The 72,089-nt window shown below is 35.2% G+C and overlaps 4 protein-coding genes across 5 annotated transcripts; all 4 read right to left on the bottom strand.

Annotated features, from left to right (window-relative positions):
* Window positions 1-4,779: 4,779 nt before the first annotated feature.
* On the bottom strand, window positions 4,780-5,484 carry LOC128225952 (uncharacterized protein K02A2.6-like). The gene has a single exon (XM_052935846.1). It carries the CDS (start codon window positions 5,482-5,484, stop codon window positions 4,780-4,782), a length of 705 nt encoding a protein of 234 aa, XP_052791806.1.
* A 4,492-nt stretch (window positions 5,485-9,976) lies between these two features.
* Window positions 9,977-18,923, bottom strand: LOC128228483 (chitin synthase chs-2-like). Of its 2 annotated transcripts, none has more exons than XM_052939818.1 (12): window positions 18,860-18,923; window positions 17,556-17,768; window positions 16,822-17,020; window positions 16,254-16,394; window positions 14,933-16,047; window positions 14,560-14,754; window positions 14,030-14,154; window positions 13,839-13,938; window positions 13,040-13,208; window positions 12,521-12,589; window positions 12,198-12,333; window positions 9,977-12,025 (listed from the first exon to the last, which is right to left on the bottom strand). In XM_052939818.1, the coding sequence occupies exons 9-12, from the start codon at window positions 13,094-13,096 to the stop codon at window positions 10,164-10,166; spliced, it is 2,124 nt and encodes a 707-aa protein (XP_052795778.1). In that variant the 5' UTR covers window positions 13,097-13,208; window positions 13,839-13,938; window positions 14,030-14,154; window positions 14,560-14,754; window positions 14,933-16,047; window positions 16,254-16,394; window positions 16,822-17,020; window positions 17,556-17,768; window positions 18,860-18,923; the 3' UTR covers window positions 9,977-10,163. The 2 variants fall into 2 exon arrangements, with proteins under 2 accessions (XP_052795778.1, XP_052795779.1); XM_052939819.1 differs by having other exon boundaries at window positions 14,990-16,047.
* Window positions 18,924-30,034: 11,111 nt separating this feature from the next.
* LOC128228965 (chitin synthase chs-2-like) lies at window positions 30,035-40,494 on the bottom strand. Its single transcript, XM_052940564.1, has 12 exons — window positions 40,472-40,494; window positions 37,362-37,532; window positions 37,037-37,205; window positions 36,451-36,591; window positions 35,181-36,232; window positions 34,743-34,940; window positions 34,305-34,390; window positions 34,077-34,176; window positions 33,673-33,841; window positions 32,795-32,863; window positions 32,480-32,615; window positions 30,035-32,367 (listed from the first exon to the last, which is right to left on the bottom strand). Exons 2-12 carry the CDS (start codon window positions 37,529-37,531, stop codon window positions 30,875-30,877), a joined length of 3,783 nt encoding a protein of 1,260 aa, XP_052796524.1. The 5' UTR covers window position 37,532; window positions 40,472-40,494; the 3' UTR covers window positions 30,035-30,874.
* Window positions 40,495-64,860: 24,366 nt separating this feature from the next.
* Window positions 64,861-71,774, bottom strand: LOC128225951 (chitin synthase chs-2-like). The gene is made up of 9 exons (XM_052935844.1): window positions 71,575-71,774; window positions 68,703-68,849; window positions 68,160-68,284; window positions 67,924-68,023; window positions 67,514-67,682; window positions 67,157-67,225; window positions 66,845-66,980; window positions 65,582-66,689; window positions 64,861-65,203 (listed from the first exon to the last, which is right to left on the bottom strand). Exons 1-9 carry the CDS (start codon window positions 71,772-71,774, stop codon window positions 64,861-64,863), a joined length of 2,397 nt encoding a protein of 798 aa, XP_052791804.1.
* Between the last annotated feature and the right edge of the window lie 315 nt (window positions 71,775-72,089).

Below are 72,089 nucleotides of genomic sequence, written 5' to 3'. Positions count from 1 at the left end.
CACTTTCTTGTCATATGTCCATTGTATGAATCGATAAGGCTAGAATGCTTTGAAACTGTATGGTTTGATAGGATTCGAACTCTTGCATTATTTTACTGTATGATGTCTGATGTTAGAGAGAGACAAATATTTTCACTAACAAAGTTTCTACATAAAGCAAACATGTTGAGGCAAACTTTTATTGAGGGTGATAGACGTGGCTAGTCTTGTCTGTACCTGTTGTATTTTGAACAATAATTAATATATGCTACAACGAAATGGAAACTGAATATGTTAAGACAATATGTATTTAAAAGCAATAACATTTCTATATATGCATGTTGTATATTGAAGTTTGTAAATATGAGTATACAAGTCGTTGACAATATGTTGTTGATTAATCTCTTCTGATGTATATCTAAAATGCATATAAATATATATTTATGTATATGTATATATGGAACCTGTGTATTTTTGGCCGGTGGCCTTTAATTGCAAATAAACACGTATCGTATCGTATCGTATCGTATTAATGATGTATACAAAAACGTCTGGTGTAGTAATTCTAACCTAAAACAAAATAAGTACGCTTTTAAGAGTACGCATGATTGCGTACATCTATAAGTATTTATTAAATGTAACTTTTCACTTTGACACATACCTTCTGTCTGTATTGTTACAAGACTGAATATATAGAGTAAAAGTTAAAGTTATTTCCCTTAGGCTCCCTATAGTTTCGCTCTGTATAGGTTGTCCGATATAGCGAGTTACAGATATTTGCAAACAAAACTCTCATCATAACATGTAAAGTTATTGACGTGTTAACATGTAAAGTTATTGACGTGTTAACATGTAAAGGTATTGACGTGTTAACATGTAAAGTTATTGACGTGTTAACATGTAAAGTTATTGACGTGTTAACATGTAAAGTTATTGACGTGTTAAAATGTAAAGTTATTGACGTGTTAACATGTAAAGTTATTGACGTGTTAACATGTAAAGTTATTGACGTGTTAACATGTAAAGTTATTGACGTGTTAACATATCCTTTAATGCCTCACTATCTGTATTGCAATAAATAAAATCTTTTTAAAAGAGGATAATTTCTGGGCTTTTTTGACAAGGTTACAGCGACAAAGTTTAAATATTTGGCTTGTGAATGAAAAATCAAATATTATCTTGTCAATACGATTTCTGCATCATTTTGAGAAAAAAAAACACAACCCCAACACCAAGGAATGGTTCTGATTGTCTGGTATATCATTGAAAAAGCCTAATCACTTTATTAATATCATTTCTTTAAATGCATTGTTCAATGCGAAATAACTATGTTATATCAGCAATTTAAAGAAGCCTACATAACAAGAGTTACCCACCTTTTGTTTCGGGACTAAAATAAACGATGTCACGTTAAACATATTGTACTTAAGTCAGTCATACATGATTGACATTATTCACTGTATAAGTATTTATCTATATCCTACAATACATTAGCTACACCTTTTTTCTTCAATTAACCAACCTAGGTCCAGAAAATATATCAGTGAGAATACGTTGCACAGTTGATGTGACGCTACAGTGACTCGTTATTTTATTGACCGTTATCATCTTCTAGACCCATCCTTCCTTTCTCCTCTTACTATTATTTATATGTTATAGGTACTATTTATCCATACTTGTGTCATAAGATCTATATACATATCATTGATGTAATCATTCTGTTGCGTATGTGCTCCTATACAAGGATCAAATTGAATAAAATGAAAATAACAGAATCACATGAACGCTCGCCTGTTTTTTCGGTTGATGACTGGTGCCAAACTCATGAAACATCCATATTAGAGCGATAGGAGTTTCGTATTTTCAATATGTTTCATTAATTAGTGTATCAAGTTTATAATCATAATATTTTTAATTACGGCAAAATCAAATACTGTCTAGCGCGTTGCTGACGAAGAAAATTCACGATGCAGACATTGCCTATACGTTTAAATGTATACATCGTTAAATCGTATAGTCATTGTCTGCATCGGTCAAATATATACTGTACCAAGCAAAACGCATAATTCAATAATTGCATTTGCATAGCACGACGCAGTAATTCAGCAATGTAGGTATGATTCCCATAGTATAAATATATGGTAAACGAATAAGATTTATCTGTATAAGGATGTCAATTGAATATAAATCCGCAGCCTGTTCATTGAGTTTCTGCAAGTGATATATTTAATTATTCATTATTCTTCATAAATAATTAGTTGGTTTAAACCTTCTGTTTTATTATGTTTCTTTGTAATATATACTAAGCAGGCATTGATCATAATGTGACTGTCCCTGTTGTGTTTACAACAAAAAATAACAACAGTTTTACGGTTTATTACTAGTACTTGAGAACAGTCATTGAGAACTGAACTACTGTGATAGCATGCAGCATGTAGTAGTACAGAGGCGTTGCTTATCAGCAAGAGGTGTCGCTATTGGCTGAAGTTAAATACACAACAGTTCTCCCCTTTCAAATATGAAGTCATAACATCATATATATCAATAAAATATTTCCATAATATTTTAAACTGTTTATGTTTTTCATCATAAAAATATTGTTTCAACAGTGCGATCATTGATAAACAATACACATTTTGTAAAGATATTAAATTAATTGATCTTTATTTGATAAAATTAATCACAAATAGCAGCTATTAATTAGCGACACTTCTCCAGCGTCATTTAATTAAGCACATTAATTTACAATGCCTCTTGACGGGTAATCTCTAATTATACGCTAATCTTTCCGGCGGGTGCCTATCGCGTTGTGGATAACGACGTCCTTCGACCTGGGGCGGTTCATTATTATTACTAACATCTGGGGCTAATTGCTCTGAATGTTGTGAATCTGGTAGTGTATTGAAATACCCCTGACCGCGAGTTAATGGCATTGATCCTGTTAACTCTGGTATCTCAGTTTGAGCCTGACTTTGTTCTATTTCGGTGGGCCGTAACTGATCAATGTGTCGTTTCCATGTGGCATTTCCAACAAGTACTTTATACATCAAGGGGCCATCCCTTGATACCACCGTCCCTGTAACCCATTTCTCTTTCACGCTCGGCCTATAATCGCGCGCATGTACGCTTTGACCTAACTCAAGCTCCCTAAATGTTTGTTTTCCTGCTAATGACAATTTCATTTGTTTGTCTTGAACACATCGCTTTGTGTCCGGCCTGAGCAAATCGAGCCTAGTCCTAATTTTTCGACTGAAAAATAGTTTTGACGGTGTTTCGTTGGTTGTGGAATGCACAGCTGTGCGGTATGATAATAGAAAATTACTGAGTTTCAAGCCGAAAGCGTCAGTTTCGCCATCCATAGCTCGCATAGCAGATTTAAATGTAGCATTGAACCTTTCAACGAGACCATTTCTTGATGGTTTTGCCGGGGCTGTTTCGATATGCATTATGCCATTACTTTGCATGAATTTTGCAAAACTATCAGAAATGAATTGAGGTCCATTGTCTGTAACGCATTGTTTCGGAAGACCGTATCTTGAGAATATAATTCGCAATTCATTTATCGTGCGTTCGGCAGTAGTCGATTTCATTTCTATAACTTCTGGCCATTTGCTATGTGCATCGACAATTACCATAAACATTCGTCCTAAAAATGGGCCAGCAAAATCGACGTGTATTCGTTCCCAGCTAGAACTCGGCCATTCCCACGGATGTAGGTAAACATGTGCTGGCTGTCTTTGTTCCATCTAACACCCATTACATCTTTTGACCAGAGATTCAATGTCACTATCAATACCGGGCCACCATATGTAACTTCTAGCCAGTCCTTTCATTTTGACAATCCCAGGATGCCCTGAATGAACTGTGTCTAATACCTTAGACCGTAATTTGATTGGAATTACTACCCGGTTTCCCCACATCAAACAACCATGATGAATTGCGAGTTCATTCCTACGCGAGAAATAGCTTTTCAACAGAGGGTCATTAAGCTTTTCGTCCCAGCCGTTTTCTACATAACTGAAAACACGCGATAACAAACGCTCGCGCTGAGTTTCTCTGCGAATCTGAGAACTTGTGACCGTTAACTGATCAATTTGAGAGGTGTAAAACACTTCTTTAATATCATTGTCATAATTTTCGGCGGTGTACGGCGCCGGCAATCTAGACAAGCCATATACCTTCTTATGTCGCTTAGTATTCTTGTACTCAACATCGTAATGCAATCCCGACAAGTATAACGCATATCTTTGAACACGTGCTGCGGTGGTAACCGGTATGCTTTTACCATGTTAAAAATCGAAGTGAGTGGCTGGCAATCTGTCACTAGAGTGAAATGTCTGCCATACAAATACGTGTAAAAACTTTTTACTGCCCAGTAAATCCCTAACGCTTCTTTGTCTATTTGCGCATACTTACGTTCCGTCTTTGTCAAGGAACGCGACGCGAATGCTATTGGCCTTTCGGAGCCGTCCGGCATAACATGTGACAATATACCGGAAATACCGACAGGGGATGCGTCCGTTGCGAGCCGTACCGGAAGTTCCGGATTGTAATGTGTTAGCACGGGCTCTGATGTGATCAAGCGCTTCAAATCATTAAACGCCCTGTCACATTCATCTGACCATTTATACTTTTGATTTTTCTGGAGAAGTGCGTTTAATGGACTTACAACGGTTGCAAGATTTGGCAGAAATTTGTGATAGTAGTTTAAAACCCCAAGATAAGCCCTCAATGAAGTTACATCATGTGGTACAGGTGTGTCGAGCACCGACTGAATCTTGTCATTACATTTCCACAATATTATTTTATCAATGTCATGACCACAATATGTAACATTGTCCTGAAAGAATTGACACTTATCTTTGTTAATCCATAATCACTCAAGCGTGATAACACTTTTTCAAGGTTTTCGTGGTGCGATTGATCACTGTCCCCTGTGACAATCATGTCATCCAGTATACACTGTACTCCCGGAATTCCCTGAAGTATTGTGTCCATTGTGCGCTGCCATATCGCTGGAAGTGAGGAAATTCCATACACAGACCGGTTATAGCGGTATAGTCCCCGATGTGTATTGATTGTCAGTAACTCCTTGCTGTCGTCGTCGACCTCCAAGTGTAGGTACGCCTGGCGTAAATCCAGTTTCGTGAATTTTTGTCCCTGTGACAGATTAGCGAAAATGTCATGAACACGTGGAAGTGGATATTTGTCAACCTTCAGCGCCTGGTTGACCGTGACCTTGAAATCTCCGCAGATCCTGACATCTCCCGTTGATTTCAAAACAGGTACGATTGGTGTAGCCCATTCGCTGGTATTTACTTTCGTTATTATCCCTTGTCTTTCAAGGTTGTCAAGTTCTTTCTCGATTTTTGGTTTCATTGAAAACGGAACCGACCTTGCCTTCATGAACTTGGGTGTGGCATCGTCTTTCAGCGTTAATTTCGCACTGAAGCCTTTAGCGTGACCAATACCGTCGCTGATTACAGACTCATATCTATTCATCATATTCGCAAAACGATTTTTTTGTGATTCAATGTTATTGACGCGCATAACGCTAGTCCAGTCAACATTAATCTCACTCAACCAGTCTCTCCCAAATAAGGATGGTTTGTTGCCTTTCACTACACAAAGCCTTAAATTCTTCGTTTGGTTGTTGTAGTCAACACGCACTACTGCAGATCCTACTTGCTGTATTGTTTCCCCAGAATATGAGTGTAGCTTACAGTAGGGTTTGTCCAGTTTGATATTTCCAAACAATTGTTTTATGTTTTGTTCTGAAATAATGGTAACTGCAGACCCAGTGTCTAGTTCCATTTCAATTTGTTTTTTATTGATGACTGGATATAGAAGAATTCTCGATGTTCTTTCGCTGGTCACTTTGTTTATGGCATACAGACTGTCATTTTTCGTTTCGTCAATTACGTTCACATTTCTGGGGTTTGGACAGACAGTCTTAATGTGTCCCTTTTCATTGCAACTATGGCAAATTGCATTCTTTAGTCTACACTTGTCAGACTGGTGGTTTGATTTACCACAATATATGCACCGTGTATTGGAATATTTCCCTTTTTGTTGTGGCATCAATGTCACGTCTTTACGGTATTGTCGTTTACTCGGTGGCTTCTTTCCTATTTCGTTTACATTTGAACTTCCTGATGCCGTATAATGTAATTCAGTTCCGTTTTTGCAAGCTGTTTCCATCGCAGTGGCGATTTCAATTGCTTTTTTCAAGCTTAAGTCAGCCGTTGACAATAGCTTACGTTGTGTCGCTTCATCCTTCAACCCACAAAAAAACCTATCACGTAATGTGTTTTCGAGATTATCATTGAATTCACAATGTTCTGCTAATCTCCTTATAGCGGCTGTGAAATCACAAATAGATTCACCTGTCGCCTGATTACGTTTATGAAAACGGAACCGTTCCGCAATCACTAGAGGTTTGGGAAATAACTGTGTCTTCAATAATTGACAAAGTTCCTGGTACGTCTTCTCTGCTGGCTTTTGGGGTGACGTTAAATTTCTCAACAATGCATACGTCTTCTCCCCCAACAGAGTTCATAAAGCGGCAACCTTTTTCTCGTCCCCAATACTAATTACTACAAAGGTCATCTCTAAACGCTCCTCATATGAAATCCATGATTCACTGTCACTGTTGAATGCGTTTAAAGTTCCAATTAAACCTGAGTTCGCCATCTTAATTATTATCCAGAATTTCACGCACAAATGGATAAAATTCCCGAAATAATAGTACGTTTTAGTTAAACATCCTCGTCGCCAATATGTTGTGTTTACAACAAGAAATAACAACAGTTTTACGGTTTATTACTAGTACTTGAGAACAGTCATTGAGAACTGAACTACTGTGATAGCATGCAGCATGTAGTAGTACAGAGGCGTGGCTTATCAGCAAGAGGTGTCGCTATTGGCTGAAGTTAAATACACAACAGTCCCGAGTTACAGTTACAGTTATTTCCCGTTGTTAGTTAAACAACCCGATCATGTTCATTCTACCGGACCCAAAATGACCCGACCCAAAATCACTCAGATTTGGTCTAATGACCCGATTGGTTGACAGTCATGTTGAATGTTCAAGTTGGCGAACAAATCGACAAAAGATCGTGAAATCTCCCAAGTTGGATTTAAAACATCAAACAGTAGATTATTACAATTGATTAGTATAACAAACAAATTGAGTTATGAATTATCAACTAAAAAACATCTTCACCTTGTTATTAAGACATGCTGTAATAAACGCAATATCAATGTCGCCTTATACATTTTTCGAGAAATGTATAAGGAGAAAAGTAAAAACCTATAGCGAAGTTATCCACGATTCAAAGTAAAACTACTAAGGAAATATGTTGACTTAAATGGCAATCAAGAATCACCTCATTTCGCTGTGTGCCCTAAAACAACAGGTTTGAGATCAGTACACGTTATGTCAAAATAATGTTAAATCCGGACATCAATAACATTCAAAATGCCTTACACAATGGCTAAATTATTTGCAAAAACATGCTGGACACTAGGCTAGCCCGTCTGTTATTAAATTCACTTTAGATCAACAATACCAAGTAAAATTAAATAACACTTTAAACTAGTTGAACACTTTTTAATTGTTAGTCACTATCAAATTTCATCTTTCACTTTATATAAACTTCTTATGTATTCAATCATTGGTGGGGTCAGTAGACTTTCGTTTCACCATGGAAATTGTTTAGTATTTGATGTTCCTCTGTGACCTCCACTTCAATTGATCTATAGATGTGCGTACCTTTCGTTATATTCTATTAAACTCTTCCGGGGTTGCTTGCATCGCGCCAGGCGTTCCCACTACCGCCCGTGTTACCCTTTTTATTCCTGCATATCGTCTAGGTGGCCGTCTCCCCGCTAGGTCCGCTCATAACCTATGTCTCCGGTCAGTCCCTTTGAGACTCCTTGGTATTGGCAGCCTAGGTGATGAGGTAATTACTGGTGTGTTTGGAGAGAGTGCATTGCATATATATAATTTGATATACGTCGTCTGTTGAACTTGGAAGTACCCCCTCGTCCTACACAAGTATATCGTCACTCCTGGCTGTCGAACTGTCAGAACTCTGGTTCCCAGCGTGGGTTTGCAAAGATGAGAGCTTTACGCTGGATTGAGTAAGTGAATCCAGTCCCTCGTAAATAACATTAGTAGGACCAGCTCTAAGAGGCTTGGCCGGTGACGCTCTTCCAACTTAAGGGCCAATAGGTGTCTTTTCGCAGGGCCGATTCTCGCGGAATCATATTGCCTATGTCTCATGTTCCCTAATTAATGTACCAGCTGTTCAGGTTCGGTGATCATCTCCATCCGGTTTGACACCTAAGGGAAACTGGGTTCGCCTGTGTCACAGGCTACATCTAGGTGGGCTACATGCTAAATTTCATTATCTAATTCGTCCCTCAGCAGATCAAATTTCACGCGATCCTGAGCCTAGATAAAGCCGTTACTAATAACATATACAGGCCTTTCAACCTTGATCAGGAATTGCGCATAATTTATATGCTTTCATATCCCTTTTCCTGACTCACATGTCGCAAATACATGTGGTCCTTCAAAGTGGTGCTATACCGGCACCTGAGGTGGAGTGATCAGTAGAAGAAGTTCGTAAAATTTAGAATAGTAGCATTCATTAATTGTTGTACTTTTTTCGTTGAGTGTGTATATATAAGTTTTATTTGATTGCCAGTCAAGTCTATTATTGCATAAATAATGAAGATTCACAATACTTAAGACACTAAATTTAACTACGAAGTTACTATGCGATCTACCTGCAGCGAGGTACAATGTAATGATTTCTGACATTGTAAACCATCTATATACATCCAAGGTGTTTTTAGATGGGAATGACCGAGGTGTTCCAATTGTTGACATTAAAAACAATACAAATGTCGCGGTGAATTTGTATGTCTTTACATTTTGAGCAGTTTTCATTTTTTTTTACATCAAAATTACAATGTTTTTGTTTATTTAAGAAAAGAGATTTGTTCTACTTGATACGAGTTCATTATTATTAAAATCAATTGTGAAATGAAAATATGGAAGGAAAGAGTGCCAGTGATTCGTACAGACACATTCGGGTATGCTTCTTGTGCATTTTTCAGGCAAAGAATGGAAATGATAGACAAACAAATTGACAGCACTATGTTGTTTGCTTTTTACAAACTTGATTTACTTTAAAAACTATATTTAATTTGAGAGTATGTTCACGCATCGTGGTGAAGGTTGAAGAAGACAGGAATACAAATGAAATGGGAATGGGGGTAAAGTTTTTTATTTACCCTTATGTAGTTAACTTACAAAGGCGAACAGTGCGACTTTATGGTATTTTAATAAGGTAACGCATACTATAGGCATTTTTCTAACTTCAATGGCATGAATTCGTTTTACTTTAATCTCATTTCTATTTTCTTTTCCTTGTGGGAGTACACATTGACTTGTCGACTTTTGGTAAAAACTAGAGCATGTAAAAATTCTTTAAAACAAATAGTTATAAGCTGTCATCAAATGAATCATGTCGGGCCGTTTCTTTTTTAATATTTTAAATATAAAATAAAGATAAAAGTACGACACAATAAAACAGAACTATGTTCTGCGTTATGATAGAATTACATTGGAGTGATGCGGTTAAAAAGGGGCGGTACTCGATGTTCTATTCATTTGTACAGTGACGCGTGGTTCCCCTTCGTATGTAAAAAATAAGCGCTTTAATAGTTTCGAGAAAAAAATGACTATAATAAGTATGCAGAAAACAAATAGTGTACATATAAGGCTTGAAATTCATTTTGGGGGCATACATGCGATCTTGAATATACCGATCGAAATGGCATCTCCCGTGAAGCGTGTTAGTATGAATGCCCCCGAAATGAATTTCAATCCTTTAATACAGTCATGTATTAACAATTATACAATAATTAAAAAGTCAATTAAAATATTTTATTTTCATATTATCCGTTTAACACATTTCTTTTATGACATATGTACGGTCGGTACAACAGACAATACTCGGCCATAAAACCACTTATTTAAACTTTAAATACGATTAAATGTAACTGAATATATTTCTAAACAAACACGTGTACAATCAAAAACATGGAACATTACAAAGGTAGTAATCAGTTGACTGTAGTCTGTTACTTTAACGCGGACTTCATTATCACTATATCAGCTCACCACCTCTTCTGTCCTCATGAAAAATGTTGCTAGGGTATTTAACTCCAGGTCGTAAAAAAGATCCATCAACACGACCATGGTCAAGATGATACAAACATTCATTAATCGGCTGTCTATGTAGTTTTTTATTGCGCACAGTCTGTATCCTGTGACGGTAAATATTGAATGTTCTTGCGTTTGGTCTACTTGGTGAAGAAGATGCCGTATCAGAAATGGTTTCGCAATCAAAGTCGTCATAATCAACATCAGGCTCATTCATATTATTAGGCGGGGGATCATCTGCTTCTTCATCTTCCTCCAAATCATGCTCAATCTCCTTCAAGTGTTCTTGAAATTCTTGCGCTTTAGTCTTTTTTCGTCTTGAACAGAAGCACTCAAATACCTTTGTGCTCGAAATAAAATGGCAGAAAGTTCTCCATCGATGGGAAAGCATAAAAATGAATTGGGTCAAAAGTAAAATTGCAAAAATAGACAGGAACGTTACTGATAATGGTTCATATTTCCCCGCGATATAAAACCCATTTAAACTTTCTTTGCTTACTTGTAATTGCAACAGTGCTAATGCTAGCATAAAGTTCAACATAAAGAAACCGTACACACAGTTGTTCCTCAACGAAATTAATTCACGATTAAATTTTTCTTGGAGTTTCTTATTGTTTTCAAGTGGCTTCAAATATTTGTGAATTGTATATGTCCAAAATGTGTCCTCATCTTTGCTGAGTAAATATTTTTTTAACCTTTGTTTTGAGTCTGTTAATTGTGATTTTATCCAGTAGCTATCGTCTTCATAATTTATCATTTCCACGTGTTGTTCGCTTTGTTGTCTTTCAACCTGTTCCAAATCGGGACCATTTGGGTTAATTTCACCGAGTTTTGCTTGCAAGTATTGTTGAACAAGAGCGATAAGCAAACGCATAAACGATTTCTTATTTCCACTCTGTCCTTGCGTTTGGGATGATGGAGATTTGGATTCTCGAGTACCCCAACGGATGTCATGTAAATTGCACATATAAAATACATTCAGAAAAATAAATGTAGAAGGCACAGAAACGTAATATAGTAAGCCAGGAAGGAGACATGTGAATTCTTGAGGGTGAAGCAAGGCCGATATTAAAAATACTGCTCCAACAAATATAAGGAAAATCACGCTTGGAGAAAGAACTGTCTCGCTCACAATGTTTAAAATCATGCCGATTGTCACAATAACCATTACAAACGTATATGCTGTGCTTAGTATTGCGGCCACAAGGAGTTGCTTTTTCTGAGTTACTGTCAGGCATAACACTGCGAACAACACTACCGGAGTCACGGCTACGAAAAATGCATTCCATGGCTTCAAACTTAATACTGAACTAAATGACCCTGCTATCATAACAAGGACAGTTCCAGGAGCTAATACACTTGTTACAACCAGTACTAATTGATAAAGCATAAACAAATGGTTGATTTCTCTGTTGTTTTGGACTATTTGTTTCCAACAAAGGACCAAGTCAATCATATTTGCCATTGTTGATGGTGACCAGCGCCGTCGTTGAACAAAAAAGTCCCAAAAGTTTTCTGGCGCAAACGTTTTTGCATCTGAGGCTGCGCAGTAGTCTATCTTGTATCCTCGTTTAATGAGAAGAGTACAAAGCCACCTATCCTCGCCTTGTTCAAACTGCACAAGGTGTTTTCCCTCCTCTGGCTCTTTAGTGTACGTTTTCAAGACGTTATCGTCAACTAGGGCAGATGCTCGAAATATAGAAAAGCATCCAGGGCAACATAGCACAGAACCGAATATATGTTCGCATGCCTTTTGAAGCCAGTGGCCGACTGCATATTCGAATTGTTGGTACCACACCATTGGACCTGAAGTGAATAATTATTGAATGTGAATAAATACATAATTGTTACACAGAAAACTTCTGAAAATAAGCTTTACACAGACAATAAAATTTAAGCAGCGTTTTGAATTGCATTTTTAAACTAAATGTTATGTACTAATCAATGAAGTTGTAATATGTCAATAGTTGTTAAGTACCTGATCCTATTGGGTGAATCCTGCCACAAAATGCTGCGACACGGTTGTTCATCTTCATTCGATCCATCATTCGTAGAACTGACTTCGGTTCAAAGTCTACATCACCGTCAAGGGTTAGAATGAATGTCTTCTTCAGCTGTTTAACGAATAAGAGTTATCATAAATTACGTCGAAAATTGAATTTAAAAAAATCGTTGATTTTAAAGGTCACAAAATATTGCACATTATTTAATAGGTGAATGTCATGATTTACTTAGTTTTCTTTGATCTTTTTTTAATAAAAAAAAACCCAGACGGTTTAAAGGATAAACAAAAAGGCTTGCCTCCTCTTTAATCGTATCTGGATAGGTCTTTCCCATTTTGTACAACAAACAATAGTACATATACATCACCTGTAATGAAACAAGAAAACGTTAAATGGAAATTAAATACAAGAGAAAACAACTCTGATAAAAGACTGGTAAATTGTTCTTATATGTTTTCCAACTACAATGATTGAATGCGTATGATAGATGATAGATATGAAGGTTATTATACCTGTTGATACCGCCTGACACAATTACTATTACAATTAAGCTATTACTACATTGGAAACTACAGGTACAAAACAATTCCAATTGATAGTAAAGCCAAGTAGCCATAAACTGCTCATTCTCTCGTAACGTGACACAACGATTCAATAACAATTGAAAAATAAACGTCCAAACCAGACGTAAACAACACAACGCTACCGCACCCACTCTTGCATGTTCAAAAATACACGCACAAGCACACGGACACATGCACTTATGATCGATGTAAATAAATTGTTTACAACTCATGTCGCAAATGACGGTTATTACCTGAGACCATCGTTTTCGGGCCCTTATCTTTTTCTTATCCTTCAAATGCACCGTCATTTGTGTACCGCCTGGGAGTTATAGAACGAATTGTCCACCATAAGGGGTCTGAACCACTTTCCTTTGGAATGTTTTATTCCACTTCACGAACTCCTTGTCTTTCAACACGGATCTGCTCGTAGAAATATGATTTATAACTTTCAGCATGTTATGTGTTTGAAAACAAACAAGCGCATTTACTGAAAATATGTCAAGAAAAAAAACACTTCTTAAAGGGGCTGTACTCCGTATGATAAAATCCGAAAAAAGAGAAAATTGTCGAAAACTGACATAAACTTGGTAATGATGTGTACAATGCATTGAAACTTACTAACTGAAGTACCACATAGTTTACAATTAATTTATTTTTTATTTTTCGCAGTTTTTTTCGTATTTTTCCATTAAAAAAGATTACTAGGTATGTCTACCTAGTATAATTCATTCCTTATGCGTAATTGGCTAGTCTATGTTATAACGTGATATAACTAAGTTAGGTATATACCTTAAATATTCCAACGGGTTAGGGTAAGCCTTCGTTGCACAATGGATACAACGCTGGACTGCAATTTGGCGACACCGGTTCGAACCGGTCTCCGACTCGATAATTCTTTTACATTTTTGTATTTTTTACAATTATGATATCAAAGAGTATAACAATTTATTAAATAATTGTCCTGAGATTCGTTACAGAAAACTTTTGTTGGTGCCAATCTGGTGTACAGTCCCTTTAATTTAAAACACGAAAGTAAAGCTTACTACATACCTAACAGCCTTTTGCAAACATGACATAAACTGGAGCAGATATTCATTAACCTCACGACCGTTTTTTGTTGAGCAAAATGCATCGTCAAATACTATTTGAACTGAAATAAACAAAGTTTTCATTGAATATCATTTTCATGAAACAATAACAAAATACACGGTTTCATTGCAGACTTTATAGAATATACTTACCCTCAATTTGAATTTTATCAGGGTCTTGTGTTTTCTTTTCAGCGTCTTGTTTTCCGTCTTCTGTCCCGATTCCGTCCTCGCCTACAGTGTCAGCTTCCTCTCGAATAGATAAATGCAGATCTAATCTGAAAAATGCGTCAATAGAAAAATAGATTGAATTTTTATGCTACTTAATAACAGTGCATGCATCAAATCTGGTATGGAATAATCAGGCAGTTAATAAATAAAGACCTTTGGACTCGTAACGGTTAGCCATTAATTGATAAAAGGTGTATAAATTGTCAAAAATTAAATTTCAAAATAACATTACTCCAAAACTTTGATCGAATTCTAAAACTTTAAACGTTGTTCTCAAAACATGAATAAAATAATGGAAAAAGCGAAACGAAATCTCTTGATTTTTTCAAAATAAAAATGTACAGCATGCTTCGTTACTTTCGAAACGATATCTGATTAAAGAAACATTTCAATTTCCAGCGACAATAAGCACGGCAAAATCAAATGAAAGGGTTAGGTTAAAGTTATCAAACCTGCAAATAGACTTTAGAAGCTGACACATTTCTTGGCATGTTTCGTGCCACATTGTTACGCAGATAATGACTTTTGGAACGTCACTCGATTGTACATTGTTTGTGTGTTGCTCTCCAATTTGATGGTCATTTCTCCTTTGAAGGAGCATATTCAAATCAGGGAAGAAGAAATCGTAAAAACTGCCGGAAAACAACCTTAAAAGAAACGTGAAATTCGACATTCTCATTAACATATTCAAACTTTTAAAAGTTTATATGTGTTGATTTGCGTGTTATCTTTAATACACATTTAAAAAATATGTTTTATTACCGTGAACATAATTCGACTGAATAAGGACAAATTTAGATGTAAATATATCATATTGATACTCACAATCTTCTTACATGCGTCTGTAGAATAGTAATAACACAAAAACTTCTTTAAAAGTACCTCTCCAGTTTTGCCATTCTCTCGACCCGAGGAACCCAAATGTACCACGTTAAGGTGATAACAGCAATCCAAGCCAAAGCCCAACAAGCGATGAAAAACTCAATTTCATTGTCTTCAGATATAAAACATGTCAGACTTATTCCGGCCATGTGCTCGATACTCTCAGGAAAGTTATTGCACGAAAGACTAATAACAGGTATTATTGATAACAGTGGAGAAAGTATGAGTGGCAAAGCAAATGAAAATTGCTGCATTGACAGTCGACAAGCCAGCAAAGCTAATCGTGAAATCGCAAATGAACAAGTCAATGTTCTAATTTCAAGCTTTTAGCTGTCATAAAACTCCATCAATTGGTTGAAAATTGTTGGGTAAAAAGCATTCGTAAAATCTAATGTCACATTTCCATTCTCCTGTTGTGGTACAAGTGTGGAATTTGTTGTTGAATTGTACGCTAAAGATTCGATGTTCTCGTTTGTCAGAGATGATTCAGAATTTTTCTGTTTGTCGACTATTCCTATTAGTTTTATATTTAAATTCAACACTATCGAAATAATAAACAATAAACATATTAACCAACGAACAGTTAATTGAATAAATTCTTGTTTATGTTCTGTCTTGTACTGTTTTTCTTCTATTTTAGATTCACTTGTCTCCGAATGGGAATCTGGTTCACCTGTTGTTTGTTTTGGAACATTTGCAGTTCTTCTTAAGCAAAGAAAATTATCCAAATAGCATACTGACTTACACATCAAAAGAGTTGGTAACGCCCATTTTAGGTGCAAGTCTCTGTCAAATGGTATTAGCCAATTCATGAATAAGAAAACACTCCCCGCCAGTGCCAAAACCGGGAAACCCGCTACACAAAGTTTGAGTAAAGAACCTTTTCTAATACATCGCTTGACCCTGAGCCGACCAATTGTGCTCACGAACTTGCATATGCTTGACATAAGTGGTAGAACTGTTACAACTAAACATGCCCTCAAACTGTCCAGTAATGGAAGGGCATAGATGATCAAATATACCTCTCCAATAGTGATCACGGCCTGCTGGATAGCTGTCTGAAATGGTCATACAAATGTACCAGGGTTTTGTCTCCATTGACTTAAACTGCATATGTTGATAAGTTATGTCAATTTACATACATTATATGAACTAGTATGTATATTAAACTCGAACATATTATTAATACGAGCGTCATAATTATCTTTTCATTAAAACATTTAATTCATATACAACAAAAACAATCGATTTAGGAAAGACTTACCACTAAGTGTTGTCTTGTCCAATTAGTCTTCTGATCTTGGAAAACAACTCTCCAAAGAGTAACAAGAGATGTGCAGAATTCAAAAAATGCAATGCACACGAGAATTGAAATTGCTTGACTTTTCTTGTTTTCAACTTTCGACTAAAAAAGAAATTGAACTTATAACAAGGATTTGATTGCTTATTTTTAGCATCTTTTGCCAATGAATCTGAACTAAATGCAGGTAGTCGTTGGTTTATTAATATTACTTAGAAAATAAAAGAATTATTTAACCTAAGTTGGCGCGTGAATTAAAGTGGATTAACATACATTAATTCTTTTTACACAGTCCTGCAGTGTAAAATAGGGATTTCCGGACGTACATTTATGATGAAATCATGTATAACCATATATGGACAATTTATGAATATATGTTTTGAAATAACATACATGAGTCCTTAATTACTAGTTTCGAACAATTTTCTTTACCAAACACATATTTCAAGTAGCTTATCTTAATTTTGTTAATATGATTATGTTAATTTTTTAATGTTATATAAGCCTTAACTGCTTGAATTTAAAATCATACCAAATCGCTATGGACTGGAGCATGCAGTTTCTCAGAGAGATTATTTAGAAGGGTCAAGAAGTAAAGCTTGTGCAGTATGCCGCACGAAAGCAGCAATAGCCTCAAAACAATAAAGAGCACAACTCTGGACATTTTTAAAAATATGACATCGAAGATGGAGGACTTGTTTTCCTTTTTCTTAGTTTCTTTTGGAAGATTCCTAAAAATTAAAGATGTACTGTCACTCACAGATAAGATTTACCACAATTAATGGTATTGTTTTAATACTAAAAAACGGATGAATAAATGTCGAAAACAATGGTTCTTATGAAGGATACCGAGTTTAATTTCAAAGAAATTATCATAAAACACGGTATTTCTACCTTATGAGACTATAGACTCTATAGTAGATCACAGTAAATCTTTTAGCATGCACCAATCATTTAATATTTTTTCCGCTTTCTGCTATTAAATACACGGTAACAATCTTGTTACCAGTAATTATTTTTTTCCTAAAATGCCTTATTTAGTAAATAGTAAAAGGTTTATCAGTCAAAATTGATGTGTGTTATACATGTGTATGTATTGATTTTAAATAAGAGTGTCACTTAAAGATAATGAGAGCTCAAAAACAAACACCTTTTATCACTAAGCTTAGGTTATTGTATTCTCCCTTTTGGTTGCCATGACACGTATATATGGTATTCCAATATGAGGAACAAAATGCAATAACAGAATGAAAGCAAATGTATTACCGTATTTCTGATATCCCCTGCAAGTCATCTTTTTCTACTTTAGGGCCTATGTTAACACAAGCGCTTTCGGGGAGCGGACTTCCCTCATCGCCACTCTTTCTCAGCGTGCTCCGCGGCGTCGACCGACCAGAAGGGGGCTGCCGCTGACCGGTCTGACGCGATTGACCGGAAGGAGCCTCCCCCATTCGTTGCTGAGTTTGCATCTCTCGGATTCTAAATTTAGTCAAAAGCATCTTGTTTAATTGTTTTTTTTTAATTATTTCATCTAGTCCATATCCATATTTTTACTTCAATCAAACATATAATCATTAGTGGGGGGCTTTATGTTTAAGACATTATAACATCAATCAGAAGAGAACAGAATAGACATTTTATTAAGACTTGTATATCATATATCGCCTTAAATACATAACCTGTTCATATATCAGAAATGAAAGTCCAGATTGTGAACATGACCATTTATCCTTTTTTTCACTTTAAAACAAGTATATAGTTTATAAAATGCAATTTATTATTTATTTCTCACTAAACATGTGATTTTCACTTCCATTCCGTTCGTTCAAGTCCTCTAAAATACACTGTTTATAATTAATCCATAAATGACAGCTTATTTACATTATTTATGAGTTTTGTCATTTTCATTTACTAATTATTTTATTGTCAGACATTTAATCGAAAATGAATTGGGCAATTATTGACAAAATGATTTTGTTTTAGTAAAATAAAAGAAAGAGTGTTAATATGTAACGTTAAAAATGCTATTTTAACAGTTTAATAAACGTTAATTAGCTTTGAATCGCTTTGATTAATCAGAAAAAAATCGAATTTGATTTAACCACGTAGAACTGTTTGCATATCTTAAACTTATGCAATAGTTTTTTATTAAGTAAAAAATTTACTCCACTAAAGTCCTACTATTCGCCTTGACGTAATTACATACATAATTAAAGGCACAACTCTACGAACAAAGAAATATTGAAATTAAGAAATAGTAAATGATAAAGTAACTTAATGGATAAATTGAATAAATTGACTCATTATATCAATCAATAAATCAATGAATGAATCAGTCAATCAATCAATAATAAATAAATAAATAAATAAATAAATAAATAAATAAATAAATAAATAAATAAATAAATAAATAAATAAATAAATAAATAAATAAATAAATAATTTGATCAGTCAAACAAACAAACAAATAATCAATCAATCGATCAATCAATCAATCAATTAATCAAATTGAATTCAATCAATCAATTAATCAAAACAAACATATAGTCTTTTAAAAAGAGAACACTTACTGATCATTCATGAAATATACCGTACCAAGTCCTGCAAGTGAATGAAATATCTTTTGGATACCCGCTTATTATATACTAAAACATTGTGCTTTCCAAATTCAATAGTTTTAGATTTTTTTCAAGGAAGTGTCAGCATTAAATATTTGAATGACCAATTTGTTCTGCATTCTGAACTTGGCTTCGTTACCTTCGATTGGTTAGCTTCAATATATCGGTTTACTACCTCTTTAAAAAGATCAAATCTTAATTAAAATAATTGATTAGTTATTGTGCATTGTTTACGACGTTCTCAAATACGTTTTAACTGACAAGTTTTTATTACGGCATTTTAAATATGTTCTTAAATACAATATTGTGCGCACATCAACCACCTTGTATCCTTAAACGCTATCTCAATATCGCATGTGTACGAAAGCTCCAGAATTTTCAACACATGACAGTAACTTCGCAACCAAAGAAATTTCAACATTTGGTCATCACAATGATAAAATTTTTTATATATAAAGCACACATTTCGCTGCTTTTTCTTTGCTTTCTTTCATGGCATCTATAAATGTATTTTTTGGAACTGACAAGCCATTGTTTTATTCAAAGAAGGTAAGAAGGGCTTGAGCCAAATAGTTAAAGAAGGGTGCTGCTGTTTTTGGTAGCACCCTTCTTAGCATTGACACCTTCCTGCAATCATATAATTAATGATTAAGATAATCAAATATTGCTTCAGATTTGATTAAAACTTAAAACATTATTATAATATTCAGTATAAATTCGTACAAACTTGAAATATTTGATATTTGAAGCGCAATATGATCTCAACTAAGCACATTTCCTTATCTACACTTAACAACATTGACTTCGTTCATGACCTCGGTGTCATATTTTATGATTAACAAATTTACATGCTCTGCTATTGAATGAAATGCCTTGAGATTTATGCAACCATTTAAAGGAAGTTATATTTCAATGTTAAAACTTAAAATAAAAATCGATGTTGATATGTTTGACAAGCTAGTATACATAGAATATATAAGTTTTTAATAATGAAAATGTGTTACCTTTCTCAGAAGTTGAAAAAGCACGGTTACATGTGTACTCTTTATCCACGGGTTCACCTTCAAATGAAAAATAATTACAATGGAGTTAAAGTAGATGTGCAAATGAAATAAAGAACCGGAAATGACCAAGATAAACATGTAAAACATACACACATACGTATACGGTTTTACGTATATAAATCGTTTGGACGTCACTTGTTTCTTTGCTAACATAGACCTGTGCGATCGCCCTGACCATTACCAAATATTTGATTATGAGTTTAATGTTTAATATTGCAATTGAAACTACTGGTACGAACCTATTACTCAAAACATATTATGGTCATTAAAATGCTCGCTTCGTGAATCGCTTTAATTACGTCTTCAAAGATAACTTTTTCAAATATCTGCATCTGGGAAATTTTTAAAAATTAATTTCAACCTTCACATCGGCACCTTTGACGGTCATTTGTATTAGAACTTTCAAAAAATGCAGAGATTGTGTATTTAGTCAATAACACTTTGGCTGAGTGCACCAAATGTTGTAATTGGACAAACAATTGGAATGTCTTATACAAATACCGCGTTTGAATTGAATACAAGAAGGGCAATTTTCTGTTTGATATTGAGATTTAATACGTAAACTTCAAGATCAAGATGACACTGAACACACTGGGATTTTATGAAATACGAAACTGTTTCTTTAAAAAACGATTCGATCTATAGATTCATTGTATTTTTCATTCAATAACATAAAAACCTGGTCGTTAATCAAGTTCAAACAAGGCCTAAAAACAAGTACATAGTTTTATGACATACACAGCATGTATAAAAACTAAACGTAAAGAACTATTCGTAATTACAAGTCATTTAAATCATTATTTTCCAAAACTGAAACATGTATGTAGGTAATCTTCTTGAAAAATTGTTCCGGAAACTATGTTACATTCCATTTGCTTTACCTACCATGTGTATATGACCTTTTATATGTATAAATACATTTGATGACATTTCCTTTCCATGTGCATTATTGCCGTTCATGTTAATTTTTACTTTTCATGTGTATTATTACCATGATAAAATTCGAGTTTGATTTTAAATAATATGTGTGACTTAAATAAGTTTGAACTAAAAATTGTCCATAGATGGCGCATAGTTAGTGATATTATGCACCTCGATATATATCTGCATATCACCTCAAAATGTACCTACATATCACCTCGAAATATACCTACATATCACCTCGAAAAGAATGAACATATCACCTACATATCACCTCAAGTGTTTATACATATCACCTCGAAATATACCTACATATCACCTCGATGTGAATATACATATCGCCTCGAAATACACCTACATATCACCTCGAAATACACCTACATATCAACTCGGAATACACCTACGTGTCACCCCGAAATATACCACTTCGAAATACACTTACATATCAACTCGAAATACACCTACGTATCACCTCGAAGTATACCTACGTACAACCTCGAAATATACCTACGTGTCACCTAGAAATATACCTACGTGTCTGCTCAAAATACACGTACGTGTCACCTCGAAATACACATAAGTGTCACCTTGAAATTACATACGTGTCACCTCGAAATACACCTACGTATCACCTCGAAGTTTATCTAAATATCACCTCGGAGTGGATATACATATCACTTCGAAATATACCTTCATATTAACTCAAAATACACATACGTGTCACCTCGAAATACACCTACGTGTCACCTCGAAATACAACATACGTGTCACCTCGAAATACACATATGTGTTACCTCGAAATATACCAACATATTACCTCGAAATACACCTACGTGTCACCTAGAAATATACTTAAATATCACCTCGACGTATACTTACATTTCACTTCGAAGAATACCAATATATCACCTCGAAGTTTACCTACATTTCACCTTGAAATATACCTACATATCACCTCGAGATTCACCTACATATCACCTCGCAATAAACCTACGTATCACCTCGTATTACACATATATATCACGTTGAAATATATATACGTATCACCTCGAAATAAGCCTACGTATCACCTCGAAATATACCTTCGCATCACGTCGAAGTATACCAACATATCACCTTGAAATATACGTACATATCACCTTAAATTATACGTACATATCACCTTGAAATATACCTACATATCACCTCGAAATATACTTAATTATCATCTCGAAAATTACTTACTTATTACCTCGAAAATTACATACCCATCACTTCGAAATATACTTACTTATAATCTCAAAAAAAAAACTACATATCACCTTAAAATATTCCTACATATCACCTCGAAACACACCTACATATCACCTCGAAATATATCTACATAATTTTTATCTACATGAAAAATACATACGTATCACATCGGAATATACCTACATTTCACCTCGAAATATACCTTAATATCACCTCAAAATACACGTACACATCTACACGAACAAAACAAACGTATCATATCGGAATATACCTACATTTCACCTCGAAGTATACCAACATATCACCTCAAAATATACCTACATATCTACACGAAAAATACATACGTATCACATCGGAATATACCTACATTTCATCTCGAACTGTACCTACATATCACCTCGAAGTATAGCTACATATCATCTCGAAAAATACCTACATATCACCTCGAAATGTACCTACATAACTACACGAACAATACCTACGTAACACATCGGAATATACCTGCGTATCACCTCGAAGTGTACCTACATATCACCTCGGAATATACTTACTTATCACCTCGAAATAAACATACATATCACCTCAAAATACACCTACATATCAACTCAAAATATACCTACATATCACCTCGAAATGTACCTACATAACTACACGAACAATACCTACGTAACACATCGGAATATACCTACGTATCGCCTAGAAGTATACCTACATATCACCTTGAAAAATACCTAAGTATCACATCGGAATATACCTGCGTATCACCTCGAAGTGTACCTACATATCACCTCGGAATATACTTACTTATCACCTCGAAATAAACCTACATATCACCTCAAAATACACCTACATATCAACTCAAAATATATCTACATATCATCTCGAAATATACTTGCGTATCATTTCGAAATATACCTACGTATCACCTCGAAATACACATACGTATCACCTCGAAATATACCTACATATCACCTCGAAATATATTTTCAGTATACTAACATACCAACGTGCACTTTTATCTAATTTGAAGTTTAGATGGGGATGAAAACTCATATCTCACGATTTCAAGCGGCTGTGACCTTGACCTTTACCAACGTGCATAACTTGATATGCAGACTAACATCATTGCGAAGGATGATGACTCTATCTCAAATGACTCATTAGATAAATGCATCACAAAATTTCAGGCTTAATATGCCTTTTTTATTATTTCAAGGACCATGACTTTGAGCACCACCATAAACACACCCAAAGATTATTTGCTTTTATCTGCAAGAACTCTACTATTAGTTGATGCAACCACACCCATTACATTAGCAGCGAACTGTATAAAAATAAATTTTCTACAGCTATTATATTAGCAAGTTGACTCAGTAAAACAGTTTGATTCGTTAGTATTATATAACTTAAATATAAACCTTTTAATGAACATTTTGGAATCCTTTAACAAAACCAAGACTTTAACCGGCTTTAAACAATTGGCTTATGTACATAACTTTTCATTACTCTGGCTTTAAAGTCGCCATATTTTCAAAAAAATCAAGGGCTATAACTTATTGCGCATGCTGGTCAGGTAAACACTCTTGTAAAGATTCATCACACTAGCTTAAATAACTTTTAAGATACGCCCGACTGAATATTGCATGTTCTAAAGATTATTCAGCGATCATAAATCTGCATTTACTGGTAGCATTTACTGGTAGCATCCACAAACAACTACAGTCAAACATACCGGAGTTTATTAACCAGCAATATATGAAAAATGGGATTCATATGTAAACATGCTCATTTTTAATATAACTGCACATTGATAATGTTATTCTAAGAAGGGGATTTCATTTCACATCAAAAACATTTATGGAACGCAAGTTTCACTGGTTTTGAGATATGTGTGACTCTGTTATGTGAAATGAGATCCCAGTCTTCACATTTGGGACGAATAGGATCCTATTTACACGTGCGAAGAATGTGTTATGGAAACAAGTTGTCATACAGTGCTACACCATTTATCCCAGTACCTGCAAACTTTATCAAAACTAACATTTCATATGCGATTTGTTTCACCTATGAACTACACTGAATTGAACCCAAAATAGTTAAACCATAAGCTAAATCATTAGTAATGACAATTACCTCGTCTATTTACTTTATCGAATACGCATTGTCTAAGTGATCATTAAATCAACATGTTTTCTGTTTAAAATGCAATGAGGATATCAATCATTTTGATTTGTTTAATTGAAATTCTTATTGAATTATCTGAACTATTTGTTGATAAGTATACCCATTGCTATTGAACTGATCAGTTCATGTGTTGTATTCATATTGCATAAAAATGCCCAACCTTTCCATCGGTGTAATTTTGACCCCGGACGCAAATAAACCCACGTGGGCAAATTTGCCCCTTTGGCATATATAAAGATTTTATATGGCATTTCAGAAAGCAAATAGTTTATGTTGAAAAATACATTAAGGACAAACTTATATGCGATATGATGTTGCAGTAAATAAGGGGAAACAGTAAAGAAAGCTGAGTACCTTTCGAACAATTATTGAAGGACTGTCAAAAACATTTAAGCTTTACCACTTCAAGTTTCAAGATTGTATTCTTTACACACGAGATAAAAATGTGCTAGCTAAATCAGCTGATATCAAAGTGCGATAGCTTATAATTCAACGTACAACGAAAATATAGTACTCTCATTTTGATAAGTGACACAATATTCAAAGCATTCTCTTTTCTCTCTATATATACTCTCTCTATATACTTAAATGATTGCACAACTGGTGAAAAAGATATTGTTAATTTTATTCGGTCAAAATTGTTGTCGATGTTATTGATAATGGATGGGCCACTTAAAAGATCCTTTAATCAAATAGCCACAAGAATCACACGAATACACGTGCACTAGAATAAACGTGCGATTAGGAACTGAAATGAAATACTCTGTGATTTATTAAAAGAATATGACCCATTATCAATAACAGAAGACACATGTTGTTTTTTCATTAGACAATATTATTTTGTTCAAACCCTTAGCAAGTAGTTGTATCCTGTTTGAATGAGCACTTCTAGCCTTAAACACTCGTGTTAATGCATTTTCGCTAAAAAATGGCTCGTTCCAAGATTTTTTTTAAAAAAGTTGTCAAAACGTTCAATCTGTGAGAGTGCAGCTTTAAGGATATATCTTGAAATTGACCTTGTGCAACGAAGGAACTCTAACACTTGCCCATAATCGAATCGAAAATAACCAATAGAGTGTACTAAATATTGGCATAAAATATAAGCATATTGAATGACAGAATAGTACATTAAACGAAGTTTTGTGCATTCATAGCACCAAATTTGATACGTGTTTTAGCCCATTCCACATGTATGTTATGATTTTGAGTAAAAGGTTTAGATCAACGACAACCGATCGTGGATGATCAAAATCTATTATTGCTGACGATGTATCTAATGTCGAATCATTCTTCATGTAATTTGTATGAATACATGTATTACATTACAAAGAATTATCTTCATTTGAGGGAGCAAATATGCATATAAAAATATGAGATTTTTCTGTGGCGAAAATAAAATCTGTTGTGCGAATATTATGCTTTTTCAAAGGCATAATTATTTTCACACGTTACAGTTCTAAACCTGGGCGACTCAAGTTCTATTCCCTGCCTAGGTAAAAGGGTTGGGATGTGTCCGGTTTCCCCCATAACACAAGACCACACTTTCATTAATATATTGTTGTAGTAACTTATTTCACAATCGTTGTAAAATAAATACGTTAAAACTCAACAAAGAAGCATAAAAGGTACCGATAAATCGGAACCTAAAACGAGGACCAAGGGTAATCGACGACGATATGGCAATATATAAAATCTGTTGTAAGTTTTTAGCACCAACAGTAGGGAATATTCATCGCTAAAATAATTAGATTGTGAATCAGATTTCCAGGGTTATCTTGTAAACTTTTTAATGTTTGCATCATTATGAAGAAAAACCCCAAAACCAACCCCAAGAAATAAGTCAGATTGTCTGACCATAAAGATATCCTGGAAAAAAAACTTAAATCCCCTATTATTAATGCATAACTTCCTTGTTGAATTTTCAATGCGCAATAACTATCGTTAAATAAGCTATATGAAAGTAGCTAACATTGCACGAGTTACTCAACTTTCGTTTAAAGACTAAAATGTACGATGTCACGTAACATATATTGAACACTGTATCAGTACTAATGACTTGTAGAACTTTAGAGTTAACTGTTAATAAACCGTACCTTACGGACATCACGGAACTAGAATGATATTAGGGTTGGCACATTATATGCAACTTAAGTCAATCTTATGGTCATACATTATTGATTTCATTCACTGTATGGGTCCTTTATTTAAATCAAGCAAACCTTTAAGCTTCTTGTTGCTGAGTATAACATTGAAAACCGACCTAGGAGCTAAAATCATATCAGGGTAAAAACGTTACACTGGCCGGGTGGCGCTACAATGGCTCATCATTATGAGGAGGGTAAACATCTTCTAGACCCATCGTTAATTTCTCCCCTTATGTTATAAATATACTCTAGGTACTATGCAAACATACTGGTATGATAAGATCTAGATACATCGATGTTTTAATTATGTTGCACATCTGTTCTTATATACAAGGATCTAATCGAATTAAGTGAAAATAAGAGAATCATATGAACGTACGTCTTTTTCTCTCAGTTGAGGACAGTAGCAAAAGCCAGAGCTAAGGGATTTTCATATATGCATTATCAATAAGCGTATAAAGTTTATAGTATAAATATTTTTGTATTATGTCAAACAATAAAAACCTCATTGCACGTTGCTAACGACCCAAATGACCGATGCTGAAAACATCTAGACGTTTATTGAAAAAGACGAACTGAAGCTCGTCTGTTCTTCTCAGTTACTGAGAGGAGCAATACTTGTTTATCAATAAATGCTATCAGTGATCAGATGTGTGTATATTATATACTGTATTGTGTTCATGTACATAATATAGGAGAAATGCATTTATTTTGAAAACGAAGATAACGCCAGCAATACCTAGATGCGGCATGGGCAGTAATTCAAGCCTTAAACACGGCTTGTCACGGATTTTTTTAAAGCTGATGATGATGAAGTAGGTCAGTGGAAGCGAGATGCAGGCGTATAGTACGAGGCAGGACACAACGGTGGCGATGTAGAGTCGCTGGCGTGCTGCCACGGCTCCGGTGTTTCTGAGATTCATAATCTTCCTGCAGACATTCAGGGAATAAACATGTGTTTTATTGTTCTTCTTACTACCTAAAAGGAGTAGTGAAAATCTTCTTGTGTCGTATCAAATTATACTTCTTATTTAATCTTTATGCAGCTCTTAGAATAAGGCAGTCGTGCAGAGCTAGAAATTGGATTATCATTTAACCACACGATCAGCATGATGAGTTTCATTGGGATGTAGGTAACGTTAAAGAAGAATCATTGGCTGACCCTCCGCTCCCATCTTTCTCAGGTAGATGGAAAACCGAACGCAGAAACAGATTAACCCTCCAATGTAACTGGAGAAATATTTTATATTATTTGGTGATTAAAATTACATCTGCCTTGCTATATTTTCATTGAACTAGCTTGGAAATATGTAAGGGGGGCATACTAAAATGCAGCCTTACTGAGGACAGTAATGCCAAGTGCATCATTAATATTCAAGAGAAATGTTTCTGTTTGAAATCATTATAAAATGTAGCCTTACCGAGGACATAACTACCAAATTTATCATCAGTATTCAAGATATATATTTCTGTTAGAAACCTTTATTACAGATACAGATTTACCGAGGACTTTTATGTCCAAATTGATCATTAGTATTTAAGAGTAAAAGAGGAGCTAACAAGAATGAAAAAAACAAATACCATACGACTGACATTTTATGTTTCCAAATTGACAACAATGGAACCCAGTGTTATGGGTCTCGCTATATGTATATGTACCGAGTTCCATTTAAATGTATTTCAGTTTTTGAAGTACGACCATGATTAAAGTTTTTGCTCGATGACTCTGACGACAACGGCACCAAGGCTATCATAATACCTCAAATTCCTTGAAAAACATAGGAGCTAGACAAGAGCGCCGCGAAGCAAGCGCCAATGCTCCTCTACTTATTTTAGTAGAACAGAGGGCATTACTCGACAATAATTACAGTCAAAGTATTGGGCCTTGATTTGCATGAGTTTATTTTCTAGCAGCATATATACAAAGTGTCTTTTGAATATCTTTAAGAAAAATGGCCGAGGAAGCTCCAATTGTAGCTGATTTACAATACAGGCTACATACTACTATACTTGCTTGCATCAAGGTAACCAGTCCACTAAGTCTGGATAACCTTTCCCTGTTTATTCCACAAAAGGAACATTCTAAGCTTATTTGTTAATATTAACCATTACAGAAACAAAAACACAGGTTGATAAGGGAAACTTGCACTTTTATAATAACCAACTGATCCTTATCGACAAACTACTTTTAATACAATCTATACCGCCGTATTATTTTACAGTAACAAAATGTATGTCTTCGATACAAACATACACAGTTACATATAAACAATTATTTCAGAATAAAAAAGGCAATTTAATGTACCTCATTGAAGATTAATTTGTTTTACACATTTCATGCACGGTATGTGTACGCCAAACAATAATCAGCTATAACCTCACTTTTAAAAACTCAAGATACGGTTAATTGTAACCAAATGTATTTACTAAAAAAACATAAGACATTAAAAACATACTTATAAATAACGCCAAGTGTACGTTACCCGCTTGATACGGTGGCCCGGGTTTTAGTTATAGCCTAGACAAATGTCAAATGTTAGAATGCCGGAAAGATAATGGTCACTTTCTCCCTGCCGTGTAACTCGCGCAGACTCTTATTCTGGCAAAAGTTGTCTGCGGGCATCCTGAATTGTTCGAGGGAATTCACGGGAAATACAAATGTTTGTATGCCCAACTTTATATGCCTGATCTATGTCAGAGAATGTACATAATAATGATATCAAATGTGTCGCGCGCAGTGTTAACATTTGATGTTATATAACGTCCAATGAGTATGTCATCACTGACATGAAATGTATCCTCTGAAAATCCCAAGTGGTTGCGTAAGACACACAAGACAACATGATGAGGAGGTTGGCCTTCAGCCTCGATAACACCGGAGAATATCACGTTCCTTCCCTTTATCCAGGCCTCAAAGTCAATATGTTTATACTCTAATACTACGAGTCGTTGTTCGACGATCAGCAGATGAACATTGCCATTGGCGATAAATTCCACTGACTATTGTTTGCTTTCAAAGAGCGAAAGTCACCTTCGGGGCATAACGGCATACCGCAACCACTTTATTGCACTAACCTGTCGCATGGCACGTCAACTTGTCGAAGCAAGAATGGTTCCACCAACCAATAAAATTTGTTTTTGCATTATATATATATTGCTGTTATAACTACTGGTTGCCATAATTCTACAGTAGTGAATATTCGCAAAAACAATCATGAAATAAGCTAATAATCTGACACTCTTGATACCCTCTTATTATCCATACAATGAATATGTGTGTTTGTGAACGATCTCATTTCTAATGCGCAGAACTTTTTAGCTGTTTAAAATGAAATATTTAAAGAGTGTCTACCGTTACGATGCATAAACGGATTGGTGCTGGAAAGTAATAAAACTTCAATTTGTGTTACAGTGTTCATCTATACTTTATCATTCGACATCGTTTATTTTTAAGCAAAAACTGCAAAAATGAAAATGTTTGCACGCTTTAATGAACCATACATAATTTAAAATGAATATCAAATAAAAACAACTGCACATTTTGAGATTCAGATATAAGTATAAAGCGAAATAAAAATTAAAATGTTTCAAACATGAGTTTATTAGCTAACGTTTAGTGCTATTTTATAATAATACAGTGAAAATAACAGGGACAAGCCCAGTAGTCAAGAAAATATTTGTTAAATAAACTTTGTTTAGAGGCACAAGGCAAGTGCCCAAACGACAATGAACAAAGGACCACACGTGTTAACACCACATACATAAATACAAATACCACAAACTGACCGCACAAGCATGAAAAATAAACCATAAATAAAAAGGAACAGATAACGGATAGATACGCACATACAATATTGTTTAACGTGGATGTAGTTTTTGCTTCCAATGCTGGATATATTATCATTGTTTATTGTATCCGCTAATCTGAATTATTTCTCCCCATGAATATTGCCGTAAGTGTATTTCACTCCAGGTCTTAAAAACAACCATCAACAATAGCATTTTTTTCTATTGCGCACACATTGTATTCTGTGCCAGTAAAAACGTTTTTCCTTGAGTTTGGTTATCTAAATGAAGGTTCATCATCGCTGTCGTTATGTTCAACATTTGGCTCACTCAAATAATCAGGCGGCGGCTCATCAGATTCTACCTCTTCCCCTAAATCATGCTCAAACTCTTTCATTTGTTTCTGAAAATCTTGTGTATTTGCGCACGCTTTGTATTCTGTGGCGGTAAATATTGAATTTCCTTGATTCTTGTCTACTTGATGAAGCATCATCAGTTTCATCATAGCAGTCGTTATGATGCACAACAGGCTCACTTATATAATCAGGCGGCGGCTTATCTGATTCTTCACCTTCCCCTAAATCATGCTCTAACTCTTTCATGTGTTCTTCAAATTCTTGCGCTTTAGTCTTTGTTCATTTTAAACAGCAGCACCCAAACACCTCAGTGCTTGAAATAATATGGCAGAAAGTTTTCCATCGATGAAAAAGCATGAAGATGAATTGGATCAAAAGTAAAATTGCAAAAATTGACAGAAAAATTATTGATAATGGTTCATATTTTCCCGCGATATAAAACCTATCTAACCTTTCTTTGCTTATTTGTAATTGCAACAGAGCTAATGCTAGCATAAAGTTCAACATAAAGAAACCGTACACGCAGTTGTTCCTTAACGCCATTATTTCACTATTAAATTTTTCTTGAAGTTTCGTATTGCTTTCTAGTGGTTTCAAATACTTGTTAATAAATGTTGTCCAAAATACCTCCTCTTCTTTCTTGAGTTGAATTGTTTCAAACTTGTGTTTTGAGTCTGTTAATTGTACCTTTATCCAGTAGCTATCGTCTTTATATTCTATTTTTTCCACATCTTGTTCGCATTGTTGTCTCTCAATCTGGTCCAAAATTGAACCTTTGGAGTTAATTTCAGCGAGTTTTGCCTGCATGAAATGTTGAACAAGAGTGAAAAGCAAACGCACAAACGATTTCTTCTTTCCACTTTTTACTTCAGACTGGGTTGATTGTGATTTGGATTCACGAGTACCCCAACTGACGTCATGTAGATTGCACACGTAAAACACTGTCAGAAAAATAAATGTAGAAGGCACAGAAACGAAATAAAGCAAGCCAGGAAACAAGCATGTGAACTCTTGAGGGTGAAGCAAAGCAGATATCAGGAATACTAGACTGACAAATATGAGGAAAATCACGGTAGGAGAAAGAACTGTCTCGTTTGCGATGTTTAACATTGTGCCGATTGTTACAATAACCATTACAAATGTATATGCTGTGCTTAGTATTGCGGCTACATTGAGTTGTATTTTCTGAGACACTGTCAGGCATAAAACTGCGAACAAAACTACCGGAGTCACGGCAACGAAAAAGGCATACCATGGCGTTAAACCTAATACTGTACTGAATGACCCGGCTATCACAACAAGGACAGTTCCAGGAGCTAACACACTTGTTATAACCAGCACCAATTGATAAAGCATAAAGAAATGGTTGATTTCTCTGTTGTTTTGGACTAGTTGTTTCCAAGAATGGACCAAGTCCATCATGTTTGCCATTGTTGATGGTGACCAGCGCCGTCTTTGTACAAAAAAGTCCCAAAAGTTTTCTGGTGCAAACGTTTTTGCATCTGAGGCTGCGCAGTAGTCTATCTTGTATCCTTGTTTAAGGAGCAGGGTGCAAAGCCATCTGTCCTCGCCTTGTTCAAACTGCACAAGGTGAATTCCCTCCTCTGGCTCTCTGGTGTACGTTTTCAAGACGTTATCGTCAACTAGGGCAGATGCTCGAAATATAGAAAAGCATCCAGGACAACAGAGCACGGAACCAAAGATATGTTCGCTTGCTTTTTGAAGCCAGTGTCCGACTGCATATTCGAATTGTTGGTACCAGACCATTGGACCTTAAGTGAATTATTATTAAATGTGGATAAAAATAAATAATGTAAAACAGAAACTTATTGACAAAATGCATATCTTTTTATCAAAAGAATTGTTAAATGCTCATAGAACTACCTGATCCTATGGGATGAATTCTACCACAAACTGCTCCGACACGGCTGTTCATCTTCATGCGATCCATCATTCGTAGGACTGACTCCGGCTCAAAGTCTACATCACCGTCAAGGGTTAAAATGAATGTGTTCTTCAGCTGTTCAGTAAATCATATTTATTATAAAACACGTCAAAAATGAAATTTGGAATTGTCTTTGATTTTTTTTGCCACATAATAGTGCACAAATTTATAGAAAGTAAATGTTTTACTAAATTCCTTTGATAAATTTATATAAATGAAATCCCAAATGGCTGATAATCATTAAAATAACTTGCCATGTCTTTGAACTTTTTTGGATAGGCCTTCCCCATTTTGTACACCAAACAATAGTACATATACAGCACCTGTATTGGAAAAGAAAACTTTAAATAGAAATAAAATAGAAAAGACAGTATGAAATAAAAGTGATAAAATACAGGTTGTTTAATGCAGATAGTAGATATCAAGGTTATGGTATTTGTTGATACAATCTGACTAGTAAAACAATAAAGTTATTTAAGCAATGCGAACTAGAGGGACAAGTCAATTAATCATTAACCGTGCATGCTCTCGTGAAGTAACACACCGACAACAACAAACAACAAAATGAGACACGAACGAACTATCAAGACATAAACAACGCACACACCCACACACACCCGACACCCAAATGCACGCACACACGCAAGCACGCACGCACACACGCACACGCACACACACACACTAACAGAAACACACCCACACACACCCGACACCCAAATGCACGCACACACGCAAGCACGCACGCACACACCCACACGCGCGCGCGCGCACACACACACTAACAGAAACACCCCACACACACACACACCGACACCCAAATGTACGCACACACGCAAGCACGCACGCACACACGCACACTAACAGAAACACACCCACACACACCCGACACCCAAATGCACGTACACACGTAAGCACGCACGCAAACACGCACACACACACACACACACTAACAGAAACACACCCACACACACCCGACACCCAAATGCATGCACACACGCAAGCACGCACGCACACACGCACACGCGCGCGCGCACACACACACACATACACTAACTCATCATTGATATCAATAAATTGTTTACAATTCATGTCCAAAAAGGCTTTCCGTAGTTTTGCATATAAATATTTTTACCTGAGACCAACGTTTTCTGGCCCTTATCTTCTTCTTATCCTTCAAATGCAACGTCACCTGTCTTCCGCCTGGGAGTTCTATAAAAAGTTTTCCGCCATAAGGTGTCTGTACCATTTTTTTATGGAATTTTTTATTCCATATCACGAGCTCATTTTCTGTCAACACGGAACTGCTCGTAAAAATTCAAATACATATGATTTCCTTCGCTGTTATACGGCTGCTAAAGGTAAACCGAAGTCACAACATTTAATTTCCTTATGGAACATTCAAGCACATTTTAGCAGCATTCCTTAATAAATTTGATTTGTTTGCAAACTAACAAATACTTTTACCGATAACTTATAGTTTATGCAACTAAATACACGCCTACACTATTTTACTTCGCGAATAACGTTACTACATACCCAACAGCCTTTTGCAAACATGACATGAACCGGAGCACATATTCATTAACCTCTCGACCGTTTTTTGCTAAGCAAAATGCGTCGTCAAATACTATTTGAACTGAAATATAGAAGTTTTACTTCAATATCTTAACACATTGCGTAATTTCTTTTACAAGATGTAAATTAACATTTGTTTGATTTGAAACAAACACAAAATCCATTAAAGACTTTGCGTAGTGTACTTACCTTCAATTTCAATTTTATCAGGGTCTTGTTTTCCATCACCTTCTTCGTTGTCGGCTTCCACTCGAATGAATAAGTGCAAATCTAATCTGAAAAAAAATGTGATAAGAAAATAGGGATGGAATTCATACTTACAATGTACTGGAATTACAATGTATGCAAACTATTATAAGCTGCATATGGTATTAACAGGCTATTAAAAAGTAAATAGTTCACTGATGTAATTTATTTATGGAAGATATATAAATGGTTAATCTTCAAAACTAGCTTCACAATTTTCGCGATTTCTGAAACGTAAAACATGAAAAAACAGCATGCTGTGTTAATGAAATAACGCAACGATATTATATCAAAGAAGCAGATAAATTTCCAGAGTCGAGTCTTATTTTCCTAATCAATTACACAATGAACGATACAGAGACAAGCAAGACATTAATAAACCTGCAAATAGACTTTAGAAGCTGACACATTTCTTTGCAGGTTTCGTGCCACATTGTTACGCAGATGATGACTTTTGGAATGTCATCACTCTGTTGTATCCTGTCCGTATGGAGCTCTCCAATATCATGGTCATTTCTCCTTCGCAGGAGCATGTTCAAATCGGGAAAAAAGAAATCGTAAAGACTGCCAGAAAACAACCTATAAATGTAAAAACGTAAAAATCGACAGTCTCATTAACACATTCAAACTTTTTTATTCTTCAATACATTAATTTGCTTGATGAATTTAATTTCTATATTAGAAAACTATTTTATAAACCGTGAACACAATTCGACTGAGTACGGATAGCTTAAGGTGTAGATATATCATATTGCTAATCATATTCTTCTGAAATAAGTCTTTAGAATGTTAAAATAACTAAATTCCCTGTTATTGTACCTTTCCCGTTTTGCCATTCGCTCGACCAGAGGAACCCAGATGTACCACGTTAACGTGATTACAGCAATCGAAGCCAAAGCCCCACTCGTTATGAAAAACTGATAGTCTACAGGCATAGAACATGTCAAATCAATTCCGAATATGTACTGGATACTTTCAAGAAAGTTATTGCAGGAAAGTCTAACAACAGCATTTGTTGATAACGGCGGGGTAAGAATGAGTGGCAAGGCAAATGCAAATTGCTGCATTGACAATCGACAAGCCAACAAAGCTGTTTGAGAAATCACAAGTGAACATGCCAATATCCTAACTTCAAACTTAACGAAGTAATAAAACTCCAGTAATTGGTTAAAAATGGAATGGTTTTTCGATTCCAATGTCTCGTCATGTGGTTGCACTGGAGTCGAATTTGTTAAATTGGACGAAATGTTTCCACATAGTGTGAATTCCTCGTTTGTCAGTAATGTTTCAGCTGTTAGATTGTTTTTGTTGTTGTTTGATTCAATTAGTTTTATGTCTAAATTCAGCAAAATCGAAACGATAAACATTAAGCATGTTAACCAACGAACAGTTAATCGTATAAATTCTTGTTTATTTTCGGCATTGTACTGTTTCTCTTTTATTTTAGATTCGCGTGTCTCCGAGTCTTGGGAGTCCGATTCCGCTGTTGTTTGTTGTGTAGCATATGCAGCTCTCCTTCTTAAGCAAAGAAAATTATCCAAATAGCATAATGACTTAAATATCAAAAGAGATGGTAACGCCCATTTTAGATGCGGGTCTCTATCAAAAGGAATTAGCCACTTCATAAATACTAAAACACTCCCTGCCAGTGCCAAAACCTGGAAAACAGCTGCACAAAGTTTGAGGAAAGAACACTTTCTGATGCGACTCTTTTGTTTTAGCCGACAAATTAAAGTCAGGAACTGGCATATGCTTGGAACGATTGGTAGTGTTGTTAGAACTAAACATATCCTCAAACTGTCCAGTAATGGAAGCGCATAGATAATCAAATAGACCTCTCCGATGGTGGTCACGGCCTGCAGGATAGCTGTCTAAAAATGGTCAATAAAACATGGACTTGTATGTCTTAATTAATTTTAACTGCATATTTAAGTGTATTATTATTATTATTTAATTACATGTACTTGTTTGTATATTAAGCTTGAACATATTGACAAATAATATACATGTAATACAATTGTCATATATATTCATTTAAATCAGTTAATTCATAAACAGCAGAACAATCGATTTAGGAAGGATGACTTACCGCTATGTGACGTTTTGTCCATTTAGTCTTCTGACCTTGGAAAATAACTCTCCAAAGAATTATAAGAGATGTAAAGAATTCAAAAAATGCAATGCACACGAGAATTGAAATTGCTCGATTCTTCTTGTTTTCAATTTTAGACTAAAAAGGAAATTCAACTATAATCTTATGGATTTGATACCTAATTTTCAAACCCTATATGTAAACAAATCTGAATTGAAAGCAGGAAGTCGTTGGTTTATTATACCCCAATGGTCAACGCATTTCTGGAGAAGCAAAAAGCATTATTTAACATTAATTTGCGAACTGATCTACGCAAAAATTGTATACGTATCTATATGATATTATCATGTATGACTACCTGTGGACATTTAATACTTTTGCAGAACTGATATGTGTCGGTCGTTGATTACTAGTTTGTTTTCCACAAACTGTAACACCACACACATACTTGAAATAGTTTAATATTCTGTTAATAACTGTTATTTCCAATATGGTATAAATAATAAAAATATGTTTTCATATCAAATGTTTTTAAAATCAAGCAAAAAGGCAAACTGATTGCAACAAATGAGGTGAGTTTTACCTGTGATAGATTGTTAAGAAGGGTCAAGAAGTAAAGCTTGTGCAGTATGCCGCATGAAAGCAGCAATAGCGTCAAAACAAAAAACAGCACAACTCTGCATATTTTCAAAATTGTGCCACTGCACTTTGAGGACTTGTTTTCCTTTTTCTTAGTTTCTGTGGGAATGTTCCTGAAAAGTGAAGATGAAAGGGCTTAAAAATGATAATAAACACATTTTATCACCGGGATAATGTTGTCAAGTTTTGACTTCTGGGTTTGTCCCTTGAGTTTTCATCGAATTATATCACTTCTGTATATAATTTTCCAATATGGAAAAATGCGCTACCATATTTTTGTTATCCCTTGCAAGTGATCTTCCTCTTCTATGGCGTTCTCTTGAAGCGGGCTGATCTCTTCGCCAATCTTTCTCCGCGTGCTCTGCGGCGTGGACTGGCCAGAAGGCGGCTGCCCGGAAGGTGCCTCCTCCAGTCGTTGCTGTGTTTGCATCTCTAACATTCTAAATTTCGGTAAGAGCAGCTTGAAAGTAGTTATCTTTTAGACATTATTTTCTTAAATCCATTCCCATATTTGTTACTGCGATCACAAAACTAACCGTGATGGGGTTATGAAAGTTTGAGATGCAAACAGAAAAGACCGTACAGACATTTTATTTAGACTTGTACAACGTACATAGTTTATAATACATACATTGCTCATATATGCAGATTGTAAACTTGACCACTTATCACATCTTCTATTGTTGTTTTATATCTGTTTATAATTTGTATTATTATATTTATTTACTTTTCATTGTACGTGGGGGGTTTTCACTCGCATTCCGTTCGTTGAAATCCTCTAAAATAAACTGTTCATAGTTAGTCCATTATGTGACAATTGCGTATTTCCATTATTGATACATTTTGCTATTTGAATTTGCTGACATCTTATTTCCAATGTTGCCTTCTAGAAAAAGCATCTACACCATAGAAATAGACTATAGCAAGTCCCGCCAGTGAATAACATTTGAATTGGATATCCATTCAATACATTCTTAATTACGTGCATTCCAAATATCATATTATAAGATATTTTAAGAAACAGTCCGCATTCATATTTAATAACATGCTTAACCAACTGGATGTGCATTTTCTAGTGTTTAGCTATTCTTTTTCTTATGGAAGTGCAAATGTTAAGAAGTATTTGATAATGAATTGTGTATTTCTTTGTTTTGACATAACTTCTCAAATATCGTTTTTAACTGATAAGTTTCATTAAGGCATTTATTTATTTTGTTTTTAAAACACAATATTGTGATTTTTTTCTTCAAAAACACCTAGTACTCTTAAATGCTGCATGTATGTGGGTGAAAGATCCAGTACTGATCCAAAACATGACAGTATATTTAACTGTCCTCGAAACCAATAAAAAAAAATTCTTATCTAAAGCTCACTTTTCGTGTATGTTTTTATGGCATCTATAATAGTAACTTTGGGAAAAGCTAAGCCTCTTAGACATGCAAAACAATTCCCACGTCACCAAGTCATTGTTATGTATTGTTATGTTATATATGTTTGTTATTAATGTCGGACAATAGCTCATTGAGCTTATGTTTTTATTTGTTATCATATACCCGACTTTAAATAAAGATTCTTGTATCATGTATGTAATACCCCGAACAAAAGGTGTCCATGAATATAAAAAAAAAGAAAAAAGTCAAGCCTAAGACTTGTATCAGATTTATTTACTTTCCTGTGTTGGCTTTTGTTAGGTTTACAAAGAATGCATAAAGGACTGATGACTTGAGGGAAGTGAAATGTTCTATTCTTTTTATGCTCTAAATATTTGTAGTTAAGTAAGGTTTAAACTAAAATGTTATGGCAGGGTGCTGCAACCTGTTCTTTTTATGTAATAATAGTACCTTTCTGTCCTCATGAAGACTAGCATGAGCACCTTTCTGCCCTCATATAATTAAATTCTTAAGCTAATCAAATATTTCTTTTTTATTAAAACTTAGATATGATTATAAATTCAGTTGAAACCTAATAATACTTGAATTAAATAATACTTCAATTAAGCACAATTCCTATCATATTCTGTGAAATGCATAATGTTTAAAATCTTCCCAATTACCCCCAAAATACCCTATCACTTTTCTGCAGCACCCTGTAAAAAACCTGGCTGAAGCCACAGCCTATCGGGTTAGTGATGGGCACCTTGGCAACGAGACCACTCTCGGCCTCTTATAACATAACCAACTTTTCTATTTTAATAATATCTGCACAGGTGTAAAGTGTCTTGCAAAATAAACCACATTTCTTGTTTTAACCAATATACGATTAATATATTTCCAAAATGTAGAATACCGATCATTCAAATGTTTCTCCAAGCTTTCGTGAGTATTTGTTCCCCTTCTTTGATCTGTGAGTCGTAAGAGTTCAGATAGTCTTTGAAAAATATGTTGAGTTCAATTATTTTAGTTGAATGGAGTGGGTAGCTTTTTGAAAGGTTAATAACACTCCATTTTGATACTTGTATACGAGCCCTAATAAAGGGGATCAAGTCGCTTAAAGCGAAATTTGAGACGTAAACATTGTAACACGTATCAGTCGCTGTTTTTTTTTAAACGCGTTGCAGAAAGTTTGAATAGAAAAAATAAGTATTTTCTTAAAACAATTTTCTGCCTATAATTTTGTAATTGCGATGTATATTTACTATAATCCCATGCCGAAACCGAAATACCACCGAGAGCTACTTAGGTTTTGCTATTTTTATGACAAGAAGTCACGGGGGCAGATTTACCCGACCTCCAGACATAGGGCAATTTTTTAACAAAATAATTTTATTACATTGTTGAATATATTTGTATTTTAATGTTAGTTCTTCATTGTTTTATTGTCTAGTTTAATTGTTAGGTGACCTAGATTCATAAGTGTAAACTATGTCAGAAGAGAGACTTAATTATGGTTAATTCTCAATTATGTGATTTACTCACTGTTTATGCATTTCAACACTTCTTATTTTGTATGTATGTTATGCATTTCTGTAGCTCATATGCTTATTGACTTTGTTCAATATATTCTGCGATAAATACTGGTAAAACCAAACTATGTTTTAATTCATATAGATTTGTGAATAAAATAGATTCTTATATTATATTTCATGTGGACTTAATTATGTGGTCTTGTAAAATAGCAGGATCAGCGAAGATATTGCAATCCTTAGGGCTTGACAGTATGTGAGTCTTGTAATATTTATTATAAATGAAACATTAAACAGTCTTTATTTTTAATCTTATGATGTACTTGTACTTAAATATTTCGATTAACTTCCTACAAGGTTATATTAAGTGGGTAGGGTATGTTCGTTTAAAATTAAATGTGCAAGTTTTTTAAATGATAGTTAAGTTGTCATGAATTGCAAACGTTATTTATGCTAGGTATATCAATGTTTTACTACCTGAGATAAGCTCCAGGTGGCGCTCTTGATTTACGTCACTAGCTAGGTCGTCTGATAATAAACAATAATACATGTATATTTATATTTTATGTCTGAAAAATGAGTTTTATTTAATATTTAGAACAATTCAATTTTAACAATACGTCAGGTAATGGTTTATTAGTGTTTTTTTTGTATTGCTTGTTGTAAAATGTGATAAACTTACATTCGAAAATTGTCAAAATTATATATTTGTTTGTGTACCGAATTCGGCGGAATTCTGCCAGGCTTTGGGATTCAGATATATTCTGGAAAAAATATTTATTATTAGGAACTAAATTGATGTGAAAGGCATTTTGGCATATTTTAGTATAAAAAAATAGATAAAAGAAATTAATTACTGTATCTTTTTATTGGTCTTCTCATCAGATTGTACCTCAGAAAATAATTTATGGTAGTCAGATAGTACTACATGATCTGTTTAATGTACAATTTATGATATTAATACTATAAATTTATTATGAAATAGCATAATTGAATATACTTGTGATATGAATAGCAAAAACATTAAAAGGAAATATCAAAATACTTGTATTTGTGTTTTTATGATATCAGTTTGATAATTTACTTTCGAAAATTTGACATGTTGTTTTAAAAACAGTGACTGAACAATGAACAGTGGAAAACTAACTGTGATAAATTAGCATGCGATGATTGTTTATTTTATGTTTTATATTCATTTTATTTTTAGATATTTTAATTTATCTTACTTCATGTCATGTGTTTTATTTGCTTTAACGATGTATTTAGCTTAATTATTTATTTTTCTTTGTTTATTTCAAATTAAGTATGTTTGATGTCTAGATAGTATTATATCTTTAAATTATTTAAAATATTTTATCGTTGTATTGTACAACGCCATTGAGTATTTTATGTAAAAATAGGCGTTTAATCAAATAAACAAGTTTCAAGTTTCAAGTTTCAAGTTTCAATTAACGGAATGCCTCGGATAGGCTTTAACGCTACCAGAGAATAATATGTTAAAGTATCAATGTCGCCTCAATTTTTGGTGGCAGCGGTGAAAATTAAAAGAAAACTGACGCTTTTTGGAGCATTTTATTAGTACTTTGGATATCTTTGTACAACAAAAAGATGATGGTTCTCAAAAAAAAGTTTTGTTTTTGTTGCTGTGTAGAAAGATGGATAGAGGAAGAGAAATGGTTTTAACGAGACACAGGGCTCGAGAAGAAATGTAGGGTGATAGTGCTCATAGTTTAGAGAGCGAAAGACATATTAATAGGAGGGAAATACATGTTAATGGTGGCAAAGGCATGAACGAGATACGTGTTGATGAACATAGGAGAAAGTATGATGAATATATATTATAATAATAAAATACAGATATTGAATACATTAGCAGGGATGATGTAGTAAAAAAAAATGGAAAAAAGGCAAATACATAGTGAAGTTGTTAATCAGAGTATCAGTAACATAGATACATATTAGAGCTAGTTTGGAAAGTCCATTGGTAAATGTTACACAAAAACTAACAAAGGCACTTAGGAACAAACATACATGCACGCACGCACGCACGCACGCACGCACGCACGCACACACACACACACACATACATACATACATACATAGGGTCATGCATCAAGATCTAAAATATATTCAAAATCTAACATTAGAAACAGACATAGATATAAATCAGAAGGTGAGACAGATACAGATTCTGATGCTTTTTTATCAACTTCATTAGTCCTTTAAGTAAGGGCAGTCCAAAGTTAAGTTTTCAAAAGTGTTGGATGGGTTGATATATGATAAAGCTAGAGTTCATGTAGAGTTCATAAAGGAGCCTAAAGACAATGATGAGGCAGTTTCTTACTCGGTTTGTTTTCAAGAAACAAAACATAGGTCAAAAACAACTGATCAGATAGCAAGATGTATGCATGAAAATGATAATAGTGAAAGTGAGAGTGAAAGTGAAGTAGAAGAATGATTTCTTGTAAAAATAAGAAAATAATTATAACAAAAGAAAACGCATCTTCTCAAAACACTGAGTCAGGTGACTTAGAAAAATTAAGAGAAATTGTTAGGGAGGAGCTCAAAGCTATGTCTTTACATACAGAAAATGAGCAAAACAGACAAAACAGGTATTATAAGAAAATTCAGAACAATTATCAGGCAAACCCAACACATGGAAATAATAAAATGACAAAAGCATGTTTGTTTTTCTGCAGTGGGGTCAAAATAGGCAGAATAGGCAGACTGAGTAAAGTGCAGCAGGTCAAAGTCAGCAAACATTTCATAGGGGTCAATTTCAAGGAAAATGCAATGGAGCGCAACATTAAAACTGTTAGGGGCTGGTCTTGATGGTGGCATACAGTCCATATTGATATAGATTACAAAAATAAAGTCAGGCGAGGCTTTCAAGCTGGTAGTATGTACATATTTGGGAAACTACTGAATATTCCAGTTAATTTTGTGGTTGATACTAATACTGAGCAAACTGTTATTTCAGATAATATATTCAATCAGATAAATAGTAAATAATAGCCTGAATTTATTCAAAAAGGGACTGTTATCACATTGATAGTTTAAGGGTCAGTAAAATGGTTATTGTTGCAGATATCAAAAATGATCCTTTTAGGTATGGATATACTAAAAGGGGTGGATAGTAAACCTGCTGATATTCTGTTAAGTCAAGGTAAAATTATACATAATGGAGTAACTATTTAATGCCAACAGTATACAGACATGAAATTGAGGAAGGTCACATCAGCAGATCATTACGTTATGCAAGGTCATACTGAACAAATTATAGATGCATTCGTTGAGAGTTCTGAAATGGAGGATGAAAGAAAGAATGCAGATATGATAGTTGAGCCTGCTAATGCATCTCTAGAAAACCATCCAGTTTTGGTGGCAGCTAGTTTAGTAAACATAAACATGGATCAAATATCGTCCTTGAAGACCACAATTTTCATTAGCGTTAATGGTCACTTAATTTAGGCTTTGTTGTTGCGTGATAGGTTGATTGGTTTAAACAGTATTTTTTTTCAAAATAACATTATAATGATATACACATTTGTAGCATATATAATATTAAATGGTTGTCGGAAATATTGATACATGGAAGGTATACAAATGAAATATGCACAAAACAAGTTAATTTGACAGAATTGAGCAGGACGCTATAGTAGCTTATACTATGCCTCGCTTCTGACAATCTTTCAAGCTGCTTGAAATGGTGTAAATGTTGTTATTGTTTGTATATTTATTTAATCGTTATAATTTGATGGATTATGTGGAAGATGAGACGTCAAAAATGCGCATAGGGTATGAAAGAGAGTAGTGTAAAGAGCAGGAAGAGGGGGGGTATGGATAGGTCAGGTCAGTTGTAAAGTCGAGGTTGTTCTAATTTATCTAAAGGAGATTAAAAACGTTTAGTTTGGCGAATGAAGTGTTGAACGTGATTAAATATCATTGAGTTTGTCTGGTCCGTGGCGTTTTTGGATCCAAACAATAGAACTTGAAGTGACAAAGGACCTATAGCAGGCAATTGGTCGAATAGGTGATGCCTTTGTGCATGATATAAGGGACAGGTGAAAAAGAAATGGTAGGTGTCCTCAATTTCACCACATTGGCAAATAGGGCTATTGATAGTGTTTTTTTGAGAACAAATGTTCATTAAGATTACTACAATGCATCTGCAACCTTGCATGTGTGACACACAATTTGCGTTCACCCTCATAGTAGAATTGGGGAACTGTTTGTTTATTCTTGTTACGGTTAAACTTAAAAGAGTGCAAGGATGGAGAGGAACGAACTGTTTCCGGAAGTGCATTCCACGACGATATTGTAGTTGGTAGAAATGAATTCGATAACAGTTGAGTTTTACAAGTAATATTACGAAGGTTAACAGAATTCCGAAGATTGTAGGAGGTTGTATCACCAACTCGGGACGGAGTAAGTGAAGTGAGATAGGCAGGTGTAGGGAGATGAAACATCTTGTAAAAGAGTGTGAGTTTATGTTTCCTTCTTCTCTCATTCAGGTGAACATTGTCCATAAAGATGGGTGGATGTGCCTGTCTGTTTGTTTTTCGAGAGATAAGATGTGATTCAATTTTCGCCGGGTCGAATGATACAAGCCACCTTTCTGCCCACATATGGATCTTTTTCATGTCATCATTTAATTGCTGAGCAGCAGACAAGGGGTCATCGACAATGATATACACGGTAGTATCATCTGCAAAAGACGTATGGGTGAATTTATTTTACGAACGATATCATTTATGTAGACAAGGAAGAGTAAGGGACCAAGGATTGAACCTTGCGGAACTCCGGCAGATATTGAAACCGTATCAGACATAGTACAAGACATGACAACGCACTGTTTTCTATCACTGAGATAATCAGTAAGCAATAATAATAGGGGACCAGAAATACCACTTTCTCTAAGTTTGAAAATGAGGGCTTCTTGCCATACGCGATCAAAGGGTTTTGAGATGTCACAGAATACTGCTCGTACTTCTTTACCCTCATCTAGAGCGAGGCAGAATGAGTGATAAATAGATACAAGCTGATTAACTGTGGAATCCTTAGGAACAAAACCTGACTGAAATGGTGTAAGAAAGTCGCTTTGACGGAAGAATATGAACATGTATTTACGAAAATTCTTTCTAGAACCTTACTTATAACACTCAAAAGGGATATTGGACGGTAATTACAGACGTCTTGGGGATCTGACTTCTTAAAAATCGGGCATACATGAGCCAGTTTCCACTGGCTAGGTACCTTACCAGAACGAAGAGAGTAGTTAAAAAGGTCTCGAAGGGGCAGTGAGATTTTGGTTGCTATCTCCCTTAGTACATAACTGTTTATAGAGTCCGGTCCTGTTGCTTTACCAGTCTTCAGAACCTTTATTGAGTCAAGAACATCTTGATTGGAAATATCGAAATCCTGCATGCAAAGGGCATCAGAGACAGTGGGAAGAGGTGTGTTAGGTATAGTAAGAAGGGTCTGTGATTGGAAAAAGTTGTTCAGAAGATTTGCCTTGTCAGTGTTTAATTCGTAGACGGTGCCGTTGTGGATGAGAGGGGGAATGTGCTGTGATGTCGACGTAGGACTCGTAAATTTTTTAAAGGTTTTCCAAAAGTCTGTTGAGGAGAGGGTATTATCTCGTAGTAGGGTAGCAAGTTTTTCAAAATGTGTTTGTTTGGCAGTTCTTATAATATGGTTGGCATCATTGCGTATCATCCTATAAGCTCGCCAGTTATGTTCATTATTCGAGAATCAGGCTCTTCTATATGCTCTTTGTCTTTGGCGGAATAACTTACGAATTTCATTATGAAACCAGGGAGGGTCCTGAGTGCGAATCGTAATAAACTTTGACGGTATACATATTTCACAAAATGTCATAAGTTGATTAGTGAAATTATTAGCGTACATATCGATATTTGTGTGTAAACATGAACTCCAGTCAAAAGATGACACAAGCGATCGAAGTTCGACATAATCCCCTTGTGAATATTTCCAGACTTTTCGTTTAAATGTTGATCCGACCGTTTTGTTAAATTTCAATATGCAATAAATAGGGCAGTGATACCGAACTAACTGATCCAGAAATGACTCCCCTACACCACATTTTAAAACAATATCTGATAATGAAACTAAGAATAAGCCGAGAAGAGATTCTGAGTTTTCGGTAAAATGAGGAGCGTTTCGAATGACTTGTGATAGACTGAACTGTTGACATACGAACTCAATCTTTTGTCCAGATAATGATTTATTCATATCGAGATTGAAATCACCTGTAATAACTATGTCTTTAATACCAGTATCAACCGCCAGTGATATTGAGTTGGTAATGGATTCAAGAGCATATGAACTGGAATTAGGAGGTCTGTAAAAAGTACCCAAAAGAAGACGTTTAGTTTAATGCGTAATTCGAGCCAAAGACATTCTACATCATTAACTTCAAGATCACGTCGCTCTAATACAAATATATCTGATTTGATGCAGTCAATGACACCTCCATGTGGGTCAGTAGGTCTGTCGATCTCGTCTAAAAGGTTTATGAAAGGCAGGAAAATGCAACTCAGAAGATTCAACATTAGGCGTGAGCCATGTTTCAGTAAAAGCTAAGACATCAAAGTTATGTAAGTCTTTTTTCCCGTAAAAACTCTGCACATTGTAATGTACTATACTTAAACTGCCATGGACCGCACTAGAAGCTTCGGAAGAGGAGGTCGATAGAGATGATATAGGACCGGGATTTTCATGAACATCACCGGAAAGGAGTAAAAGCATGGACAACCAACATATTAATTCAAAATGAGTTAAATATTTAGTACCTTTTGCTTGAGCTTGATAAAAACAGAACAAACCGACCCTCATCCTATATGTGCCTATTTCAATAGACATTTAAAATCATGTTATACCGGGATCAAACAGCTCTCTGAATGAGGGATATCTACATACTACCTGACCTGTACCACGGGAAAATAGGGAATAGAAAGAGGGAAGGAAAGATGTATAAGAAAAGTACTTGTTTAACATAACTAGTACCTTAAAGTTGAAAGTTCCCTTAAATAGTTAGGGTTTGGGTAAATTTTATTAAGTATTTATGTAGTGATAAAATGTGTAACGCAAAAGCGAACATTATAGTAAAACTACAAGTAATATTTGAAAAGTTATTAACAAGATAATTTAGGTTAACAGCTTCTTAGAGTATATTCCATGTTTTCGGTTTGTTATCGGACGCGACTTTATAAAAAACAAAACCGAATGCGTGCGACTTTTCCGATCAAATTTCAATGTTATTCTTAAAGGAGGAACTACCTTAAACTCTTGAAATTGCTGAAAATCAGATACAAAGCAAATACTGCAAGCGGTTTCTCCATATCATTTGTGAATCATAAAATATATAAGTTAACAACGCGAAATATTTAATAAAACATCAATATTGCCACAAGAAAGGAAAATATGCTCTACTGAAAGTTATTTTTACCGAAATTGCAAATGATTCATTGCGACCGGGTATGTGCCTTTAATGTGTCAACAGGTGTGCACGCTTTTCTCCGGGCAGGCGAGGTGCAAAATAACGTCAAATCGACCTACATATAATTTTATCAATGGGTCTTTACTGATGCATACGGATTAATTTACGAAATTTAATCTCTTTTAGGACATAACTACTAGATGCCTACTATCTTTTAAAGTGGAATATGTGGTCATTTGGAATAAAAGTGAATTAATTATTTGTTTTATTTGTAAAGTGTTTAAGAAGTGAAGTGGCATACTCAGTCCAATGGAAGATGTTAAAAGAGAATATGTAGTCAGTAGTGTGAGTTGATATTAGCGTGTTTTGCAATCTAAGTGATTTATTTTAATATAAATTCATAATAAGAATAGGTTGTTTGACATTATCACGTGGTGTTATCAATGTATTGTAAAAAGATCAATATCCATCACTATTGTATAAGTCCTGGTGGCCTAGTGGTAAAGGAGTCGGTTTTCTTTTTGTTTTTACTAAACCGGCGTGGGTTCGCACCCCACTAAAACCAAAATACTTTTTATACTGAAATTGTATTTTTTTCTGCAATTTAGATGTCATAGAGTAAAATAATGATAAATAAGGTGTTTTCAGGTGTATTACAGGGAAAACTAAATTTTGGTCCAAAAACATGAGCGAATATCTTTAAAATGTTGATGCTTTTTTGCTTTTTTTTAATACGGATTTATTTTGGTTCGTTCCTTCCCGAGTACAAAACAGGTACAATGACCTGTCATATAACAGTTTACTTATTACAATACATGATACCTCAAAGGGTGGACTCAGAGGATATAGATTCATATGATATATACCAATCGCATGTGTTGACATAAATATTTGCAAATATGGTGTAATTAGTTACTTGTAAATTAATACGGACAGTCAAATTGGTTGTGTATTGACCTTGTATTTCAGTAATTCAAGGGTGCTGATCATGGGAAAATGTTGCAAATAGACATTATGTGAGGAGGAATGTGATTCCTATTCCTGAAATGAAATTCAAAGAATACGTTTTGGTGAAATGAAATACAGAACTCTTCGTATACGATTACTATATTGCCGTATTTATTATTACTGATGTGTATGGTTGTGAATTATTAAAATCAATTATGTAATACACATTAATGTATTATGTTTCCATTAATTGTGCATGTAATGTAATAAGATGCATATTAATTATAAGTGTACTGTTGTTATGTGTATATCACACAATGCCTTGTTTTAGCTTACGTGAATTGTACTTAATGACTGCTTATATCAGACTTATATTAAGATATAGATATTTGATTTGGTATACGAACAAAACATTGTTTGCAGTTTAAAACTTCATGCAAGCGTTATGCAATCCGATATATAATAGTATAGTTTGACGAACAATAAGCGCAGTGTAAACGATCCGTTGGTATAATTCCTTTCAGACAATGTTAAACTCAATGTATGCTTTATTTTCATATTTGTAATTATTATGTGCCTTCATAAAGCCTTGTTATACTTTGTATTAATAATTTCCTCGTGTTTGTAAATTCTGAGTGCATTGAGTGTATGAATAAACTTGTTGGTCTTTATGCCAATGACTTGCATGACAGTATTGAAAAACGTTTAAGATATACGCAACAGATAAAATACCGCAGGCCTCGATCGCCTTTAAAGTGGCTCGGTCATGCTTTGTAAAATGCACTTTTTTAATTACGAAATAAAATGTGACAACTCATAAGGAGAGTTAAATCAACAATACCAAAAGCTGGAACCCTTCAGCAAATGCTGGTATTTGCTCAAATATCGTCTTTGAAGACCACAATTTTCTTTAGCGTTTATAACGCGATTGAAAATTATTTATGGCTGTGGTGTTGAGTGATTGGTTGCTTGACAGTATCACGTGATGTTATCAATGTATCCTTATCAGGTCAACATATCCACATTTTGCTAAAGTCCCGGCGGCTGTGTGGACCAGCCGGCTGTTTTCTATTTTTTTTTTACTTCACCGGGGTGGATTCGAATCCCAATTAACCAAAAATACTTCTCATGCTATAACTGTATTATGATTAAAATAAGTGTTTTCAGATGCATTACCGGGAAAACTAATCGTTGGTCCAAAATATGAGCGAGTCACTTTAAACTGCATGCATCCAACATGAAACCAAATAGAAGTGCACATTTTAAACAATCTGTAGGTTTACGAACAGGATATTATATCTTATAAAATGTTCAAACAGACCCTGAAAGATTAGTATTTATTTGTACTGTATTGTATTATATTGTATTGTATAAAGATTGTAAACGGCTGTTGAATGTAATTTGGTAAACCGACACTCCTCAGCTAAACCATAACAGGGCGTATTTAGTATCAGAACACAAAACAAATTAATGCTAAGGCTATTCTGAAAGAAATAGTATGCGCTTCTCATTATGTGAGACATGTTAATTGTAACGTCTTACAATCTCTCAATAGAAAATCATTTTCAATTTCGAATTGAAATTATGAAAAATCTAGATGTCTTTATAATTAACAAATAAGTAAAGCTTATTGATTGTATGACGTCCTATTGGGTCGTTCTAAGGTGCTGACCAATTAGCTGACGATATAGAAATAGAAGGATACTGCTAACCAACTGTTGACCATATTGATTAATAGGAAATTCTTACTAGTGAAATAAAATTAGTGTGAAGAGTTATTTCATGTTTCATTATGTACTTTTAGCTTGTTAAAAAATAATGATATTATAGTTGATATTTATGAAGGTCTATATAGGCATTTATTAAGAATACAGATATAAAATAATCATTCTCTATCGTTTTAAACGCCATCATTCAGTCGAATATTTAAGCATTTTCACTTCACGGGGGAAACAATTAAAATTGATCTGTACCCCCGGGGGTACTGGAATATTCCGGCAATAGATTTTCCTCACTGAAGACTAATAACTGTTTATAAAACAAAACATTAGCACAACGTTATACAATATTATAAGTGATTTGTCGGAGGACAATATGAATTGAAAAGTCGGAGGTAGCATTCGAAATCGAAAGTAGCGTATTCTTTAAAAGTATCAACTGTCTTTAAGAATCCAGAGCAAACGAAAATGACGTTTCACTCTCAAAAATATCAACATAAAGCCAAAACTAGTATATAACCTGTATACGGATGCCAACAAATTATGAGGCACTGAACAGTCAAAATGATAACTACAATGCCACAGTTTATTCGAATAGAATGTTCAGAACCTTGATAAACAATGTTATATAACGCAATTTCTGTGATCTAAGAAGCTAGAAAACATGCCGATTTCAAATGACATGTGTTTTCGATGCCTAGTGCTCATACCCTCTCACACCTATCGCTAGGACAGATAAATCGGTACGCAACCCCTAGAGTTTAACATGTATTCCTGCCGCTAGGACAAACTGTACTTAAACCCTATCAGAGATATTCTATTATCTATTACCTTAACAGAAGTCTTTTGCGTTGATACACTAGTAACAGCTAGCACAAGAATGAAAAAATACCTGCGAGTGGCAATTGTTTTTATACTCATTGGTCACGTGACCGGATTAAGAGGTTCTACTGGCTGGGCCGGTCCATTTCTTATTAGGGGAATCACCATCATATTATTATTTTTTTTAATTATTGACTTGGACGTAATAAAACTAGTTTCTTGCTCCAGCAATAATTAAAACATTCAAAACTTAAATAAATGCTGTCGATACATTTATTACAACCAGTTTTAATTGATTGAAGCTAATAGTTGGCGGCGTTTTCCTATCAATGCAGCACTCAACAGTTTTGAAAATACCGCTACACTAAATTATTTTATAATTTTTATCATTTATCAGTCACGTGACCACTAAGTCGCGATCGATTCTCACTGTAAATACGGTGCGCACTGACTCACTATTTCGGAGTAACCTGACACTACATTTAGCTTTCATCGATATAACACGGGAAATATCGAATTCGAACTAATGAAGTTGTTCGGTACATATTTTTGCTGATGTAGTTGCTTCTCCTGAAGAAATCCGACCAATGACAAGAAAGTTACAAGGTCAAACGTAAAAAAAATCCTAAAATAACAATGTAAACAAAATAGTTTACTGCAGGAAAAATACATTATTTCTAACGGACATATAAAAATAGAAGACGTTATTTTTGTAGCGTTTGTACGATCGACGAGCATATTTAAAGCTGCACTCTCACATGTTTACCGTTTTGCCAACATTTTTGTCTTGGAATGAGCAACTTTTTGCATAAATATCTGCAAACTAGTAATATAAAACTGCTGACAAAAGATCAGATCGCAGATTTTCATAGTTCCGTTCGAAAGTAAATGTTTTATGGCTAAAAGCGTTACTTTCGGTTTAAGAAAATGCATAAAACATCAATTTTTGAACTTAAATGTGAAAATCTGCAATCTGATTTTTGTCAGCAGCCTTATATCACTGATTTATATGCATGTTTGCATAAATTGGCTCGTTCCAAGACAAAACATAAAAAATAGATATTTTTTTATTAAATTACACATTTCGGATATTACATATTTCGGAAAAAAATGTCAATAAATATGAAATAACCTATTAATTACATTATTCCTACTAATTCCCGTAAGTTTTATGTACCTGTCTTCGTTTGTCAATTGTTAATGTTTATTTTTTATTGTTTAAATGAGTGTGTGTGATAAAGTTACTGATATAAATTACCACAAATAGTATGCCTGGAAATGTTTTGATTATGTATGTCTAATGGCTATTGAATGTCTTAATAAATTGACTGTTTGATGTTCTCTTTTATTTTCCCCTCCCATATGTTTAACTTGTTATTACATTCTGACAACAGTTCTTCTTTATTTTGTTCACTTGTGTAAACGGAAGCTGATTCACACAATACGGAATACACATACTCATCACTGAGAGAGTGCTATGCTGCTAAACAGTGCTAAACAGTGCTGCCAAGACCAAACTTCGGGCGCCGAATGTTACAGGGTGAGAAAGATGTGTAGCCAGACAGAGGCTCAAACTCGGGACCACTGTCTTAAAGAGCCAGTGCTCTACCGACTCACCCACGGACCGCTTACACACTTTCTCTCAACCAGTATAGGTATCGGTACCGTGACATACTTCCTTGCAAACTGGAAATTCTTCATGGAATCTGAGGAAACTCAAGTACTTAGGGATACCCGTACTCAACACTGAGAGTGCGTTATAATGCCAAACAGTGCTAAACAGTGCTGTCATGGCCCCACGTCGGGCGCCAAATGTTACAGGGTGAGGACAAGAGCGGTCACAGACAGCTATATCCCCCGCCTCGTGGGGCATTTTTTTGTAACAAAAGCCAATCAATGGTAAGGGTAGTTTCTCAAGAACATAAGAAATGCGTAGAATTGAGAAAGGGCAATAACTCTTTAAAAAAAGGTCAAATTGCAAAAGCCTGACAATATGCGCTGCATCACTTTATAGTCATAAACGTAAGAGGAGTTGCGAAGAAACCAATTTTAAATGTAAAATAAGCAAAGGGCAATAACTCTTTCAAAAATGGTCAAATCGCAAAAGCCAGAAATCACATTAAAAACGTAAGAGCAGTTCCGAAGAAACCAATTTTAAATGTAAAATAAGCAAAGGGCAATAATTCTTTCAAAAATGGTCAAATCAGGAAAGCTCGACAATATGCGCTGCTTTACTTTATGGTCATCAATCTGTGAAAGTGTGGTAGAAATCGCATGAAAAACGTAAGAGCAGTTCCGAAGAAACCAATTTTAAATGTAAAATAAGCAAAGGGCAATAATTCTTTCAAAAATGGTCAAATCAGGAAAGCTCGACAACATGCGCTGCTTTACTTTATGGTCATCAATCTGTGAAAGTTTGGTAGAAATCGCATGAAAAACGTAAGAGCCGTTCCGAAGAAACCAATTTTAAATGTAAAAAAAGCAAAGGGCAAAAACCCTTTCAAAAATAGTCGAATCGGGAAACCCCGAAAAAATGCGCTGCTTCACTTTATGATAATCAATCTGTGAAAGTCTGGTAGAAATCGCATGAAAAACGTAAGAGGAGTTGCGAAGAAACCAATTTTAAATGTAAAATAAGCAAAGGGCAATAACTATTTCAATATGGTCAAATCAGGAAAGCGCGACAATATGCGCTGCTTCACTTTATGATAATCAATCTGTGAAAGTTTGGTAGAAATTGCATGAAAAACGTAAGAGCCGTTGCGAAGAAACTAATTTTAAATGTAAAAAAAGGGCAATAACTCTTTCAAAAATGGCCGAATCGCGAAAGCCCGACAATATGCGCTGCGTCACTATATAGTCATCAATCTGTGAAAGTGTGGTAGAAATCGCATGAAAAACGTAAGAGGAGTTGCAACGAAACCAATTTTAAATGTAAAATAAGCAAAGGGCAATAACCTTTTCAAAAGTAGTCGAATCGGGAAAGCCCGACAATATGCGCTGCTTCACTTTATGATAATCAATCTGTGAAAGTTTGGTAGAAATCGCATGAAAAACGTAAGAGCAGTTGCGAAGAAACCAATTTTAAATGTAAAATACGCAAAGGGCAATAACTCTTTCAAAAATGGTCAAATCAGAAAAGCCCGATAATAAGCACTGCTTCACTTTATGATCATCAATCTGCGAAAGTGTGGTACAAATCGCATGAAAAAAGTAAGAGCAGTTGCGAAGAAACTAATTTTAAATGTAAAAAGGCAATAACTCTTTCAAAAATGGCCGAATCGCGAAAGCCCGACAATATGCGCTGCGTCACTATATAGTCATCAATCTGTGAAAGCGTGGTAGAAATCGCATGAAAAACGTAAGAGGAGTTGCAAAGAAACCAATTTTAAATGTAAAATACGCAAAGGGCAATAACCCTTTCAAAAATAGTCGAATCGGGAAAGCCAGACAATATGCGCTGCTTCACTTAATGATAATCAATCTGTGAAAGTGTGGTAGAAATCGCATGAAAAACGTAAGAGCAGTTGCAAAGAAACCAATTTTACATGTAAAATAAGCAAAGAGCAATAACTCTTTCAAAAATGGTCAAATTAGGAAAGCCCGACAATATGCGCTGCTTCACTTTATGATCATCAATCTGTGAAAGTTTGGTAGAAATTGCATGAAAAACGTAAGAGCAGTTGCGAAGAAACTAATTTTAAATGTTATACAAAGGGCAATAACTCTTTCAAAAATGGCCGAATCGCGAAAGCCCGACAATATGCGCTGCGTCACTATATAGTCATCAATCTGTGAAAGTGTGGTAGAAATCGCATGAAAAACGTAAGAGGAGTTGCAACGAAACCAATTTTAAATGTAAAATAAGCAAAGGGCAATAACCTTTTCAAAAAAAGTCGAATCGGGAAAGCCCGACAATATGCGCTGCTTCACTTTATGATAATCAATCTGTGAAAGTTTGGTAGAAATCGCATGAAAAACGTAAGAGCAGTTGCGAAGAAACCAATTTTAAATGTAAAATACGCAAAGGGCAATAACTATTTCAAAAAAAGTCGAATCGGGAAAGCCCGAGAATACGCTCTGCTTCACTTTATGATAATCAATCTGTGAAAGTTTGGTAGAAATCGCATGAAAAACTTAAGAGCAGTTGCGAAGAAACCAATTTTAAATGTAAAATAAGCAAAGGGCAATAACTCTTTCAAAAATGGTCAAATCAGGAAAGCTCGACAACAGGCGCTGCTTTACTTTATGGTCATCAATCTGTGAAAGTTTGGTAGAAATCGCATGAAAAACGTAAGAGCAGTTGCGAAGAAACCAATTTTAAATGTAAAAAAAGCAAAGGGCAAAAACCCTTTCAAAAATAGTCGAATCGGGAAACCCCGGAAAAATGCGCTGCTTCACTTTATGATAATCAATCTGTGAAAGTCTGGTAGAAATCGCATGAAAAACGTAAGAGGAGTTGCGAAGAAAGCAATTTTAAATGTAAAATAAGCAAAGGGCAATAACTATTTCAAAATGGTCAAATCAGGAAAGCGCGACAATATGCGCTGCTTCACTTTATGATCATCAATCTGTGAAAGTTTGGTAGAAATTGCATGAAAAACGTAAGAGCAGTTGCGAAGAAACTAATTTTAAATGTAAAAAAAGGGCAATAACTCTTTCAAAAATGGCCGAATCGCGAAAGCCCGACAATATGCGCTGCGTCACTATATAGTCATCAATCTGTGAAAGTGTAGTAGAAATCGCATGAAAAACGTAAGAGGAGTTGCAACGAAACCAATTTTAAATGTAAAATAAGCAAAGGGCAATAACCTTTTCAAATTTAGTCGAATCGGGAAAGCCCGACAATATGCGCTGCTTCACTTTATGATAATCAATCTGTGAAAGTTTGGTAGAAATCGCATGAAAAACGTAAGAGCAGTTGCGAAGAAACCAATTTTAAATGTAAAATACGCAAAGGGCAATAACTCTTTCAAAAATGGTCAAATCAGGAAAGCTCGACAATATGCGCTGCTTTACTTTATGGTCATCAATCTGTGAAAGTTTGGTAGAAATCGCATGAAAAACGTAAGAGCAGTTGCGAAGAAACCAATTTTAAATGTAAAAAAAGCAAAGGGCAAAAACCCTTTCAAAAATAGTCGAATCGGGAAACCCCGAAAAAATGCGCTGCTTCACTTTATGATAATCAATCTGTGAAAGTTTGGTAGAAATCGCATGAAAAACGTAAGAGGAGTTGCGAAGAAACCAATTTTAAATGTAAAATAAGCAAAGGGCAATAACCTTTTCAAAAGTAGTCGAATCGGGAAAGCCCGACATTATGCGCTGCTTCACTTTATGATAATCAATCTGTGAAAGTTTGGTAGAAATCGCATGAAAAACGTAAGAGCAGTTGCGAAGAAACCAATTTTAAATGTAAAATAAGCAAAGGGCAATAACTCTTTCAAAAATGGTCAAAGCAGGAAAGCCCGACAATATGCGCTGCTTCACTTTATGATTATCCATCTGTGAATGTTTGGTAAAAATCGCATGAAAAACGTAAGAACAGTTGCGAAGAAACCAATTTTAAATGTAAAATAAGCAAAGGGCAATAACTCTTTCAAAAATGGTCCAATCAGGAAAGCTCGACAATATGCGCTGCTTCACTTTATGATCATCAATCTGTGAAAGTTTGGTAGAAATTGCACGAAAAACGTAAGAGCAGTTGCGAAGAAACCAATTTTAAATGTAAAAAAAGGGCAATAACTCTTTCAAAAATGGCCGAATCGCGAAAGCCGGACAATATGCGCTGCTTCACTTTATGATCATCAATCTGTGAAAGTTTGGTAGAAATTGCATTAAGAACGTAAGAGGAGTTGCGAAGAAACAAATTTTAAATGTAAAAAAGGGCAATAACTCTTTCAAAAATGGCCGAGTCGCGAAAGCTCGACAATATGCGCTGCGTCACTATAATTATAGTCATCAATCTGTGAAAGTGTGGTAGAAATCGCATGAAAAACGTAAGAGGAGTTGCGAAGAAACCAATTTCAAATGCAAAAATAAACAAATGGCTATAACTCTTTCAAAAATGGTTGAATCACAAAATCCCGACAATATGCGCTGCGTCACTATTTAGTCATTAATCTGTGAAAGTGTGGTAGAAATCGCATGAAAAACGTAAGAGCAGTTGCGAAGAAACCAATTTTAAATGTAAAAAAAGCAAAGGGCAAAAACCCTTTCAAAAATAGTCGAATCGGGAAACCCCGAAAAAATGCGCTGCTTCACTTTATGATCATCAATCTGTGAAAGTGTGGTAGAAATCGCATGAAAAACGTAAGAGCAGTTGCGAAGAAACCAATTTTAAATGTAAAAAAACAAAGGGCAATAACTCTTTCAAAAATAATCGAATCGGGAAAGCCAGACAATATTCGCTGCTTCACTTTATGATAATCAATCTGTCAAAGTTTGGTGGAAATCGCATGAAAAACTTAAGAGGAGTTGCGAAGAAACCAATTTTAAATGTAAAATAAGCAAAGGGTAAAAACTCTTTCAAAAATGGTCAAATCAGGAAAGCGCGACAATATGCGCTGCTTCACTTTATGATCATCAATCTGTGAAAGTTTGGTAGAAATTGCATGAAAAACGTAAGAGCAGTTGCGAAGACACCAATTTTAAATGTAATAAAAAGGGCAATAACTATTTCAAAAATGGCCGAATCGCGAAAGCCCGACAATATGCGCTGCGTCACTATATAGTCATCAATCTGTGAAAGTGTGGTAGAAATCGCATGAAAAACGTAAGAGGAGTTGCAACGAAACCAATTTTAAATGTAAAATAAGCAAAGGGCAATAACCCTTTCAAAAATAATCGAATCGGAAAAGCCCGACAATATGCGCTGCTTCACTTTATGATAATCAATCTGTGAAAGTTTGGTAGAAATCGCATGAAAAACGTAAGAGCAGTTGCGAAGAAACCAATTTTAAATGTAAAATAAGCAAAGGGCAATAACTCTTTTAAAAATTGTCAAAGCAGGAAAGCCCGACAATATGCGCTGCTTCACTTTATGATCATCAATCTGTGAAAGTTTGGTAGAAATCACATTAAAAACGTAAGAGGAGTTGCAAAGAAACCAATTTTAAATGTAAAATAAGCAAAGGGCAATATTTCTTTCAAAAATAGTCGAATCGGGAAAGCCAGACATTATGCGCTGCTTCACTTTATGATAATCAATCTGTGAAAGTTTGGTGGAAATCGCATGAAAAACTTAAGAGGAGTTGCGAAGAAACTAATTTTAAATGTAAAATAAGCAAAGGGTAATAACTCTTTCAAAAATGGTCCAATCAGGAAAGCCCGACAATATTCGCTGCTTCACTTTATGATCATCAATCTGTGAAAGTTTGGTAGAAATTGCATGAAAATCGTAAGATCAGTTGCGAAGAAACCAATTTTAAATGTAATAAAAAGGGCAATAACTCTTTCAAAAATGGCCGAATCGCGAAAGCCCGACAATATGCGCTGCGTCACTATATAGTCATCAATCTGTGAAAGTGTGGTAGAAATCGCATGAAAAACGTAAGAGGAGTTGCAAAGAAACCAATTTTAAATGTAAAATAAGCAAAGGGCAAAAACTCTTTCAAAAATAGTCAAATCGGGAAAGCCCGAGAATATGCGCTGCTTCACTTTATGATAATCAATCTGTGAAAGTTTGGTAGAAATCGCATGAAAAACGTTAGAGGGTTGCGAAGAAACCAATTTTAAATGTGAAATAAGCAAAGGGCAATAACTCTTTCAAAAATGGTCAAATCGGGAAAGCCCGACAATATGCGCTGCTTCACTTTATGATCATCAATCTGTGAAAGTTTGGTAGAAATCGCATGAAAAACGTAAGAGGAGTTGCGAAAAAACCAATTTTAAACTTAAAATAAGCAAAGGGCAATAACTCTTTCAAAAATGGTCAAAGCAGGAAAGCCCGACATTTGGTTCTGCTTCATTTAATGAGCATCAATCTGTGAAAGTTTGGTAGAAATCGCATGAAAAATATAAGAGGAGTTGCGAAGAAACCAATTTTAAATGTAAAATAAGCAAAGGGCAATAACTCTTTCAAAAATAGTCGAATCGGGAAAGCCCGACAATGTGCGCTGCTTCACTTTATGATAATCAATCTGTGAAAGTTTAGTAGAAATCGCATGAAAAACATTAGAGGAGTCGCGAAGAAACCAATTTTAAATGTAAAATAAGCAAAGGGCAATAACTCTTTCAAAAATTATAAAATCAGGAAAGCCGGACAATATGCGCTGCTTCCCTTTATGATCATCAATCTGTGAAGGTTTGGTAGAAATCGCATGAAAAACGTAAGAGGATTTGCGAAGAAACCAATTTTAAATGTAAAATAAGCAAAGGGCAATAACTCTTTCAAAAATGGTCGAATCGGGAAAGCCCGACAATATGCGCTGCTTCACTTTATGATCATCAATCTGTGAAAGTTTGGTAGAAATCGCAGGAGAAATGTAAGAGGAGATGCAAAGAAATGAATGTGGGCCGGACGGACGCACACACGCACGCACATACACACGCACACACGCACGGAATAGCGCCTACCATTACTATATCCCCTCGCCTTTTCAAGGCGGGGGATAAAAATTAGGAGCAAGACCGGGGCTAGATCCCGGGACCCCTCGCTTACAGGGCGAGTGATCAACCAACTGAGCTACCGGACGGCTTACATACATTAATAGATATCGGTACCGTGACATACTCCCCCGCAAACTGCTAATTCGTCCTCGAAATCAAGGAACGAAAGTGCTAAGTGATACATGAGTAACACTGTAATGCTGCCAAACAGTGTTGGCACGGCACAACATACAGGATATGAGAATGTCTGTAAGCAGTCCGGTGCATGGATCACTGTAAAATTAGAGTACATGCAAAACTTAAACCAGAATTTCTAAATCGAACAATATAAGTCGAACAATAAACGGCAATAATTTGCATCTGTATATGTTGTAAATGGTCTTAATGCAATACATCAAGTAGTTCCTGATATACTGACCTATGTGTGCTTACTTGCAAAACCTAAAACAGAAGTCTATTAAAAGGCCATATATTGCATTATATGCAATAGAGCTATCTAACTAAACAAATTAAGTAAGTTGGACAGTTGTGAACACACGTCTTAAGTTTCCAAGCACTACATGATGCATTTGCTGAGACAATGACTTAAAGATGCTTACATGAAAGAACTTAACCAATGTTTGACGCCGACACAGACGCTAGTGGGAGAAGTATAGTTTTCCATGTTTTTCAAATAGTCGAGCTAAAAACTATGCAAATGTTCAATCCTTACAACTTCAAGCAACGGCGTTGATAAAAGGAAGGACAGTACTGCACGTGAGAAATATGACTCCAATATCGTCCACTCGGGACTCTGTACGTGCCACACCCTTCAAGTACAAGTAAACACACGTTATAACCAGACAAAATGTTATGAACTGTCCCAATGCGGAGCACTTGAAATAGAAATAAATGGTTGGAAACGAGAGAAAATATTTGTCTCAAGGGATCTTGAAAATATTCATACCATTTGTGGAGTAAAGAGCAGATACAAAACACATGGAATGGCAGTGCAAAGCAACGCCACGTCACGGTACTGACTCAGACCGGTCAGAGTCGGTGAGCTAACCGCCCAGGATTACTCACATACTCTATGACCTATGTGAATCAGTGTCGTGACATTCTTCCAAGCAAACTGGAATTCCGTTCAGATACACAATTAAACACTGAACTATCTCTCAAAAGAAGGATGGTGCCAAAGAATGTCGTCACGTGGTTCAATCTCACGATCAGGGTAAACCTACCACTGAAGTATCATGGTCGTTTACCAAACCGTTTTGGAGTTTTTGTGCGGACTAGGTTTTCATATGACTATCGTCATTGACCTTTTTTCTTATGACACCAAAACTATACTGGTTAATTGCTTGTCAATTGCAACCTTCATCTGAATGTTCATGGTTTTATATCAAACCGTTCTACTGTTATAAAGCGTTCACAGTTTTCATAAGACTGTTGACCGCGACCATGACATTTGACCTACTGACCAACAAAGCAATAGGGGAATCTAATGGTCAAGGTCAACTTACCACTGAAGTGTCATGGTCGTTAATCAAACCGCTCTGGGGTTATTGTGTGGGCACACTATTAATAAAACCGCCAATCTTGACCATTGACCTACTTACCCCCACCCCCGCCCAAAAAGGGGTCATCTACTAGTCGGTGGCAATCTACCACTCCAGCGCATGGTCCTATATCAAACCGTTTTCGAGTTATTATTGTGCGGACAAAGTGTTCATAGGATTTGTTAACCGTCAACTTGACCCTTGACCTCAAAATTAACAGGATTGATCCAATGGGCAAGGGAAACCTACCCATGTGAATCATTGTCTCAGATCAAACCGTTCTTGAGTTACAATGGGCATTTTAGAACAGGTTTTTGCACCACAAGTTGGTGAAACTTATCGTTAAAATCGATGAATTGTGAATGAGATTTTCATAGTTATCTTGGATTTCTGCATGATTCCAAAGAATCCTCCACCAGGAATGCGTCAGAATTGCGGACCACTGGGATATCCTAGAAATGGCCGATTATTATTATTATTATTATTATTATTATTATTATTATTATTATTATTATCATTATCATTATTATTATTATTATTATTATTATTATTATTATTATTATTATTATTATTATTATTTTCGTTTCAGTATTGTTGTAATGATCAAAGCGCAATTACTATAACTTTATTAGCTTGGTAAAAGTAGCTTACTTAACAAGAGTTACTCACCTTTAGTTTTGAAAATTTAATGTAAGATGTCGAGTGAAATATATTGAACGCGGTGGCAATAGCGTTGATTTGTAGAATCGTAGAGTTATCTGCTAATAAGCCGTACCACACGGACATAACGACCGGAAATGGTATCAAGGGTGATATTTTATATGCAATATTGTGGTACATACATCATCGAGTTCCTTCACTGAATAGGTTCTTAACTATATCATGCAATCCGATAAGCTACATCACTCTTAGATTAACTTAAGACCAACATTGAATACCGACCTAGGAACTGAACTCATATCTGGGAAAATACGCTGCACTGGCGGGGGCGGGTGGGGGTGGGTGGCGCTACAGTAACTCGTCATTATGTTGAGCGTAAACGTCTTCTAGACCCATCGTTCATTTGTCCTCTTACTATAATTAATATATTCTAGATACTATTTATTCATACTAGTTAGTTTGGATCTAGATATTTATAATTAGTATTATCATTCCTTTGCAAACATGTACTCGTATGCAAGGATCTAATCTAAAAAAGTGAAAATGAGACAATCATATTAACAGTTTTTCTCTAAGTCATAGCGATAGTTTTTTCGTATTTCCAAAATGGGCATTATGAAGAAGTGATTCAAGTTTATAGAGTTCAGTATATAGTATACTGTATTGTACTGTATACGTAATATAGGGGAAATAAATACATTTTAAAAATTAACTAGACCCTAGGCATACCGAGATGCGGTGGCGTGTGCAGTAATCCAAGCCGGAAACACGGCTAGGAACAGCTTGAGTGGGGGTTTTTTCCTGCAGATGATGAAGTAGGGGAGTGGGAGCGAGATGCAGGCGTGAACCTTGAGGCCGGTAAAACAATGACGATGTAGAGTCCCAGGTGTGCGGTCACCGCTCCGGTATTTTCGAGTTAAAGAAAAACCTTTCCGCAGATTAGGCAAAAGATTTGAAAAAAAAACACGTGCGTATTGTCTCTGACAATGTGTGTACAAAGTTTCATTTGAATATATTTCAGTTTTTGATCTATGGCCAAGTTTTTTCGGGACGACTCCGACGACAACGCCACCAAGGCTTACAGAATACCTCATCTTCCTTGAAAAACAGAGGCGCTTTACAAGAGCCGCAATGTGTATTTTAGTAGAACAGGGGGCATAACTCGACAAAGCTTGAGATGCTTTACATGTGCGTATTGCGTCTGGCAGCATGTATACCAAGTTTCATTCGAATATTTTGAAGGAAAATGGCCGCTCCGATTGTAACTGATTTACAATATGTACTACATACTTGTACTACTTTAATTATTTGCATCAAAGTGACCAATCCACTAAGTCTGGATAACCTTCCGCTATTTATTCCACAAAGGGAAATTCTAAGCTTATTTGTAAATGTTTATAAATACAGAAATAAATACACAGGTTGCCTAAGGAATATTATATTCTTATAATTACCAAATGATCCTGATAGACAAACGGATTTTAGTAAAATCTGGGCCACCGTGCCACCGTTCTATACAATTTAAATATCTTCTTTTATAATTTTTATGCAGCAACAAAATGTATACCTTCGATACGAACGGGTATATATAACCAATAATCCATTTACTTAAGAGTGATAAAATGTCAATTTAATGTACTTAACTGAAGTTTCTTCCGTTTTACACATTTCGTGTACGGCATATGAACGGCAGACTATAATCAGCTATAAACCCACTATTAAAATCTCAAAATATAGTTTATTGTAACAAAATGTATTTATTAACAGATACATTAAACATTAAAATTACACTTAGACGTTAAGTGTACGGTACTCTCTTGGTAGGGTGGCCCGGGTTTTAGTAATAGCGTAGACAAACTTGTGATAACATTATTGGGTAAGTGATCTCATTTTCGCGTCACCTTCTGTAGAGGCAATAATGTTGGCACCGTTTTGCAATGTTGACAAACTGCACTGCTTGTCCGTCATCCGTTTGTACTTTCTCCCTGACATTGATCTCGCACAGACGTTTATATGCTGGCCAAAGTTGTATGCGGGCATCCTTTTTTCATTTAGGGAATTCTCGGGAAATACAAACGTTTGTATATCCTATCTAGAACTTTAAAAACTTGATCTGTGTCGGGAAATGTACATAATCAGAATATCGTTTATCATTTAACGTTACAATATGTCCAATAAGGCTGTCATCACTGACATAACATGTATCTTCTGAAAATCCCAAGTGGTTGCGCAAGACACACATGACAGCATCACGAGGAGTTTGGCCTTCAGCCTCGACAACACCGCAGAATATCAAGTTACTTTCTCTTATCTCGTATCTCTCTCCAAATGTTTATATTCTAATATTCTGAGTCGTTGATCGACGACTACGAGGTGTGCATTGCCATTGGTGATGAATTTTATCTTTTCCAACTTCACCTCTGCAATCTTATCATTCATTGACTTTGTTCGCTCATGCTATACATTATAATAGTATGTTGATCATCCACTGTCATGTTGTTGCAATACCAATGTTTCAGTGACAATAAAAATGTATCAGCTACTCGCTATAATTTATACAGTGGAAAATATTTGCAAAAAAAATATTATAAAATAAGCATATAATCACTTTCGGATATCCTGTTATTTTCCATACAATATACACATACATGCATCTAAACGTTCTCTTTTCTACTGTGGATAATAACTTTTAAACTGTTGAAACAAAATATTCAAAGAGTGTGTATCGTTACGATGCATAAACGGATTAGCGCTGGAAAGTACTCAAACTTTATTTCGTCTTACGATGTACATCTATACTTTATCATTCGACATTGTGTTTTTAATAGCAAAACCTGCAAAATGGTGATGTTTTCACGCATTAATGAACCATACAAATAATTTAAAACCTACATAATAACAAACACATGCACATTTTGAGATATTATTCAGATATGAGTACATGTATTAGGCGAAATCCAAATTCAAATTTTCAAACATGAGTTAAATAGCAAATTCTTCAATGCCATAAATAAAAAGGAAAACAATCGGCTGAATACGCTAATACAATATTTTTTAATGTGGCTGTAGGTTTTGCTTTGAATGCGGAATTTATTATCACTGTTACAGCTAATCGCCTGTTCTTCCCCCAAGAAAATTGTGGTTAGGGTATTTCAAGCCAGGTCGTAAAAAAGATCCATCAACATTACCACCGTCCATATGATACATCCTTGCGTCAATCGGCTGCCAAAGCCGTTTCCTATTGCGCACAGTCTGTATTCTGTGACGGTAAATATTGCATTTCCTTTGATAAGCCACATCAGCAACAGTATCACCATCACTGTCGTCATAATCAACATCAGGCTCACTCATATAATCAGGCGGGGGCTCATCTACTTCTGCATCCATCTCCAAATCATGTTCAATCTCCTTCAAGTGTTCTTGAAATTCTTGCGCTTTAGTCTTTGCTCGTCTTGAACAGAAACACCCAAACACCTTAGTGCTCGAAATAAAATGGCAGAAAGTTCTCCATCGATGGGAAAGCATAAAAATAAATTGGGTCAAAAGCAAAATTGCAAAAATTGACAGGAACAATACTGATAATGGTTCATAATTTCCCGCGATATAGAACCCATCTAAACTTTCTTTGCTTATTTGTAATTGCAACAGCGCTAATGCTAGAATAAAGTTCAACATAAAGAAACCGTACACACAATTGTTCCTCAATGAAATTAATTCACGATTAAATTTATCTTGAAGTTTCTTATTGTTTTCGAGTGGCTTCAAATATAGGTTAATAAATTTTGTCCAAAATTCCTCCTCATCTTCCTTCAGTTGAATTGTTCTAAACATTTGTTTTGAGTCTGTTAGTTGTACCTTTATCCAGTAGCTATCATCTTCATTATCTATAATTTCCTCAACTTGTTGGCTTTGTTGTTCAATGCGGTCCAAATTTAACCCATTGGAATCAAGTTCAGCGACTTTTGCCTGCAGGAAATGTTGAGCAAGAGTAAGAAGCAAACGCACAGACGATCTTTTGTTTCCACTTTCTACTTCAGACTGGGATGATTGAGATTTGGATTCTCGAGTACCCCAACTGATGTCATGTAGATTGCACACGTAAAACACTGTCAGAAAAATAAATGTAGAGGGCACAGAAACGAAATAAAGCAAGCCAGGAAACAAGCATGTGAACTCTTGAGGGTGAAGCAACGCGGATATCAGGAATATTAAACCAACAAATATAAGGAAAATCACGTTTGGAGAAAGAACCGTCTCGCTCACAATGTTTAAAATCATGCCGATTGTTACAATAACCATTACAAACGTGTACGCTGTACTTAGTATTGCGGCCACAATGAGCTGCTTTTTCTGAGTCACTGTCAGGCATAACACTGCGAACAAAACTACCGGAGTCACGGCTACGAAAAATGCATGCCATGGCTTCAAACTTAATACTGAACTAAATGACCCTGCTATCATAACAAGGACAGTTCCAGGAGCAATTATACTTGTTACAACTAGCACTAATTGATATAGCATAAAGAAATGGTTGATTTCTGCGTTGTTTTGTACTAGTTGTTTCCAAGAAAGTACCAAGTCCATCATGTTGGCCAAAGTTGATGGTGACCAACGCCGTCTTTGAACAAAGAAGTCCCAAAAGTTCTCTGGTGCAAACGTTTTTGCATCTGAGGCTGCGCAGTAGTCTATCTTGTATCCTCGTTTAAGAAGAAGAGTGCAAAGCCATCTGTCCTCGCCTTGTTCAAACTGCACAAGGTGAATTCCCGCCTCTGGCTCTCGAGTGTACGTTTTCAAGACGTTATCGTCAACTAGGGCAGATGCTCGAAATATAGAAAAGCATCCAGGACAACAGAGGACGGAACCAAATATATGTTCGCATGCTTTTTGAAGCCAGTGTCCGGCTGCATATTCGAACTGTTGGTACCAGACCATTGGACCTGAAGTGAATAATTATTAAATGAATTGAGACTTATACTGTTAAAGAAAAACGTATTGGCATAAAGCAGTACAATGCAGATTGAAAAGTTAATTTGTTGAAATGCATGTATATTTTTTATAAATGAATTTGATAAATGTTAATAATTCTAGCTACCTGAACCTATGGGATGAATCCTGCCACAAACTGCTCCGACACGGCTGTTCATCTTCATTCGATCCATCATTCGCAGAACTGACTTCGGCTTAAAGTCTACATCGCCGTCAAGCGTTAGGATGAATGTGTTCTTTAGCTGTTCAGTGATTGATATTCAACATAAGATCATCAGTAATGGAATCTGAAATTTTTGGTGATTTTAATGGCCACATAATAGCGCACATACTTCTAGAAAATAAATGCTTTAATGAAGTCCATTGATAATTTTACATGAAAAAATTCCCAAACAGTTCATAGAATAAAAAAACTTGCCTTGTCTTTGAAGGTATCTGGATAGGCCTTTTCCATTTTATACAATAAACAATAGTACATATACATCACCTGTATTGGAAAAGAAAAGTTAATTAGCAATAAAATAAAAAAGCAAGTGTGGCACACAGTAATAAACCACCCTTACAAATTTTGTAAAAATACCTTAATAAAGATAATATATATTCAGGTATATATTCCTTGTTATAACAACCTTACTAATAATGCAGCTTGAACCTCAGGTACAAAACAAGTAGCACACGCTCACGCGCGCACACAAGCACGCACAAACACACACTCACACACACAGACACACATACGATATCAACAATTACAACTCAAGGCGAAAACGGGTGTTACCTGCGACCATCGTTTTCGGGCCCTTATCTTTTTCTTATCCTTCAAATGTACCGTCACATGTGTTCCGCCTGGTAGTTGTAAAATGAATTGTCCGCCATAAGGTGTCTGAACCATTTTCTTTTTGAAAGTCTTATTCCACCTCACGAGTTCCTTGTCTTTCAAAACAGAACTGCTCGTAAAAGAACAAACATATGGTTTTCTTCTTTGTCATTAGGCTGCTTATAAAGGTGAACCGAAGCCGCAACACTAAATTGAATTCATGAAAAAATGCAAACAAATGATTTCGGCTTTTTTTTCTGTAGTCTACTTATTTGAAAATTAACAAGTACTTTTACCGATAAATTATCATTCGTGCAACTAAAAAAAATCATTTTCACTATTTTACTGTGGGAATAACGCTTACTACATACCCAACGGCCTTTTGCAAACATGACATAAACTGGAGCAAATATTCATTAACCTCACGGCCGTTTTTTGTTGAGCAAAATGCGTCGTCAAATACTATTTGAACTGAAATACAAAAAAGGTTTTACTTGAATATCTTTGGCCATGATCTAATAACATTTTATATATTTTGACATACGTTTACTTTGAAACAAATGCAAATTACAGGTGACCCATAACGACATTTGAGTAGTTTACTTACCTTCAATATTAATTTTATCAGAGTCAATTGTTATCTTTTCAGCGTCTTGTTTCTCGTCCTCTGTCCTTTTTCCATCTACTCCTTCGTTGTCGGCTTCCTCTCGAAGTAGTAAATGCAAATCTAATCTGATGTGTTAATAGAAAAAAGAATTAAATAATTGTAACAATGCATGTACAATTTTATACGTGAAATAAGTTATGGAAAAAAGTCAATCTGTCCGTTGGATTCCGTCTCAGCGAAACTTCTTTTCTGGGTTTATTTCTTTGTCCAAGGAAGGAATATAAATGGTTAAACTTTAAGTTCCGCAACACCGTAACTCCAATATTTGAATCGATTTTTAAAACGTACAACTTGATTTTCTCGAAAGAAAATAGAACATGCATTATTATTATTGACATATGGCAACGATATCATATCAAAGAAACAGTTTTGTTTGCATGGAATATTTTCTGAGCAAGATAAATTTATCTGAAAGGGTTCAAGTTATTACACCTGCAAATAGACTTAAGAAGCTGGCACATTTCTTGACATGTTTCGTGCCACATGGTTACGCAGATGATGACTTTTGGAACGTCATCACCCTGTTGCACACTGTCCCTATACAACCCTCCAATTTCATGGTCATTTCTCCTTCGAAGTAGCATGTTCAAATCGGGGAAGAAGAAATCATAAAGACTGCCAGAAAACAACCTGAAGACGAACAAACGTAAACATTTCTCATTAACACTTTCGTATTGTTTTATTAATCAATACATTAATTTGCTTCATGAAGTAACTTTTAGGGGGAAAAAATATTACCGTATATATATTAAATTGCCAAACATATTCTTCTGACATGAGTGTAAAATAACTAAATCTTCTTCAACGAACCTTTCCAGTTTTGCCATTCTTTCGACCCTAGGAACCCAGATGTACCATGTTAATGTGATAACAGCAATCCAAGCCAAACCCTCACTCGCGATAAAAAACTTCAACTGATTGTCTTCAGGCATAGAACATGTCAGACTTATTCCGACCATGTACTGGGTACTTTCAAGAAAGTCATTGCACGAAAGTCTAACTACAGCAATTATTGATAACATTGGGGTGAGAATGAGTGGCAAAGCAAATGAAAATTGCTGCATTAACAATCGACAAGCCAGCGAAGATAATTTCGAAATTGCAAATGAGCATGTCATTATTCTAATTTCAAACTTATAGATATCATAAAACTCAATAAATTGATTGAAAATTGTTTGGTAAAAGGCAATCGTCAAATCCGATGTCTCATTTCCATGTTGCTGTATTGGTGTGGAATTTGTGGACGGTTGGGATCCAATGAGGTCATACTCGTTTGTCAGGAATGATTTAGAATTGTTCTTGTTGTCGATTATTTCAATAAGTTTCATGTCTAAATTCAGCACTATCGAAATGATAAACATTAAGCATGTTAACCAACGAACAGTTAATCGAATACATTCTGGTTTTTGTTCGGTTTTGTACTGTTTATCTTCTATTTTAGATTCACTTGTCTCCGAATGGGAATCTGATTCCCCTGTTGTTCGTTGTGTCTGATTTGTTGTTTTATTTCCATAGCAATGAAAATTATCCAAATAGCATAATGACTTAAATATCAAAAGAGTTGGCAACATCCAATTAAGTTTTTGATCAGAAGGAATTAGCCACTTCATGAAAAATAAAACACTCTCTCCTAGTGCCAAAACTGGGAAACCAGCTACACAAAGTTTGAGCAAAGAACATTTTCTTAAGCGTCCTTTGTCTTTTAGCCGACCAATTGTAGTCACGAACTGGCAAATGCTTGGAATAATTGGTAGTGTTGTTAGAACTAAACATGCCCTCAAACTGTCCAGTAATGGAAGCGCATAGATAATCAAATAGACCTCTCCGATAGTGGTCACGGCCTGTAGAATAGCTGTCTAAAAATGGTTAATAAAACATGTACTGTTATATCTTAATTAACACTTTAACTACGAGTGTATTAACATCACAACGACTAGTTTGTTTATAAAGCTCGAACATATTGATAAATTATTCATAAACAGCAGAACAATCCATTTAAGGAGGTCGACTTACCGCGATGTGATGTATTGTCCAGTTTGTCTTCTGATCTTGGAAAATTACTCTCCAAAAAGTGATCAGAGATCTGATGAATTCAAAAAATGCAATGCAAACGAGAATTGAAATTGCTCGATGTTTCTTGTTTTCAACTTTAGACTGAAAATGAAATTCAATTTTAATTCTTCTGATTTGATTTTTCGGAACAGTTTTGTAAACAAGTGAATGCAGTCAGCCGTTGGTTAAACGGTTCATGCATTTCCGGATTATTTTTAGTTGATTTAACGTAAAATGGCTATATTGGTAGTTGTACAGCGATATAGGGATATTTCCACACGTATCTATATTTTAATGATACCAATTATTATACCTTACTCATTTAATTCCCTATAAAATATGTTGTAAACTTCAGCGGGCAACAATTTTCACTCTAACCCCGATATGTTATCTTCCCACTGACGACATAGTACGATGTGATACGGGGTTTACCTTCTCACGTTTCGTCTGTTTCGTTCAGGCGCTTTGTTTATATTCTAGTATCAGACAACAATGGCGAGTTTGCAACAATTTCCGCAAATGAAATACAGTACTAAAGAAATGAAGTAGGTTTGTTGTGTATAATAAAATGAATGGGGGGGGGGGGCAGTGCATCTTGTCAACCCGAGACCACACTGTCGACCCGAGGAGGCAACACTGTCGGCCGAGGCTTAAGCCGAGGTTAACATTGTTTGCCGAGGCAATATTTATATCGTATGACGATCTGTGTACTTTTTATATTCGTGCAAAACTGATGTGTTTGAGTCGCTGATAAATAGTTTCCACCAAGCATTTATACTCAACACGCATTTAACATAGCTTAGTTTGATAATGTTCATATCTGTTCTTCTGGAAGCCTTCATACTTCACAACGCTAGACCTTTTAGCATGAAGTTTCTCAGTTAGCGTTCAAAAGTTTTTAAAAGCTTTTAGCATAGTTAATTGCTACAAATGAAGTGTGTTTTACCTGTGATAGATTGTTTAGAAGGGTCAAGAAGTAAAGCCTGTGCAGGATTCCGCATGAAAGCAGCAATAGCGACAAAACTAAATAGAGCGTAACTCGGCACATTTTCAAAAATTTAACATCCCAGTCGGAGGACTTGTTTTCCTTTATCTTAGTTTCTATTGGAAGGTTCCTGTAAATGAAGATGAGCAAAGCTTTCAAATTGAACATGTTTTATCACCCGGAAAATTGTACGACTACGGGGCTAGTCTCTTTAGTCTTTGTTGTATTATTGAGCAAATTGACGAACAATTTCTTTGCCATGTCACTTCTAGATATAAAAGTCAAATTAAAGGAACCGAATGGATACAACTGCCCTACCATATTTCTTTTATCTCTTGCATGTGATCTTTCTTTTCTGTATAAGAGCCTTTCTTTACGAATAGGCTCTTTGTAAGTGGGTTGTCCTCTTCGCTACTCAGCGTACTCTGCGGCGTCGACTGGCCAGAAGGGGGCTGCCGCTGACCAGTGTTGCGCAATTGGCCGGAAGGAGCCTCCCCGAGTATTTGCTGGGTTGGCATCTCTGACGATCTGAATTTCGACAAAAGCAGCTTTTAAAAACTTTTTCTTTTTTACATCTAAATATGCAAAAGAATAAAGTAAGCATATTGCGAGGTGGTTCGATAAGGAACTAGTTCGTTGTTTCTTATTTGAAATTTTCTATTTTGGTGCACTATTTCATTTCATAAAGTTGTTTAATTCGTGTGAAAAGATGAAACACATTACAATGAAGTGATTCTATGCCTATTTGCATCAATGTTTTATCAATGCAGAACATTATTGTTGATATGGGATAAACAAAATACCCAGATCTGACGCATTTGATCAAAGCGGCA

This window comes from Mya arenaria, chromosome 3, assembly GCF_026914265.1.
Source record: "Mya arenaria isolate MELC-2E11 chromosome 3, ASM2691426v1".
In the NCBI taxonomy this organism is placed as follows: domain Eukaryota; kingdom Metazoa; phylum Mollusca; class Bivalvia; order Myida; family Myidae; genus Mya; species Mya arenaria.
Note: the sequence above shows the minus strand (reverse complement) of the source record. Positions and strands in the feature narration are given on the sequence as shown.

Coding starts and splice junctions, on each gene's coding strand:
- LOC128225952 (XM_052935846.1), bottom strand. CDS start 5,484: ATGATGAATAGATATGAGTCTGTAATCAGCGACGGTATTGGTCACGCT.
- LOC128228483 (XM_052939818.1), bottom strand. CDS start 13,096: ATGACGGTGCATTTGAAGGATAAGAAAAAGATAAGGGCCCGAAAACGA. Junction 12,590..13,039: donor CCCGAAAACGATGGTCTCAG/GTAATAACCGTC, acceptor GTTTCATTACAG/GTGATGTATATGTACTATTG. Junction 12,026..12,197: donor GATTCACCCAATAGGATCAG/GTACTTAACAAC, acceptor TATTCACTTCAG/GTCCAATGGTGTGGTACCAA.
- LOC128228965 (XM_052940564.1), bottom strand. CDS start 37,531: ATGTTAGAGATGCAAACACAGCAACGACTGGAGGAGGCACCTTCCGGG. Junction 34,941..35,180: donor CGAATGGCAAAACGGGAAAG/GTACAATAACAG, acceptor TTACATTTATAG/GTTGTTTTCTGGCAGTCTTT. Junction 32,864..33,672: donor CCAGAAAACGTTGGTCTCAG/GTAAAAATATTT, acceptor TTTCCAATACAG/GTGCTGTATATGTACTATTG.
- LOC128225951 (XM_052935844.1), bottom strand. CDS start 71,774: ATGCCAACCCAGCAAATACTCGGGGAGGCTCCTTCCGGCCAATTGCGC. Junction 66,981..67,156: donor CAGATACCTTCAAAGACAAG/GCAAGTTTTTTT, acceptor ATCACTGAACAG/CTAAAGAACACATTCATCCT. Junction 65,204..65,581: donor CTAACAGACTCAAAACAAAT/GTTTAGAACAAT, acceptor TTTCTGTTCAAG/ACGAGCAAAGACTAAAGCGC.